At 39.5% G+C, this 72,089-nt stretch overlaps 4 protein-coding genes across 7 annotated transcripts; 1 reads left to right on the top strand and 3 right to left on the bottom strand.

Moving 5' to 3' along the window:
- Positions 1 to 8,718: 8,718 nt before the first annotated feature.
- Positions 8,719 to 11,296, bottom strand: kcne2 (potassium channel, voltage gated subfamily E regulatory beta subunit 2). The gene is made up of 2 exons (XM_018093231.2): positions 11,206 to 11,296; positions 8,719 to 9,090 (listed from the first exon to the last, which is right to left on the bottom strand). The coding sequence occupies exon 2, from the start codon at positions 9,076 to 9,078 to the stop codon at positions 8,719 to 8,721; it is 360 nt and encodes a 119-aa protein (XP_017948720.1). The 5' UTR covers positions 9,079 to 9,090; positions 11,206 to 11,296.
- Positions 11,297 to 17,197: 5,901 nt separating this feature from the next.
- Positions 17,198 to 20,362, top strand: zfp36l2.2 (zinc finger protein 36, C3H type-like 2, gene 2). Of its 2 annotated transcripts, none has more exons than XM_012961261.3 (2): positions 17,198 to 17,303; positions 19,266 to 20,362. In XM_012961261.3, exons 1-2 carry the CDS (start codon positions 17,280 to 17,282, stop codon positions 20,109 to 20,111), a joined length of 870 nt encoding a protein of 289 aa, XP_012816715.1. In that variant the 5' UTR covers positions 17,198 to 17,279; the 3' UTR covers positions 20,112 to 20,362.
- Positions 20,363 to 36,558: 16,196 nt separating this feature from the next.
- On the bottom strand, positions 36,559 to 39,393 carry zfp36l2.1 (zinc finger protein 36, C3H type-like 2, gene 1). 2 transcript variants are annotated; one of them, XM_012961141.3, is made up of 2 exons: positions 39,286 to 39,393; positions 36,559 to 37,673 (listed from the first exon to the last, which is right to left on the bottom strand). In XM_012961141.3, exons 1-2 carry the CDS (start codon positions 39,307 to 39,309, stop codon positions 36,852 to 36,854), a joined length of 846 nt encoding a protein of 281 aa, XP_012816595.1. In that variant the 5' UTR covers positions 39,310 to 39,393; the 3' UTR covers positions 36,559 to 36,851. The 2 variants fall into 2 exon arrangements, with proteins under 2 accessions (XP_012816595.1, NP_001016822.1); NM_001016822.2 differs by having other exon boundaries at positions 39,286 to 39,305.
- A 2,318-nt stretch (positions 39,394 to 41,711) lies between these two features.
- cdhr5 (cadherin related family member 5) lies at positions 41,712 to 71,772 on the bottom strand. Of its 2 annotated transcripts, XM_031900617.1 has the most exons (16): positions 71,611 to 71,772; positions 65,924 to 66,093; positions 64,356 to 64,406; positions 63,832 to 63,924; positions 62,209 to 62,301; positions 61,262 to 61,369; positions 58,159 to 58,326; positions 57,037 to 57,127; positions 55,072 to 55,169; positions 53,257 to 53,463; positions 51,830 to 51,946; positions 51,239 to 51,305; positions 47,715 to 48,671; positions 47,511 to 47,612; positions 45,962 to 46,125; positions 41,712 to 44,645 (listed from the first exon to the last, which is right to left on the bottom strand). In XM_031900617.1, exons 1-16 carry the CDS (start codon positions 71,669 to 71,671, stop codon positions 44,145 to 44,147), a joined length of 3,048 nt encoding a protein of 1,015 aa, XP_031756477.1. In that variant the 5' UTR covers positions 71,672 to 71,772; the 3' UTR covers positions 41,712 to 44,144. The 2 variants fall into 2 exon arrangements, with proteins under 2 accessions (XP_031756477.1, XP_031756478.1); XM_031900618.1 differs by lacking the exon at positions 47,511 to 47,612 and having other exon boundaries at positions 48,045 to 48,671.
- Positions 71,773 to 72,089: the final 317 nt, after the last annotated feature.

Here is a 72,089-nt window from a genome sequence, read left to right as displayed (position 1 = left end):
TTTGTGCGAAAAAACGCGAGTTTTTCGTAGCCATTCCGAAAGTTGCGCAAAATCTGGCGATTTTTCATAGCGTTAAAACTTGCACAAAAAGTTGCGATTTTTTCGTAGCGTTAAAACTTGCGCGAAACGTCGCACCTTTTAAGTTTTAACGCTACGAAAAAGGCGCAACTTTTCGCGCAAGTTTTAACTTAAATCGTATTGGTAACGAAAAAGTCGCGACAATTTCCGAAAAGTCGTAAAGACGCCGAAAAAATCGCAAAAAATACGAAAAAGTCGCAAAATGTTCGTTTTCAAATCGGAATTTTTCCAATTCGGTTCAGATTCGTGTCTTAGTAAATGTGCCCCTAAGGGTATAAATGAAACTGAATTTGGAAAAAAAATTGATTCTGCCAAAATCATTTGTTCTCTGACAATTCTCTGATTATGATATGATTCACTGATAATGACTGGCAGGTTAACGTTGACCATGCACATCCAGATTTGGTCCGGACGGTTTAGGCAATTTCGACTATTCTGTCTGGCTATATAGGTATGTATAGTCAGTGGGGGGGGGGTGTCATTCCAACAGATAATTCTGTTACTTTAGATAAAGGATAAAAGCCACAACTCCCATTCTGTTCCTGAAGTTGGGATTTTCTATCCAGAACAAACAGTACAAAAATGTTCTATGCTTACCAGGATCACACCCATATTGGTTTAGCTTTGCAAACTCAGCCTGGTCTTTCCAGAAATGATGCAGTTAGAGCTACATAACATAATGGGAATTCTGCATGTGGGAAAAACAAGAGTACTTTTTTATCCAAGTCCATATTAATGAAAAGAAGATATGCCAGTTGCATATTCAAATGCAATAGTGCACCCAGGGGGTGGGAGGGGATTCATTTCCATGTTACTGTTTACTGCAAATGTACACCACCTAAACTTTGTATTTGAAAAACCCCAGTCTATAGGTTATATCATAAATTAATCTACCGAGCTACAAACGGCCATCAATAATTGAAACAGTACTGAAAAATCAAAATATCATGTATTAGGACAAGAAGAACGGCCTAACGTTATTGGGGCACTTACTTATAGGTTAGGGGTCACACCCCTCTACAAATTATTTATAGGGATATTGACCAGTTGGAATGAGTCACACAAAAGATCAATAGAAAACAATAGAGTAAACCACTAAAAGATGCCCTAAAGAGGCCTATGTTAGGAAAATTAGCTCAAATTATGAAAGGGTAGAAGATTGTTAATGCTATTAGTCGATAACACAAGTCATGTAAGCAAAACATGAAAAAAAGAAACATTAAATCTACAGTGTACTAGAACATTAGTTTCAGTGCACCTAAAATGTGTTCCATGTCTTATCAAGTAACACAACAGTGGGAAGATCAAAGAGGCGCTGTGTGTGAATTTACTGTCATCTAGGGAGCTTTGTAGCTGGCTTTTGTAGCTCCTTTTCTTGAAGGCCAGGAGAATACCTATTTGCTATCCTAGAAGGTCCTGGAAAGCCAGTTATGGTGAAATTTGGGACAAACACATAGATACTGTCCTAGAAATTATAGAAAGTGTAGCTGAATGGTTGACACACCACTATTTTCCTATGTCTGTAACCTTGCTGTGAGCTAAAGTTGGACCCCAAAGAGAAACTTGATCCAATGAAGTCCAAAAACCATTGCCATATGACAGCCTTACATTTTGGGAAACCTATGATAAAAATGAAGAAGATAAAACAATAAAAAGGTATTTCCATTACAGATGCACAGATCTGGCACAAAATAAAAAGTTTACCACAACGGGTTAGCATTAGTACAATGGGTCACATTTTCATTTGTTTTCATTATTTTTGTAATCTGGAAAGACAATACATATTAGAGTTAGCAGGAGTCGGAATAAAAAGTTAAAAGATGGAATGGCTTCAAGTTTTGTTTTATGAGGCCCAAGTGGAAAAAGTAGGTTTCAGTTGATAGCCCTGTTCCCATAGGACAAACCATCAAGAAAATAGGCAAATTATTTAAAGGTTTACAAAGCCTGTATGTCAGTCATAAGAGAACCTATACAAAAGTTGTTGCTGTTTTAGCACTATAAATTCTTTAGTACAATGTTCATTAAAAGGTTAAATGCTACATATGTGAGGGAGGAGACTTCTGGGAGAGAATTACACATCCACGGACAACTTTAACTTACTGCCATCTACCAGCCACGGTTGCATTGAGTATTTTAATGGTCAACACCTACTGAGCTCTCTTCCAGAAGTCTCCCTTCTGGCGCTAACTTTAGCAGCAACATATTATTCCAAAGAACCTCCAAATGTCACTGCCGGAGCACTAAGTAGCTCACTGTTGGACTGCCTGGGTGTTTCATAGAAGTTTATGGAATATCCAACCAGTTCAAGTTGCTGAAATATCCCAAGGGTGCCTTTGTTCATTGGTGACACAAAGATTTTTTAGCTGTTGTTAAGATGCTGGAAGGTGTAGTGATTGCTGTTCAGTTAAATAAATACAGACCTAAGAGAGGGCAAATGTCCAAATCACTGGGAGTCCTAAAAAAATAATATCGCTAATGATTAAGCCTGGAACCTTTTTAGTGATTGCATTTTTTTTAAACAGGCATGCCATATCAATTAACCATTCTAAATTAAAAATGTGTGTGGGTGGTAATAACTTCTGGCCATCTTGCCAATATTTTTATCTCCCGATTATACTTGGGACATTCCAGTCCAAAAAACGACACGCATTTTATAAATATTTTTGTTGATCTATAGCTGGTAGGGTAAGCCTGCTTTCCTTTGATTGTCATTGAAATACAACTCCCAGCTTACTTTAGAGAATTACTATGCTGACATGGTTTGGGGAATAAAAGTTTGATGTTGGGCTGATTTTTTTTTTTTTTTTTTTAGGTCACAACATTAGTTTTAATTCTGTACCTTAAACAAATGTATATTCTTTTTAATTACATGTTATGTGCATGGGGTATAGCCTTTTATTACAGGGATGAATATGGAGGGCACTGTGCCTGTTCTGGGGTGTATATGGGGGTCATAGCATCTATTCTGGGATGTACTTGAAGGGTACCACACCGTGGCTGTTTTAGGATGAATATGGCGGCACCATGGTTTTTTTAGGATGCATATAGAGGGCTGTTCTGGGATGCATATGGAATAATTCCAACTGTCCCGATTTGCACGGGACAGTCCCGATTTTAACAACTCTGCCAGCAGTCCCAGATTCTTTGATCCCCTGCACTGAATGTAAATAAAATATACAAAATTTCTCAAACTTCATTAGATAAGTAGGCTTTTGGCAGAGAGCCCAGAATACTGACACCTGAACTTAGATACAATTATAACTAATATGCATAGGTCTCTTGGGGGAATTGAGACTTGCTTCTTAAAGGGCATTTTCATTTACCTTCAATAGCATAACTGCTAATAACTCATAAAACAAGCCCACAAAACCCCCAGAAATGTGTTCAAACTTTACATAACCTGACAAATTTTGTAAAATGGGAGTGATATGTATGGGGTGTGGTCCCAAAAAGGGGGCATGGTCAAAACAATTGGCACGGTATTTCTTTTTCTCCCTTTTTTTCAAATCTTGGATGGTACGATATGGAGGGCACTGGGGCTGTTATGGCATGCAAATGGAGGGCACTGTGCCTGTTCTGGAATGCATGGGTTGGAGGGACTGTGCCTATTCTGGAATGCATAAATCATTATTTGGCAATGATCAGGCTGCTTGTCTGTTGGGCCTTAAACTATTCTCTAAATATAAACTATTGCATCTTGGGAAATGGGAAGACCTGCATACAGACTGATGCCAGAAACGCAGTATGCTATACATGTTACATAAACTCCCATATACATATGTATATATCTGCATGCATAGGGCATTTCTGTGAAGAAAGGTTAGAAAGCTGGATCTGGTTCACTGCTGGAGATTGTGTAATAGTTGTTTGGACACAAGTAGCCAAACTACTCTGAGGGGAATGATGACATTCAGCATACAAATGGTGACTTTTTTTGCAGGTAACTGATGAAGGATATGCCTAGGTAAGTATAACACTGGAGGTAAGTGCTAGGGAGGTCTATAAGTTATTGAAGGGTTGTTAATAGAAGTAACACAAAGGATTTATGAGAACTAACTTGAACCAGAAGTCAAAAAAGGGTTGCAGTATCAGAATATAAGGCATGGTGGAGCCTGTTAAACAGGCCAATGTGATAGGTAGAAGAACTGTAATTGTGCTCATGTGACGAAGCAAGCAGATCTTTTGGCCCTAAAGCCAAACAATCAAATTAAAGAAGTGGGTATATGGGCCCTATGGGCAAATGCAATCCCCTATTACAATTAAACCTGCCTGATCAAGATATGGCTAATTTGATGGTGTCAGTAGGGTGCTATTACATGGGCAGATAATAGGTCTGAAAGACCCATATTAGCAGCTGAATCTGACCATGTAAGGCAGGGGTGTCAAACTCAATCACATAAGGGGGCCAAAATCTAAAACACAGGCTAAGTTGCGGGCCAAATTTTTTATAAATATACTTAGTAAGATACTAAGGGGTATATTTATCACAATGTGTAAAAAGTGGAGTAAGACATTACCGGTGATGTTGCTCATAGCAGCCAATAGATGCTTTGCTACTATTGAAATCTGATTACTGATTGGATGCCTTGGGCAACATTACTGGTAATGCTTCACTCCACTTTTTACACAGCATGATAAATATACCCCTTAGTCTTAGTTACTATGTGAGGAAAATGATCAGGCTGGATGGTCAGACAGAGTCACCAAGGGCCACATAAAACAGCCAGGGGGGCCGGATTTGGCCCCCGGGCCTTGTGTTTGACATATATGATGTAAGGGCACCATAGAACTGGGAGATATTTCCAGAAAGTAAGGAGTTAACTGGAGTGGCATATGCAGGAAGAGGTGACAGAGGTCCAGAGCAAATATAAACAGCTTGGTAGGGCACTGGTAATATATAATAGTAATCTCTTCTAGTTTTCTAGATACAGGGATCCCTTATTCGGAAACCCATTATCCAGAAAGTTCAGAATTACGGAAAGACCATCTCCCATAGACTCCATTATAAGCAAATAATTCTAATTTTTAAAAATGATTTCCATTTTCTCTGTAATAATGGAATGGTACCTTGTATTTGATTCCAACTAAGATATAATTAATCCTTATTGGAGGCAAAACAAGCCTTTTGGGTTTATTCAATATTTAAATGATTTTTAGCAGACTTAAGTCACGAAGATCCAAATTACAGAAATATCCCTTATCTGGAAAACCCCAGGTCCCGAGCATTCTGGATAACAGGTCCCATACCTGTATTAGGATGTGGAAATCCTGTTGCATTAATATGGTCCTTTCCCAGTTCTCTGAATGAGCAGAGATAGAAAGGACTAAAAAGGAGTTCAGCTATCAAGCAGGGCAAGGGTTGCAAGGTATCCCTTCACATGCGCAGGAGACCAAATGAAGTGATAAGTGACACAAGCACTGGAAGTGCGTATATGTGACACATTTCTGTCATATAAACACAAGACTGCACAGTGCCAACAGGAAGGTGAAGTAGATTGGTCTATTTAATCAGTGGCACGGCCAATCACTATCACATGAATCTGTGATAGTGGTAAATTGGGTAGGTCTTCCACTCTTCATTTGTAACTTTATCACTTTATGAAAATGATTGTTTAAATAAAGCAGGGTTTTATGTGGCATATTTTGAGTGCTTTCAGCCCAGATTACATACAGTGTTACTATGTATTTATACAGAACTTTGTATTTGTTTTTTGTACATGAGGAGATAAGAAAGCGAGCCAGTTGGAGTAATAAACACCTCAGCCTTCTCACTGAGAAGCATGATAAAAAGAACAAATAAGGGAGAGGAGAGATAGTTGAAGGTCATGGAAGTACTGCCCAATTTTGGATTTTGTCCAACATCTTTTGGGTGATGGCAAAGCCCCTGAAAATACTTTCTAGTCATACAGAGGAAAAGGTATTTTCAGGCACTTTGTTGCCTATGGGCAAAGTGATTTCCCACAGGTGGCAGTGCAAGTAAATAACATTCTCATTGGTAAGTTTTCTTGTATCTGTATTTAAAGTCATCTACTTTAGTGAGACAGATTAATACATTGTTTGCATTCAAGGAAAAAAATAAATAGTCTTTATATATATATATATATATATATATATATATATATATATATATATATATATATATATATATATATATATATATAAAGAGACTGCATTGTCTTTTATTGATATGATTTTACAGTGCTGTACAAATGAATTAGGAGCCGGAATAACATGGATACAAATATAAAGCAGTTATAGAAAGATGAACTTGGATTGTTTCTTTAAAGGTTAGACAAATCTAAAAGGTGTTTGGATTCAGTAGGAAGCAAAACTTAACACCAGCACACCCTTACCTCCTCCAAAAAATTTTCCACTTGGTGCACGGCCCAGAGAGTCGGCACTCTCAATACAGTCCAGTAAAAATTCTTTCAGCCGGCACAACAAGTAAAGTGCAAGCGGGGCAAAGCCCCTGCGTGTTTATTCAGAAATGCTTTTTGAATAAACATGCAAGGGCTTTGCCCTGCTTGCACTTTACTTGTTGTGCCGGCTGAAAGAATTTTTACTGGATTCAGTAGGAATCATTCACAAACAGTATAGTTTGTATATAGATATACTATATAGAAAAAAAAAAAAACAAACAAAAAAACAATTCGGTGGACATCCCATTTAATACCTTTATGATACTCTAAAATAATGAATACCCTTATAATAACCATATTATTATTAACACATTTAACAAAAAAAAAGGCCTTAAAAATGGAACTAAGTCATGTCAACAATTAGTGTTTAACTATGTTAGTGTCAGGTGACTTAATAAAGCTGCCCTTTCATATTAAGCTGCTTGTTTAACAAGTCACAATAATGGAACCTCACTGGGGTGCTGTTTCATTAGTGAATTTGGATGAGTTGACATCTTTACACCCAGTAATATAAATATAAAAGAATAGACAGTGTCACTCATTGGCTACTAAAGCAAATAGAGTATTGTCTTGCATAATAAGGGCATTGACTCAAGGGATGAAAACATAATTTTGTCTTTTTTATAGGAAAGGCCTCACCATGAGTATGCAGTGCAGTTTTGGGCTCCAGTCCTTAATAAGTATATTAATGAGCTGGAGAGAGTGCAGAGACTGCAACTAAACTGGTAAAGGGGATGGAAGATTTAAACTATGAGGTGAGACTGTCGAGGTTGGGGTTGTTTTCTCTGAAGAAGAGGCGCTTGTGAGGGGACATGAATACTCTGTACAAGTACATTAGAGGGGATTATAGGCAGATAGTGGGTGATCATTCTCCCATAAGATCAAAGCACTGAAGCCCCTCTTTAGACTTGAGGAAGAGAACTTTAATTTGCAGCAGTGTAGGGGGTTCTTCACGGTGAGAGCAGTGAGGTTGGGGAATGCCCTTCCTAGTGATGTTGTGATGGCAGATTCTGTTAATGCCTTTAAGAGGGGCTTCGATGAGTTCTTGAACAAGCATATACATTATACAAGCATCATACATTATATATATACACAAACTTATATGTCTTCAATGGCTTGGTCAAAATTGTGCCTTCCTCGGTAGGGGCAATCAGGACCATTCTGGCAGCAGAGGTGTCAATGGCTTCATAATAATTCATAAGAGCTGTGCACTGCTGCTCTCCATTTTATAGCTGCACTTCCAGTTTTAACCCAGAGTTAGCTCAGTTTACATGTGCTCTGGGTGTTTTACCTTTCACATTGTTTCCCTTCTGAGAACTTTCACCAAAACAGCTAAAATAACTTTTTTTAGTGGTGAAAATAATGGATTGACTAAAACACTTTAAATTAAATCACTTCATGTGCCACACGCCTACTAGATGTTTATTTCATAGCTGCCGACATACCCATCATATCTAACATGTTTAATAGTCATGGTTATAACAGTACAAATGCCTGCTCCGCCCACTTTTGGGCATCCAATAATCATCCTATTTTCATTCAGGCTGACCCCATGACTGTGTGAATCAAGTTTGGGAGTGTAGCCTCAAAGCTGTAAGATTGGCAGCAGTTTCAATTTCCCCATTAAAGTCAATGATTAAAATTTGATTGGCTGTTGTTGGCCCCTCCCACTTTGGATTATCCAACAAATGTTGCTGCTTCATTCGGGGTGACCCCATGATTATGTTATTCAAGTTTGGGGGGTGTAGCTTCAAAGCTGTAAGTGTGGCAGCAGTTTGAAAATCTTCCCTGTCAAAGTCAATGGGAAAATTGGGGGGTTCGGAGCGGTGCCACAAAAAGACGGGGGGAGCAATCGCTTAGAAAAGCACAAGCAACCTGCTCCGCTATAGGGCGAAGAAGTGTGGGGAGTTTGGGTATTGTACCCCTAAAACTGTAGGAGGAGTAGCGTTTAGAAAATGGGGGGCGCTAAGAATAAGAAGAAGAAAAAGAAGAAGCGGAAGAATAAGCCAAAGTCGAAGAACAGTATGTTGGGGTTTTCAACCCAACATAATAAACATGTAGAGAAATATATTGGTTGGCAAGGTATAAGACATGTGTACATGAGTATCTGCAGCATAAGACGTGTATATGAGTATCTTGAGCATAAGACATGTATATAAGAGCATCTTTACACTCCCTGCTGAAATCTGGTCATATTTTCCATCTCTTCCATATTCCAGACCTATGGGGATGTAGGAGCACTATACGACTTGGAGGCCACATTTTCCAGAATGATACACGGGCTTTTCTCAGGCCAGTCATTGACTATGTATTTGTGATACGGATCCTCGTACGTATCTTCTGTGTGTTTGTTCCTCTTCGACCTCACGGTGCTCACAAGGATGGCCACGATGATGAAAGAAAACATCCCAATCATCACCATGAGGTAAAGGATCACATAGTTAAAGTTTTCCTCATTCAGGGTGTTTTGTAGTTCATCATTTGCCACGGTCTGATTATTGCGCCAATTATTCATGTATTTTTCAAAGACATTTTTAAATGTGTTTTCCAGGGTCAGTGTAAAGTTAGCCATGATGCCCATATTGTCTTGGTTCTGGAAATGAAGAAAGACAGTAATAGCATGGCAATCAGCCCTAATATGTAATAGAGATGCATAAAGAGAAAAGTAAACTAAAGTCAAAAATACAACTCATATTCCCAAGAATGAACAAAAACTGGTTCCAATTAGTTCTAGAGCTTATAAAATCTGAACATTACACACCCAGAAAATGCCAAATGCAGATGAGATAATGAGATGCTACATGTTGTGTCTTACCTGCATTCAGCCTGTCCCTGCGGTTCTGTCAGTACTGGCCCCATAGGGAGGAATGGGGTCTGTTAACTCATATCTCCCCCCTGCAGGGAATTACACTTCTAAATTCCCACGTGTAAGAGCCCTTCCTTAAAAAACACAGCCTAGCCCTTCATATACAGTATACTGCTTTAACACTTCAAACTACAAAGTTTGTAGGGAAAAAATCTTTCCTGACATCTAAAAAAAGCAACAAACAAAACAGCTGCTGTATCACATTGGTGCCTGCATTAATATAATATACATTATAATACACAAGAGCAATTAATATCCTGTAAATTCTATTCTTATAAACAGTGCTTAGTGATGTAAACTGAAACTGATAATATGATAATAATGATATTATAATTAAGATTGTACCCCCTGTTGTAGAATATGAGGATATTAGAAGTCACCCTGGCTTTCCATGACTTGTATAAAAGCACAAGGCTGAAGGTCTCATGGAACTGCTTCATAATATCCTTATATTTTACAATAGGGGGTACATTAGTTACTATATACTGGCCTGCCTGAAGCTAAATGGGACCCCCTTTATAGTAACTGGCACCACTGACCAAGGGAAAACCAATCAATTCACTAAAGAACCTTTTTTGCCAAACACCACATGGTGCAATTTATTTGCTGTGTTATTAATGAAATTTAATATCATTACGTTCAGAAAGATGGTGTCAAATTAATAAAACTGATTTACTCCAACTATTGGACAATATTAAAATAAAATGGTGTTTGGAAAAACTTGAATTTGTTGTTTAATGATTTTCTGGTACATTTTACTCCAATTTAAAGCCAGATCCATCTTAGTACTACTCCTGTTAATCCTCTTCCCCCTGGTGTAGTTGATTAGTAATGCAATCATTTGTTTGCAAAGCAAAATGATTAAATGTAAGGAAGGTTTTGATTTGTCCTTTATTCACTGAACAAGGACCTGTGTCATAAGAAGCATGTATAAAGTACAAAGAGTACCAAGTCGATAACAAAGTGGGCAACATGGTTATTTAATATATATATATTACAGGTATGGGACCTTTATCCAGAATGCTCAGGACCTGAGTTTTCCAGATAAGAAATCTTTCCATGATTTGGATCCCCATACTTTAAATCTACCAAAAAAATCATTTAAACATTAAATAAACCCAATAGGATTGGTTTGCCTCCAATAAGGATTAATTATATCTTTGTTGGCATCAAGTACAAGGTACTGTTTTATTATTACAGAGAAAAAGGAAATTATTTTTTTTAAAAAAGTAATTATTTGTTTAAAATGGAGTCTGTCGGGGATGGCTTTCCTTTAATTTGCAGCTTTCTGGATAAGGGATCCCATACATGTATTATAACTGTATATATACATACACAGATGGAGCATCATTTATGGATACATTTGACTTAAAACAGTGCTCTGAATAGGCTTCCTCTGCAATATATTACTCTGTGTTGAACCGTAATATGGTGTTAATGCCCACCCATCTGTGTGTCTGTGCATATAGGGCTATTACTGTGAGACTCCAACCCCAGTACATTGAATTTGGAACTATGTAAGTAGAAACTACAGATATTCTTTTATTTGCTCTTACAAAAATTAGCTTATTGATTTATGTGAATCTAATATATCAAACTGTAAACTAAAATAAAATAATCTCTGAGGCCCATGATCTGGGTTAGAATTCATTCTCTACATTATTTTAATACCATTGGCTGTTGTAACATTCATTTTCAAGGAGATCACAAAGAACAAAAAAGACAACCAATTTTTGGGTCCCAACCCAAAGATAAACTTTTGAGCTAAGACACAATGGCCAGGGTTAATAAAGCTCTATATTAAATTATCAAATGAATACATTCAGCAAGTTTAGTACATACCGTATGGGAGGCAGGCAGTAAAGCCCCTGTTTTTCATTCATCCGTGCTTCAAATGGCAAGTAGAATTTTTCGGAATGCATAAGTCTCTCTCATTTAATCTTATCTGCCACATAAGGCCAAATATTGGCTAAGTACCGGCATATGCTGGGCTCAGGGTGACAGCCACAGATTAGCTTTATATACATGTTTACATTTTCAGACATGTCCTTTCCTTTAGATTGGAGGTCATGACGTTCCCATACGCCTACAGTGCTGTAGAAATATTTATTGGCAAATGTTCAATGCACACTGTTAAAGAAAAAAGCTGAAATATTATATAGTGAAAACAGATTCATTGCAAAATGATAACAACTTGTTGGACATTGTGGGCCTGATTCACTAAAGTTTATCGCACACTTTTTTGCGGTAAAAAAGACGCGACAATTAGCGCGCGATTCACTACAGCATTACCGCATGCGATAAGTCGCATTTTCGCACGCGATAAGTCGCATTTTCGCATGCGGTATTTCTCGCGCTAGTTTTACCGCATATGTTCATTTCCGTGCTGAAAAGAATATGATCGCATGATTCACTATAACTTTTGCGCGCTAAATATCGCATTCGGCTATGCGAAAATTAACACCTACTACAGGCAGGCGAAAAATTATACAAAAGTACAGTAAATGATTTTTTGCAATAAAATATGGACTTACAGTGTTATTTATTCAAGTATGTGTTTCCCCTAGAGTGACGCAGCCGCCAGTTTGCAGGGAAATGGTCATTTTTAATACAGTAATTTTCTGCAAGTATTGGCGTGTATGGCTAACATGGCATGTGTTCATTTGCGCGACTATTTCTATTTGGCTACAAGTGATGAAATGTTTCGCCAGGCATGGATTCGCAGCGAATTTTTGGACGTGCGTTGAATTTTTTTGCGGCGGATTTTTTCATGCGTTTCGCAAAACAATCCGCCAATGGCAAAACGCCTGAAAAAATTTGCCACGCAAAAATTCACCGCACATACAAAAATTTATACAAGCGTCAAAAAATAATAGTCACAGCAACAATTTTTTTGCTGTTTCGTGGATCTTTCAAACGATTTGCTAATTTTCACTAAAGATAACCAGAACACATTTGCTCATCACTAGTGGCTACTATTTATAAGCATCTACTATTTATATGCTACCATTTATATGTGGCTAATATTTATATACACCATTTATATGCGGCGACAATTTTTATACACTATTTCTAAGCTACCATTCATATGCGGTGACTATTCGCGGGCGTAATTTAGCACATGTACCAGCAAATACCACATTGAAATAGTCTTCGCGAGTTAAATAACGCATGCAATATCGCGCGTAAAAAAGCGCGAGTATGCTTATAGTGAATCGTGCGAAAAATCGTCAAAATTAAGACGCGGTTAAATTTTTAACGCACGCTATAAATAGCGCACGTTAAATCGCACTTTAGTGAATCAGGCCCTGTGTCTTAAATTAATTCTATTCTGACTTGTTACAACTTCAGTAGCAGATTTACTAAGGGAATGCAAGTGAAATATTGCTGTTAGTAGGGCACCTTTGCAATTTGGGCAGTGTCCAACTGGGGCCTCTATAGCCCACTGTGGCTGCAACATCAAGGGGCCCCCTCCCAGCATCTGCCCCCTCCCCCACCACATTGCTTTGCAGAGCTTTTACCTCCTCCTAAACTTGCGGCTGTGAATGGGTGGGGGAGCGTCCTCAGTGTCCATGGGGAGCAGATTTGGGAAGGCAGGGCCTGTGAAGGAGGCCTACAGGGTTTCTTCCCAGTTGTCCTGCCAGCCCAGTCTGACCCTTAATTTAGGACACAGTTGCCATGTTTTTTTCCCACAAACACCCTGTGTCATTGCGGTAACAATGTGGCAGTTGAATCTGATTCTACTGTGCTGTACCTGGCACCACTGTGTAGCCAAAGTGGATGCAATATTTTGGAGTATTGGAATATTTATAATATTTTCCCATTCTTTCTGCACTACTCAGGTACATATCTTCATCCATAATACCAGCTTTTGGGTCAGGGTTGGGCTGCAATGTCCCTTGGGGGCAGGAAAAAGCATAGATGGGTTGGGAAATGGGTAGGATGGGCAGAGCAGAGGTGGAGCTGTGGTTATAAGGGGTGATGGGCAGCGGGAAAGGGGCATTTCTGGTAAATTTGTAATACCAGCTGCAGCCCTAGCTAGGTGGTCAAATACCAACCAGGAGCAAACCCTAGTTGTGCTACATAAGAGCAAATGGGCAGCATGGTGCAGTGATCAGCAATGGGGGGTCCTATTTTTATTCCATTCCTTCCACACTCCAAAAACATACAAAGGATCGTTGTTCAAGCGCTTGCACCCCAGGGAATGCTATTCTCTGCACAAAACACCAAGCAGAATTAGGAGGTGTCTAAATCATGCACAAATTAGGGGGCACCTACAAGCCTTACTTTGCCCACCCCTCTTATATATACAGTGCTGCTTAATGCAGGTGTGTGGGGGTGCTTGGGGGGGTGACTACCCTGGGCACCCATTCTATTTGGGCTTGGCACTGATCAGTACTATTTAAATAAACAATAATAATATCTATACACTCTCTCACCTGTTAAAATGACAATTTCCCTACCAGCTTTGCAGGGGTATCCTACCAAGGCTAAGGGGCAGATTTATCAAAACGTGAGTTTGAATCCCGAATGGGAAAAATTCGGATTGGATACGATAATTTCTGATGATCGCAAATATCACGAATATGCTTATGAAAAAATCGTATTAGACACGATAATATCGCATTGGCGATCCAAAAGTCACAAAATTTTCGTATCCGAACGTTCGTAAAATGCAGGAAAACCTTTTCAACGGATCCTTCAGTGCATGATTTTGGAAGCCTCCCATAGGAATCAATGGCACTCTGCAGCTCCAACCTGGCCCAAGTAAAATCACAATACCGAAGCTTGAATGAATCTGAAACTTTCGTACTCGTTGCGACAATACGATTTTGTCGAGTTTTTCTTTTACGCACAGTAAGAAAAAGTTGCGTTAAATAACGAAAAAATCGGTGAAAATACAAAAAAGGTATGAAAAAGTTGCAGAAAACACGAACGGCCCGATAAATCTCCCCCCAAAGGGTTAGAATCACGATATGCAAAAAATTCAGATCAATGTATGATTTTGGAAGCCTTCCAAAAGACTCAATGGTACTGCAGATCCAACCTGGCCAAAAGATAGTAATGATACCAAAGCTTGAATGAATTCCGAAATCGTCGTAGTCTTTACGAAAAATACGACTTTTTCGTGGAAGTTAACGAAAACCACAAAAAAGTTCAGGAATTTGAAAGAAATTATCGTGGACATTACGAAAAGTTCTAAAAGTTAGAAAAAATACGAATTTTTCTCAAAACAACTTAATCGTGGTTTAATGAATGGGCCCCTAAGAGTTGACTTTACCTTTAAAAGTGTATAGTAAAAGAATATTGGGTCTTTACCATTTAGTATGGAACCTGGGTGGGGAAGGTACGAAAAGCACACATTTTCATTTTTTATGTCCTGGAACATTAATATATTTAGCTCAATGTTCCTATTGGAAGATATTATTAATACTATAATAATTAGCACATATTTATAACAATTCTGCAGTGTTTTAGATATATGTGATAGATGTGTGTGTTCACTCAACAGATTACATTCAAATATTGACTGATACAGGAGGTAAAGAGGGCCCTGAACAATAGAGCTTACAGTCTATAATATATAGATATATACTGTTACTGCATGACTACAATCAGATACTAGATAAAAAGGCAGATATATGTATGTTTAATATTGATGTGCAAACATCTAGTATGTTATTTATTTATTTTGCAGGTGCTGAATGACTAAGGTTTTTTACAATGATTTTAAAGGGGTAGTTAACCTGTATAATAACTTTAAGGGGCTGATTTACTAATCCACGAATCCGAATCCCGAATGGGAAAAAATCGGATTGGAAACGAACATTTTGCGATTTTCGTAAATTGTCGCGACTTTTTCGTAGCCATTACGATTTGCTTGTAAATTGTCGCGACTTTTTCGTAGCCATTACGACTTGTTCGTAAATTGTCGCGACTTTTTCATAGCCATTACAACTTGCTCGTATATTGTCGCGACTTTTTCGTATTGAGCACTCGTAAACGGCGGGCAAACCTTTGCGACTTTGCATGATTTTGGAAGCCTCCCAATGGCACTCTGCAGCTCCAACCTGGCCCAAGGAAAGTCACGATGGCACGACGGCTACGAAAAAGTCGCTACAATTTACGAGCAAGTAGTAATGGCTACGAAAAAGTCGGGACAATTTACGAGCAAGTCGTAATGGCTACAAAAAAGTCGCGACAATTTACGAGCAAGTCGTAATGGCTACAAAAAAGTCGCAACAATTTACGAAAAAATCGCAAAATACCGATCATTACGAAAAAAACGCATTCGGACGCTTTTCGGACGTTCGTGGATTAGTAAACGTGCCCCTAAGTATACTATAGACAGTGAAATTCTGAGACAATTTGCAATTGGTATTCATTTTTAAAGGGGTTGTTCACTGTACAATTGCATTTTAGTATTCTAAAGACACTGATATACTGAGACAATTTGCAATTGGCTTTCCATTTTTATTTTTTAGTGATTTTCAAGTTTTTTAGCTTTTTGTTTAGCAGCTCTTTATTTGGTGTTTCAGCAGCAATCTGGTTGCTAGGGTCTTATTTACATTATAAACTAGGCAGAGGATTAAGTGAGAGACTGAAATATAAATAGGAGAAAGCTAAAAAAATAAAAAATTGTAGCCTCACAGAGCAATCATTTTTTGGCTTTCAGAGGCAGTTACCCCCATTTGAAAGCTGGAAAGATGTAGAAGAGAAAGTAAAATGATTAAAAATCCGTAAAAATTAAATAATGAAGACCAACTGCAAAGTTGCTAGGAACAGGATATTCTATAATATACTTAAGGTTAACCACCCCTGTAATTTTCGCAGGTTTGTTAGTTAATGAGCTTTTTTGTTCAGAAGCTCGCAGGTTGGAATTTCAGCAGCTATCTGGTTGCTAGGGTCAAATTTACCCTAGCAACCAGGCAGTGGTTCAAATGAAAGGCAGGAAGATGAATAGCAGAGGGCCTGAATAGAAAAATAAGTAACAATAAAATTGCATATTAAAGAAGCAATAGTTTTTCAGCTACTGAGGTCAGCCGCCCCCATGTGAAAGAAAGAGGCAGAATAGGGATGTTTTGGTCTGGCCCAAAACCTACAGGACAAGTAAGCACATCTTATGGACAAGTAGAAAATCATTTTGAAATAGAGCCAGTCATCGGCACTGGGAGACCAACAAGCAGGCCTATAGACTCTTAGGTTCTCAGATATTAGCTACCGAGATTACATTATGTAGAAATGCGGAACCCTTTGCAATAAACTGTTTATTTAAATGAATGGCAATATAAAACATGAGTACTACATTACTTATCGCTGTTTATAAATGGATACTGTACCTTTACACTGATTTTGCTATGTCTCAATTTGTGTTTTGAAATAAATAAAAATATAGTATAAAAAATAGCCCCTTTAAAATATTCTAAAGCTAGGACTGTCTAAAATTCATAGAGACATTGATTAACCATTTCTCCTCTGTAGATCATAGAAATCTATGGCCCTGACATGGAAGTATGAGTATGCCGGTGTGGCACAGAAGGGGTTAACAAAGTCATTAACTAACCCCATGTCATTAGGGTGATAATGATCCATTCTGGGCAGATCTGAGACCTTATTTCATGTAAGCATTAGAGTAAAGAGAAATAAGGTTTAAAATCAAACATTATCACTCTAAAGACATAAGTTTAGTTGCTATTGCTACATTAAGGTTCCCATTGCTTGCTGGGAGCTCCATTGGTAGAGGCTGTAGAATCTTTCAGGACTGGCTGTTTTAATGTCATCTTTCTCATTTTTACCTGGTGTGTAGTGCTTCCGCCTGCCTCCGCTTGGCTCTGATTGGCCGTCCCCCACATAAAGCATTGGGCAGGGGGCTCAGATTTAGTAAGGGCTGTGTAGAGTAAGAGAAGGAAAGACCTATGGAGCTAATGGGGGAGTCAAAGGTGAGAAGGAATTCTTTTAACATTTAATAATCATTTGTATGTATGCAAGTCATATAACCATATATTAGTGCTGTGTGTGCAAGAAACAGGAGCTAATCAAAAACTATATCTTTAATACCTGATTATATAAACTGTTTGTTTGTATTTAGCAGAGAAAACATGAATGAGTTGTATGTTTAAGACAATATTGCATGCATATACCTTCTAACATCTCCCTTCAGGAGAGAGTCCTTTTCAAAAAGCAGCCACACATACAGGTTTATAAGACCAATGTTGGGTGTATACTGCTTGCACTGCTCCCATTCAAAGAGAATGAGCTTAATGAAAAGGAGCTGATATGGAGCTGCACCATTGCTTTCTTAAAGGGGACTGTTGGAGGTTCTGTTGCATGGCTGATTAGTAATTAGTAAAGGTATGTGCTTCATGCTGTGATAGCTCTCTCAAACCCAGGTCTGTGTAGTTGAAGTGACTCACTTTTATAACAATGGCAAGTGTTAAGGCAATTTGCCAGTTTAACCCAATCTTTCTGAATTGCTCCTTAAAAATGCCAGCAAAACTGAGTTACTAACTACAAAAAAAACTTACAGCAACTTCAGATTAGATCTGCATGGAGAAATTCTGCACTTCAAATTCACTAAAATAGCATTCTACAATGATCATTTAACTCCAAACCGTGTCAGACTGGGGTGTATAGGACTAGTGCAACCTTTAAGGTTGTTCCTGGGCCCCCCTATTTATAATGCAACATACAGGGCTACACTTATTGAGCTAAAACTCCTTTCCTGGTTGGTATAGCAAGTTATACATCAATGATTGCTATAAGCAGCCCTAAATCTATGGGGTGAAATGGAATTGCTTTTACCTCTTTAGAATATTACTGCTACAGATGACAGTTTGTCCTGTGTTTTAAAATGCTTTTTTTGGGGGGGGAGGGGGTCAATACCTTTTAAATTCAGTGAAATGTCCTCTCCAGTAGGCAGTAGTCATTAAATCAAGGTGTACAATAAACTGTGTTGCAAAGCTGACTGCTGACCCCAGTTTAAATTAACTAATAAAACAGAACTTTCTATTTGGTTTATTTCTCTATTAAGATGTTTATGGAAATATTGGTTATATCAGACTTTACTCCAAATGTATGTAGTTTGCCTGCTTTGCCTCAATACTCAGGATTTGAGTATATACAAAGTGTTCATTGTTTTCATCCTCTGCTACATAAATATTCCCAAATGCTCTTCCTCCTCACGTCAGGTGCCCCAAAAAATATTTGTGGGGCAGTGACCAAAGAAGTAAAGGTGGGGCAGTGGCAGGTATTTTATGGACAGGACTATGCATTTCAAAGCTCAAGGACTCAAACACTATAACCATAACACTTTCCTTTACATTGACGGTTATAGCATAGATGCATGCTTTGTGGTTTTTAAGGGTAAATATATGGCCCTGCCCATTACAAATCAAGGTGTAGCATAGTTGAAGGGTACAGCTAAGCCACTGGCAGTTGATCTGCATTCGTTTCTGCCCTAGGGCTGGGAGGCTGGTCAGAATGTGCCACAGAAGTTTGTAGTGTATGGCATGGGTGCCTACCACTGTGTGGTTGTGCCCAGTTGGTGGGAGTCCATATTTGAGGTTTTGGGACTCCTTTGCTTATAATATACCCCTTTTAATGCCACATAAATTATGAATGTTTTACTGTAAATGCATTCAAGCCCTTGCTTTGCATTTAATTTCCTTTGGGAGAAAGTAGTGTATAATTTCACGAAAGAGGGGGGAAAACCTTTTCCTTTTTGTTTTAGATGGTGGGAAAGATTTAAATCCCAGAAACCAGATATTCCTGAGTAAACTCTTCTAATTCCAAACCTGATTCCCTATACATGTATGTGTTACCTTTATGCTAGGATTAACACCATTGTAAATGTGTGAAATTCTATTAAACAAACGTAACATGAATTCTCTATTTTCTTCCAGTTGGTTATGGACATACTGGATGATGGCCTGGATCTCTTCTCCTCTTTCTTTCCCCCACTCTCTCCTCCTTCTGATCCAGAGATTCCGCTCCTCCCTTCTTTCTCAGCACCTCCAAAGCACTTGAGCCTCTCATCCCTTCGCTACAAGACAGAACTGTGCACCAGATATGCAGAGAGTGGATTCTGTGCCTACAGGAATCGCTGCCAGTTTGCCCATGGTCTAAGTGAGCTCAGGCCTCCAGTTCAGCACCCTAAATACAAGACAGAACTGTGTCGCTCCTTCCACGTCCTTGGTACCTGTAACTATGGATTGCGTTGTTTGTTCATTCACAGCCCACAGGAGAGAAGGGAGCCTCCAGTCTCCCCTGATGCCCCTGGTCTTCCAACACGCAGGTATGCTGGCCCCTATAGGGAGCAATGCCGCCTCTGGCGCTCACCTGGTGGCTGTCCTTATGGAGCTCGGTGCCACTTTCAGCATCCAAAAGGTTTCAGAGAGGCTTGCCGTCACTTTGCTGCTCATGGAGACTGTCCATATGGAGCCCGTTGCCACTTCTCTCATAGCCCTCCCCTTGACAGGTGGGGTTCAGGAACAAAGAACAGCAGTGGGTCCCTCTCACCTTCAGATCCAGACCCAGATAGTGACCCTGGCACTCCTGTCCTTTCAGAATCTCCTGCTAACAATGCCTTCAGTTTCTCAAATCTCCTCCTACCTCTTGCCCTGCGTCTGCAGATTTTGGGAGATGAGGAAGAATTGCCAACTGCTACTGACCCACTGCCTGGAGATGATGCTGACCTGCTGCCTGGAGACAAAGAAATTGCCCAGGGTCTACTTTCTGTTCTCGGCTAACTTTTTATGAATTACTTTCACAATGACCCCTCCTCTGGCATAGGTTTAACATGCATAGCATGTTGCTTTTTTTTATGTGCCAGCAGTGAGAAGAACACTTTTATTTACAGCTTTTTATGGCTCTGCTGTATAACCTTTATTTATTGCTCGCATAGCTGCAGTTATAATATTTTAATATTGGCTTGCTTTTTTCCTATTGAACAATATGGTTTTATGTTACTAATTAAAATTATGATTTTTAACTAAATCTACCTTTGCCTGTGTGTAAGTGCTGTGTGGTTTGTGTTTTTGTTTTGTTTTTTTACGTGCTCTGGCTTTCAGACCTGGAACTGCCAAAGCTAAGGTATATTAGGGCACTCTGGCATCATGGAGAGCTTGATATTGCCCCCCCCCCCCAAAAAAAAAATCTGATCTCAAAGGGCACCTTTCATATAAAAGTATTTCCCCTGAGTAAAGGTGCTGGCTAAAAGAGCAGCATTATGGTTAAAGAAAACAATACTATGTTGCCAAAACCTGCTGATGGTGACAACCTTGCCATACCGACTGGGTAAAAAGTTCCTGGCTTGCTCATAATTTGCATGTGTACGTGTGGGGGGGAAAACTAGGACTGTTTCTACCGACTGGATCGTGGTCTCTATTAGGGGTGCTGTTGATATGGGAAAACCCAGATTGGTATGCAAGAGGCAGAGTTTGGGTGATTAGGCCATAATCGGGTAGCAAAAAAAAAAAAATTACCTTCTGTTTATAGCAAATTGGCTGCAGGTCCCTTATATGGCAGACCCAGCAAGGCTCAAAAGGGGCAAACTGTAAGAGCAGCTTTGTGGGGAGATGGAGTGGCCCCATGCTACAGCAGACAGAGGTCCATTGAAGAGTTGCTAGAGGAGACCTGGGAATGGGTCACCAAACTAAAGTGTTTGGCATTGCTGAATACTCTGCAAGCTTGACTTGTGGCTACAGATACAGTATGTCGGTTATCCCCCAACCAGTGGCTTGCTCACAAACCCTTTGGATATTGCTCTCAATGGCCTTAAAGGAGGTGCTTGCGTTTTTGTTTTTTAATTCAGGGCTTGGTGTCAAGTTTTAGTTGTATAAAAACCTGGTGTATAGCCAAACAGCCTTATATAGGCTGCCAATCACAGCCCTTATTTGGCACCCCAGGGAACTTTTTAAATGCTTGTGTTGCTCCCCAACTCTTACATTTGGCTCATGGGTCAAAAAGGTTGGGTATCTCTGCAGTATGTGGATCTTACTATTTATAATTTTTATCCACATCTCCATGAACTTACAAACTTCTTCCTTGCTGCTTTCTAAATGCTCATTTTTACACACACTGAATATAAACTGGAACCAAGCAGCTCACAATGGCTTCCCCATTTAAACCAGGTTTCTCTTTGCCTGATTCAGATTGAGTGTGCTATTTGCATCTGGTTGCACCAAAGTGGCTCTGTGCTGCAAGATTTGTGTGCATGGGGAAAAATCCGTTGCTTTAGCAGCTTGCTTCCATTGCCTCAAATAAGACTGATGCCATTTTTGGCCAGGTGCCAGAAATGGAGGCCTAAGCCTAAAGATTCGGCATCTCTATAATGGCAATGTTCCTTCACAGGAGCTCACCATCTTCACTTGTGTTAGGAGTGTCTGTGACACTGCACATGCTCAGTGTGCTCTGGGCAACTGTTATTATGAATTATTACTGTATTACGCTATATATATTTTATTATATCCCATAAAACCTCATCTGCGAAGTCTGGACAGAGGAGGGTGCTCCAGAGTTGAGTAGTATTGTTTAAACCAAAGCACAAGGTATCTGTAGTGGGCTATACATTTCATTCACACTAAAAAAATAATTTTGTTTCAACTGCTATTATACAAAGCTTAGGGTCATTGCAGAAAATTAGGTTCGTTGGCTAAATAAGTTGAAGCTACAGGGCTGATAAACTTGAATGCAAATTGAATGGTTTCTGAGCTGCCATGTAATGGGAATCTGAATTAATTACTAATCAGCCTTATATTGTGACCTTTATATTGTGTGTATATATACAGTATATTGTGAGTAGGTCCCTAAGCTCAGTAAGTGACAGCAGCACAGAGCATGTGCAGGGAATCAGCAGAAAAGATGGGGGGGCTACTGGGGCATCTTTGGGGGCACAGATCTTCCCTGCTAAAGGGCTGTGGTTGCTGTGGGCTGGTACAGAAGCTCAAAGCATAGTAAGTTAGGTTGAAAGAAGACATACAAGTTCAACCATAATGCCTATATATAACCTGCCTAACTGCAGCTGTTGCTTTTATTATGTCAGGGTAAATTGTATTTGCATGTGGTGCTAGAAATGCAGATTAGCACCAGCAATGGTAAATCATGTCCAAGCAGTAGCAGTGTTTTTATTATTTTGTCTGTGTTGGTGTGAATTGCATCAGATCTGTCCTGTTGATGTGGAGCTGGAATTGGTGGTAGTGTGCAATTAGTTTGGTGAAACTGAGTTGTGCATGTATAGGTGCAGCCCTGGAGCCTTTCCAACCCTGTGCTGTCCTGTTAATTATACAATATAGCCCTACAACAAAAATGTGTTGGCCATCTGTACCAGCCCAAGGCACCCACAACCCTTTAGCAGGGAAGATCTGTGCCTCCAAAGATGCCCCAGTAGCCCCCCATCTTCTTTTCTGCTGATTCCCTGCACATGCTCTGTGCTGTCAGTTACTGAGGTCAGGGACTGACACACAATATACTGTATATAAAGAATATAAATGTCATAATACAAGGCTGACTAGTAAATTCAGATTCTTATTAAATAATAAAGCTCAAAAACCAGTGCATTTAGTATCAGAATTGAATAATCAGTCCTGTAGCATCAGTTTCTATGACAGGCCAGCCTCATTTTCTGTGGTCATAACAACGCTTTTGTTTAGCTTCCTAACAGCTGCTTAAAGCACACTGCAGTGCCACTGACACTTCTACAGAATCCAAGATGATGAGCTCCTGTGACTACTTTGAAGGCATAGATCAGTGCCGTCCAACTTCTGTGGTACCGAGGGCTGGAGTTTTTCTGGTGGAGGGTGGAGGGCCAATAGCGGAAGCCCACTTTGACCACTCCCCCTTTTTAAACCACACCCATGTTATCACAAGAGCTTTTAAGACCATAACCACACTAATGGTGGTAGCGCAGCAAAAACCGAAATGGTTGGTGCTCAATGTATCACCCTTCGTTTATATATAAAAGAACTATACTATGTCATATTAAGACACACCCTTAAATCCATATGCCTCCCCTGTGGATAATTACACACCTTAGGGACCATATAATTACTATTTTCAAATGCTAACAAACTCCCAGAACAAACCCCTGCCAGTTTCACCTCCCACAGGCAACATAGGGCAAACACAGTATGGCACACACAGGCAGGATAGGGTAGGGAGAGTATGGCATACACTGGCAGCATAGGGCAGGCAGAGTATAGCACACAGACAGCATAGGGTAGGCAGAGTATCGGACAAACAGGCAGAGCTCTGTCTGCCCTATGCTGCCTGTGTGTGCCATACTCTTCCTGCCCTATGCTGCCTGTGTGTGCCATACACACAGGCAGCATACGGCAGGCAGTACATACAGTGACACAATGCTGGCACTGCTCCTACAGTCTGAGGTGTGAACAGGTGAACAATCTGGGTTTTACAATCTGAGCCTGAGGTGTGAACAATGCAGGGGGTGAACAATACAGGGGATTACAGCCTGAATCTGAGGTGTGAGCAATGCAGGGGGCAGTTAATCACAGTACAGTGACCGGTGACCCGTAGCAGGGTGTAGGGAGGCAGGGGCAAGACAGCGCCGTAGGGGTTGTAAGCCACTCCCAGCTAGTTTGGAATTGGTGGGTTCAAATGGCTGCAAGTCAGGGATATAAAAAGTGGCTCTGTGCTTTCCCTCTTCCAGTTCCATTTTAGGCAGTAAAGGAAAACGCCCACCCTCTCTCCCCAATCAGGTGAGTCAATATTATAGTTTGGCTGGCGGGGTGGTTGAGTCCGGGAACCAATGGTTGCATGGTTATTGGTGGTTGGCACGCCTGGCACCTCAGGGGTAAGGAGGTGTATCAGGAAGTGAGTTTGTTGAGGAGTAGGTGGTCCCGGGCTAGGGTGGCAGCTGGCAGTGCAAGTGGCGTTGCGCAGTTATTGGATTGTTACGGTTGTTTGTTATACAAGCGTTCAAGTTATCATATGTTCATGATATGTTTATCATATTTTCATGTTATGTTTGATATGTTTATCATATGTTCATGTTATGCTATTTGTTTATGGTATGTTTTAAATTAAACTTCAGTGGTTAATAAATGTTCTGCAGCACTTTTCATCCAAATCTGGTGTCCGTGTAATTCTTCTGGGATTGAGGGATAGGAGGGGTGGTATGGTAAGTTGCCAAGAGGCGGAGCAAGTCCCAACGATGCGCCTGTCATGATAAAATTTAAAGCTAACACAAAGGTAAGCAGTCACAGCAGCCAGACAGGCAGGCCGCCAGTTGGACTACTACTATTGGTTCAATTTGTACACTATGACATTTCTATCCATATTCAATGCAACCAGCATTTTAAAAATAATACTGTAGGGTTTTGACCATCCTGGTCAGGAGTGCCGGCACCCATTATCTTTAGCTTTTTTGAGGAGTTTTTATCCTGAACAGGAATAAAACAAAACCTGGAAGAACAAGATATGTTCTTCCAGTAAATGTTTTTTGGGACCATGAAATGACCTGGGAAGAGATGGAGAATGAACACATTTCACCTTCCAAGGCAGAAAAATATTAACAACTTTAAAATGGATGTTCCTACTTGATACAGGCTCAATTTAAACCCCATGACTACTGCCCCTTTATTATCTTGCACCAAAACACAACAAAATATGTTAATACACAGGTGAGTTATTGCTTACTCACTAGTTAATTTCAGAAACACATGTATATATATAGTGGGCTTTACTTTGCCCATGTAAATGTAAAATAACAGTTGAAATGAACTGTGAGATTCAATTCCTTTTTATTTTAGGTTCATACTTTCAGCAGACTTATTTGCCTCTTCTCAGTACTGCTAAGAGATACAGAACAAATAAAAGAAAAACATTCTCTGCATGTAAATGTTAAAATGGCATACCTGATTACAAGACTTCAAGCCTACAGAGGGCAGACTGGCATTCCTATTTTCTACTTTCACTAAGAGTCGCCACCTTTTTTCCCATATAATACCAGCCTTCAAGTAGGGGGGTGGATCATGATGGCATTTGGGGGCAGGATAATGATATAATGCGGACCAGAGGGAAAGTGAGCGGGGCAGTGATGGGTATGTGATTGTTAAGGCTGACCAGCAGCGAAGAAGGTGAGGAAAGGGAGAGGGGGGGTTAGTACCAACTAGGTGGCAGCTATACTTTCACAGTACTATGGGCTACAATTAAAGGAAACCCAGCCTTTTCAAATGGATTACAGGAATATAATAACATTAAAATATAAAGGAGAATTGCTTAGAATACCTGGTCCCATCCTGAGTTAATTTGATGTTTGCTGTTGAGAGAAAACAGGCAGAGGAATAAACTATCAGTAAAAAAAAAAAACTACTAGATCAGTAAAAACTGATTTTACATTAAAAAAATGTCTCTACCTGGTCTTGTGGACATCTAGGCCTATAGTAGTAGGAGAAAACAATTCATAGCAGCCAGATACCATAATGGAATAAATCCATAACAATTTAATAATCTCAAAATATACATAAAAATTGAAAAAATATTGAGCCCTATCTTGTTTCGAGAAAAACTAGGCCTTCACATATGATATATATTTTCTTTCAAAATAACTAATGACAGCCTAAATGTAACGGCATCACACATCTCTAATAGAATAATACAGTACATAGCTAGGTAACTCCAAAAAATACTCCTAGAACTTGCCAATATAAAGTTATTTAAACATTTTAGTTTTTTGTTTTTTTTTATATATATAGTTTTTTCACTATATAATTACTAAGGGCTCTTTCCCTGTTGTTGAGGGGGGGGTTGCATAACTTCCTTCATATCTAGGTCTATAGGGATCTTATAGGAATTATTTTTTATCTTGTGAGGAGAAGTAAAGACTGTGCAACCAAAATTCAGTTTCAAACATCTCCAATTGCTTTAAGGCAGTAAGTAGATTTTCTTGCCTCTTCTCACTGCTGTTGGGTGAGTATATACATAGAAAAGCACAAAACATATCCGCTATAGTGTAATTTAACTAAACATGGTATATCTGATTAACAAAATCCTAGGCCTGTAGTGATGTATTTAGAATTCCTGACTTTTACCTTATTAATTCCTGTTAAAACAAGTAAATGCAGACAAAAAAGTAAAATCTGTCCAAACTACTACAAATTCTTAAAACCTCTCCAAAGCTGCATAGATTTTTCTTCTTTTAAGAACTACTAGGAAAATGCATTAGGTAAAGTTTCTATCCTCATCTCATCATGCTCTGGAAAGAGATACAACACATGCAAAGACAAAACATACATTCTAGATATCTATTTCTTAAACCGGTCTTATATTGTGTACTTCACAGTTATGTGTGTGCCTACAGCAGTTTTTTTAAACATTCCATATTCTTACCTTTTATTAGCTATGAAATATGTAACAGCAGGCTGTTATGAAATCTGTTATTAATCTGCCTTCACAACATCACTAGGAAGGGAATTCCCCAAACTCATTCCCCTAACCGTGAAAAACCCTCTACACAGCGTCAAATGAAAGTTCCGTTCCTCTAAAGGGGGGCCTCTGGTGCGCTGATCCTTTTTTATGGGAAAAAGAACATCCCCTATCTGTCTATACAGTATTCCCCTCTAATGTACTTGTACAGAGTAATCATGTCCCCTCTCAAGCGCCTCTTTTCCAGAGAAAAAAAACCTTAACCATCACAGTCTAACCTCATAGTTTAAATCTTCCATCCCCATAACCAGTTTAGTTGCAGTCTCTGCACAGTCTCCCATAGGGCTCAATGGCACTCTGCAGCTCCAACCTGGCCCAAGGAAAGTCTCCCATAGGGCTCAATGGCACTCTGCAGCTCCAACCCTGCCCAAGGAAAGTCTCCCATAGGGCTCAATGGCACTCTGCAGCTCCAACCCGGCCCAAGGAAAGTCTCCCATAGGGCTCAATGGCACTCTGCAGCTCCAACCCTGCCCAAGGAAAGTCTCCCATAGGGCTCAATGGCACTCTGCAGCTCCAACCCGGCCCAAGGAAAGTCTCCCATAGGGCTCAATGGCACTCTGCAGCTCCAACCCGGCCCAAGGAAAGTCTCCCATAGGGCTCAATGGCACTCTGCAGCTCCAACCCGGCCCAAGGAAAGTCTCCCATAGGGCTCAATGGCACTCTGCAGCTCCAACCCGGCCCAAGGAAAGTCTCCCATAGGGCTCAATGGCACTCTGCAGCTCCAACCTGGCCCAAGGAAAGTCTCCCATAGGGCTCAATTGCACTCTGCAGCTCCAACTTGGCCCAAGAAAAGTCTCCCATAGGGCTCAATGGCACTCTGCAGCTCCAACCCGGCCCAAGGAAAGTCTCCCATAGGGCTCAATGGCACTCTGCAGCTCCAACCTGGCCCAAGGAAAGTCTCCCATAGGGCTCAATGGCACTCTGCAGCTCCAACTTGGCCCGAGAAAAGTCACGATACCGAAGCTTGAATGAATCCAAAACTTTCGTACTCGTTGCAACAAATATGATTTTGTTGCAGAAATTGTTGCAAAGTATGAAAAAGTTGTGCAAATTAATGAAAAAAAATCACAGGAAATACGCACCATTCTAAAACGTAGAAAATATAAGGATTTTTTCTATTCGAACTCAATCATGCATTAATGAATGAGACCCCGTAGTGTGTAATTTGCATTGATATTATTTCTACCAAAGTCCCTAACCTCATTTTCCAGTTTGCTGCCCAGTTTTCCAATTTAATCAAATTGCTCTGCAAAGTGGCAGCATCCTGCATGGAAAGTATAGTTTACACAATTTAGTGTCATCAGCAAAAATAGAAACAGTACTGTCTATGCCCACCTCCAGGTCATTAATAAACAAGTTAAAGCAAAGGACCAAGGACTGACCCTTGCGGTACTCCACTAACCACACTGGTCCAATTAAAAAATGTTCCATTTGCTACCACTCCCACTCTCAGTTCTAAACGGAACTGAAGGATATCCTGTCAAAAATTAAATAAAACTCCAAAGCACTGCAAAAATGAGAATCACAATACATTCAGAATATTGACTTCTTACAGTAAAAGGTCCTGTTGGACCTCTATTTTTATAACACTTCTGTGGCTTTTAACTTTTAAAGAGCTCTGCCTTGGTCTTAGCACTGCAAGGAGGCAGAGCAAACACATGCATGAGAAAATCAATATCTGGGCCACTAGGGATCTTTGTGGCAAAACATACATCTCTGGTAAGAGAAAGACTAGCTGACCACAGAAATCAAATATCCAAAGCACTATACAAGTCTTACATACTCAAATGTTTACATTTGAAGAACAATTATTTTTTTCATTATCGGGTCTTCTGAAGTGAAATCTCTGTGGCTTTTCTAGGCGCTGTTAACATACTAACAAAACTACCATTTGATAATTTATCAGGTGACAAGAATGCTGCCTGGTATACATACAATTTTTAACAGTTAATAGCAGGGGTGGGTAACAATAAACATGGCAGATTCGCTCATCGCTACACGTGACTAGATCCAGTTTACCTTTTTGATGCTTTTTTGCAAAGAAAAAAGACTTTATGATAACACAACAAATGAGATGCCAATTACACTTAAGTTCTCGAGAAGCATATAAAACCAGAGACAACAGAAAGCATGGGGGTACTTTCTAAGCATAATTTAGTTTAATGAAAATACATTTTGCACTAAGGCTTGGTCAATAATGTTTCTGTATTGTGCAAGCTTTATTACACTATTCTGTAACTTACAAAAAGCAGATGGTCCAACCACATGGGCTCAAAATATTAGAAATCTCCTTTCAAATTTAAGTTTTGTTTAAAAAAAAATGTTATTTTAATTATAAATTACTCCTGGCTATGGAGCTTGAGAGATAAACTATTTAGTGGTCTAAAATTTTATGTACAAAGCATGGCTATATCACTTCTGGGAAATGCTATAATAGATATGCATGCATACACACCTCAAACTAGACAAGTGTAATGGAAATGGAACCACCAAATAAATGTTTTAACTTTGAAACCGATGGCACCTAAATGCCTTCTGCATAGCAGAATTCTGGGCTGCTGTTCATTTAGGTCAGTGCTGTCCAACTTCTGTTGTACCGAGGGCCGGAATTTTTCCGACCTACGTGGTGGAGGGCCGATAATGGAAGCCAGTTTTGACCACTCCCCTTTTTGAAACTGCACCCACTTGAAACCACACCCATGTTATCACATGACCATACCCATATTAATGGTTGTAGTACAGCAAAAACCTGCCATACTCTGCCTGCCCTACCCTGCCTGTGTGTGCCATACTCTGCCTTCACTACCCTGCCTGTGTGTGCCATACTCTGCCTTCACTACCCTGCCTGTGTGTGCCATACTCTGCCTGCCCTACCCTGTCTGTGTGTGCCATACTCTGCCTGCCCTACCCTGTCTGTGTGTGCCATACTCTGCCTGCCCTACCCTGTCTGTGTGTGCCATACTCTGCCTTCCCTACCCTGCCTGTGTGTGCCATACTCTGCCTTCCCTACCCTGCCTGTGTGCCATGCTTTCACTGTGTGTGCCATTCTTGGCTGGTTTGTGCCATACTTGGCCTGTGTGTGCCATAATCTGCCTGCCCTACCCTGCCTGTGTGTGCCATACTCTGCCTTCCCTGCCTGCATGTGCCATACTTTCACTGTGTTTGCCATTCTTGGCTGGTTTGTGCCATACTTGGCCTGTGTGTGCCATACTCTGCCTTCCCTACCCTGCCTGTGTGTGCCATACTCTGCTTGCCCTATGATGCTTGTGTGTATGGCACACACAGACTGCTACAGTCTGCACAATAACTATATATTAAAAAACTTTTTAATCGAAGTACCACCTCAGTATATGTTCTTTTTGTAGTGTGCAGGGATTATTTGTGGGTTTCAATTCTTCCTGAGGTGTGAACAGGGGAACAATGGGGGTGATTACAGCCTGAGCCTGAGGTGTGAACACTACAGGGGGTGAACAATGCAGAGATTAAAAGGTGTGAACAACACAAGGGATTACATATTTAAACAATGCAGCCTGATTACAGCCTGAATCTCAGGTGAGAACCATGCAGGGGGGGCAGTTAATCACAGTACTGATACCATTTAGATCTTACACAAGAGTAAGCCATCAAAGTAGCCAGACAGGTGGGGGGCCACACAGAGGGGGGTCGCGGGCCGCCAGTTGGACAGCACTGATTTAGGTTATCAGGTACCAACATTCATCCAACTTTAGTCTTTGGACTTTTCACTTGAAATGTGGATGTGCAACTTGGTCAGGGGAATTACTCTAAAGTAGTAATGGGTATACCAAAGCCTTCAAATAACCTATCCCATGACAGCATAGGCGGAGGATGACTTTTTTGTTTGGGGAGGCTAAAGATGGCCCATACACAGACTGACCTACAGCTAATGTGACACTTAGTGGATTCACTGCTGGTGTAAAAAATTAACCTCCCAACTACCTCTGGCAGTTCCCACTGACTCCCAGGGATACTGTGCAAAAGTGCGGGTGGGGGGGATTTTTTTAACCCTAAAATGCTTAGGATGTAAAAGCATTCATACGTGCACTTCTGTTAGGGGTTCTCTATACATTTGTGTTCAGTTAGGTTAAAGGGGTAGTTCACCTTTAAATTAACTTTTAATATGATGTAGACACTGATATTCTGAGACAATTTGCAATTGGTCCTCTTTTATTTTTAATGGTTTTTCGGTTATTTAGCTTTTTGTTCAGCAGCTCTCCATTTGGTATTTCAGCAGCTATCTGGTTGCTAGGGTCTTATATACCAGGTAGTGGTTTAAACAAGAGATGGGAATATGAATAGTTAAGGGGCCTGCATGGAAAAATAAAACTGTAGCTTCACAGAGCAATACTTTTTGGTCAGTGACCCTCATTTGAAAGCTGGAAAGAGGCAGAAGCAAAAGACAAATTATTCAAAAACTATATAAAATTAACTAGGAAGACGAATTGCAAAGTTGCTAGGAATAGGCCATTCTATAATATACTACAAGTTAACTTAAAAGTGAACCTCCCCATTAGATGTGTTTAAGTTAGCTTTATAGAAAGTGAGGCAGCAGGTACTGACATCCCAGGCACGTTATATACAGCGAGACGCAGTCTTTATATACAAAACAAGCACATTATATGCCACGAGGAGCAGTGGGTACAGATGGCAGATATTCAGGCCCTGGCACTATAACACTGGCACTGATACACAGCATTGGCCCCACTGTAACTTACTATAAATGAAAAAAACAATGACAAAAGTAAAAAAAAAATAGAATGTGCAAAAAACCAATAAGTCTTCATTTCTGCCTGTCTCCAAATTGCAAAATTTCCCGATCCCTGTCTGCATCTGTGTCTTGATTGGTCAATTTTACTGTCTGTCAAGAAAGCTGTGCTCTGATTGGAGAATCTACAAGAAGAAAGATCCAATCAGAGCACAGCTGATTAGAGCAGAACCCGGAGCTTGCAGGTACAGGAGAAGATTTGCAGGACAGCGCAGAAACAGAGCCAGGTTTTTTTATTTTATTTTTTTATTTTTAGGGTGCCAGAGCAGGTTTGGGGAGGCTTAGCCTCCCCTAGCCTTATTGAAAATCCGCCTATGCATGACAGCCTGTCAGTTATCCAACCAACAAATTGTTACCCTTCAGTGAATAAGACTTTTGTTGTGATTTAAGCATGGCTGACTAGAGAGAACCACAATTTGTATATTTAGGGGCACATTTATCAAAGTACGATTGAGTCTGAATACAAAAAAATTGGATTGGTTCGTACTGTGCGTATTCTCTGCGACTTTTGCGTACTTTGCGAGACTTTTTCGTACATTTGCGTGACATTTTCGTACTTTGCATACTTTTGTTGTCGCACCGAGTACGAAAGTTTCTGATTCTTTTAAGCTTCGGTATCGTGACTTCCCTTGGGCCAGTTTGGAGCTGCAGAGTGCCATTGAGTCTTATAGGAGGCTTCGGAAAGGTTTTCCCACCGTTAATGATCGTTCAATACGAAATTTTTGTGACTTTCGGATTGCCAATACAATATTATCGTGATTTAAATTTTTTCGTAAGCATTTTTGTGATATTTGCGATCATCAGAAATTATCGTATCTAATCCGAATTTTACCCATTTCATGAATGTGTCCCTTAGTATTCACAAGAACAGCAATTTAGAGCAAGAAGCTGAGAGAAGGTGTTGTTTCCTGGAGGCTTCACACTCTGGAAAGTGTTCAATAATCAAAATAATGAGACGATGAAACATAAATCAATCTGTAAATATTTAATTCTTTACTGTTTATAAGTCACAAGACAATAGTGATACATCATGAAGTAAAAATTCTTACTTTCACAAATGGCATTTAGAGATTTTGCAGGGGGAATTACAAGGGCCACTGCAATATCTCATGAAGTAAATACAGTACCTAAAGGGACATTTTTGTTAAAAGTGTTTGAGATAGATTGAAATTGGACTTGGTGTAATTGAAGGTGATATAAATCCAAGAATTTAAAAAACTATTTTCGAAATACTGCATTTAAATTATAACCAAATTAAGGAAAAACAGCATAACCTTCAGACAAGATACAACATATTACTAATAAGTGTTTGACACTGCAGACAGAGATTAGAGTATTTGGGTCTCTCTAATGAAATTCAGTGTTTACTTCTTGAGTCCTTTTACAGGGAGTTGTCCATTCTAAATCCACAGGTGTTCAAAGGTTGAAAACGCATTTAAAATAAGTCAGCTACTTTTACAGCGCTACTGATCTTATTCCACCAAACTGCAATTTAATACTGTATTATGCCTTGGAAGCCCCAACCCTATGCATATTGCAACCCCTAAGTGTGAAGACATACGGGGCAATTAGTCGTGGCGTCCTGTACATTAGTCTATGGTGGCAAATAATTGCCCCATGTGTCTTTGCCCTAAGGGAGTTAGCACATTGTAATATCGTCATTTTGGATTTGTCGCCCACAGTAGAGCAGATTTATCCACAAGCAACAATAAATGTGGCTGTACATGAGCCAATAAAAGCTGCCGACGGACAAAGATGGCAGCTTATCGGTCTGTGTAATGGGTCCTCCAACAGGCCTACCCCACCAATATCTAGCCGAAAATCAGCCAGATATTAATTTGATCTTCCTATTGGATTGAGTAAAGGATCTGAGAATTGATGTGATCCTGAATTTGACAGCCGGCATGGCATTGGAAATCAGGAAAAGATCTTTTCATGTATGCCCACTTCAATTGGAGCGGCTGTATAAGTGCCCAAGCCCAACAGTACAACTGCCCATGGCACCTAAACTGGAACATAGAAAAGATCCCAGACCACTGCAGGTTTAGCAAACAGTAAGACTTGTAGGCACTTGTACTACATTTCCCCATCAAGTCTACCTAACACCACAAACTGCCCAGCAGTCACCTGTTCCGCCCATATATATATAAATTACAAAGAGGCTGGTGTGCAATAGATCAATTCTTAAACGCATAATAAAATGCTCTGAGCGAGAAGTCGATTTAATTATAAGGGAGGAAGAATAAAATAAAAAGACGCAAAACTCTCGATTTATAGCCGCAACGCAACCCCACCTCCTCCCTCTGCTAACCCCAAACGCGACTGAAATAAGCAAAGTACAGGGCGATGCATTGATACTGAACTTCCCGCCATTGTGACTTAACAGGTAGTTCACCTGAATATACTTCCGCAGGACATCGTATCAATAGTCCGCCGAATTTTCACCCATTGGTACCTTAAGATCCTTACACTGTATAGTACGGCGCCTAATTCATGCGTTTTTCATCTCCAAATCACAATTACATCAATGCCGCCTCCGTTGTTTGTGTAGGTGTCCGTGTTTTTTCAGTGGGGCGCAGTGATATGAACCAACACAGAAGTTCACAAATAGATCCGTTCGGAAAACTGAGTTCTAAATAAAGAGAAGCGCGGCTGGCTGCAAAGCTGCTGCTTGATAGAAAGTAAATGGCGTGTGAAAAGTACTCAAATTCGTATGTTATTAGTGGAATCATAAATCAGCAAAACAGTAATTTAATAGGTATTTGTTCAGGGATCTTATCTATGAAAGAAAGGGTGGAGTTAGAGTGAAATTCACAAGCGCCTGAACTCCAGCCTACACCCCCATTTTTTTCTTATTTTGACATGAAAAAGTTATATCCAAACAGCTTTGCTATTAATTGGTTATTAACACCAATAAATTATCTTCCTGAATCTGGAATTATTAACACACACACACAACATATTAAAAGCTTACAGCAATTTAAAATTGGTGTAAGTTGTGACAGATTTGTAATTTGCTGCTTCACTTTAATTAAAGTGGAATTGTGGAACAATTTATTCAAGAAAGACTTTTGTGAATTTCATGGGTTTTTTAGTGACTGTTTAACTTATGTTCTGGCCTGGTATTTTTATTTATGTAAAAGCCGCACTATGTAGGCAATGATGCAGAATATATCCATTTGCAAATGAATCCCTACAAGATTTTTGTCAGCCATTGTTACCTCCCATCATTTTTTTCTCAAGACGTGTGCAATGTGGTGGTTTTTGTGCCTTTTATTATACTGTAATTCTGCAGTGTAGGTTTAAATTTAAAAAAAAAAAAACAGGATTTTCCTCCTAATGCACTATAATTGCATGTACAAATATTGTTGTGCAATTTTCTATGTATTTGAATATATTTACGAGAAGGTATATTGCTTTTCCTTAGAGAAATGCTTAAGCTGTATGTTATAGAATAATCATTCCAGTGATTACAACCAGTACTTTGTACCACCATTAATATATGTATTTGATAAAAACATACCAATGTCGTGGTTCTCTTTTTTGCATTTTAGATACTTTTGTTTACACTGAGCTGGTACAGTCATGACCATAAACACCAGGAAGCCAACAACATGCACATTTTACAGTGAGGCAAAAAATAAAGGCAGCATTCTGGCTCTGTGGATAGTCCCGAGTATGATTCCAGGTAGGGCATGCATATGGTATATTCGTATGTCTGCCTGGCAAGCTTTTATTATATGTATTATATAAATATTAGTGACAGAGAGAGAGAGACTCAGATTATGACAGGAACCTCAGATTATAAGCGTCATGGCAGGAACTGATGCAAGTCGAGTATATGGCTGCAAGGCTTAAACAATTTAAAATTAAGCTGGCCATACATGCACCGATAATATTGTACGAAACCTCATTTCGTACGATATTTGGTGCGTGTATGGCAAGTTGACAGATATCACAGGAGGCTGCTGATATCGGTCGACTTGTCGATCAGCCAGGTTAAAAGATTTTGATCGGGCGCCATAGAAGGCGCCTGAGCAAAATCTGCCATCAGGGCTGAATCGGCAGAAGGAGGTAGAAATCCCATTGTTTCTACTTCCTTATCTGCCGTTTCAGCCCTGAACGGTTTGTGGTTGATTGTACGATCTTTCGTGCGACCGATGGTTGCACGAAAGATCAACAATCGCCACGTGTGTGGCCACCTTTAGTCTTCACAATCAAAGGGTGGCTCAGTTCAACCAACACCGCCCGGGTCTGTAAAGGATTTCTAAAGGGGAAGTGAACAGCCTTTCAGGCACAAGACAGCAGTGTCCCAAAGAGGGTACTAACCATAACAAAAGGGCTGGACTGACAGTACACCACTAGGCAGAGAAAGCAGATGACAGATTAAAGAAGGGTAGGGCAAGGCTAGAATATAGGTCAGACTGGAGCACGTAAAGAACAGGACAGAATGGAGCTATATGGAACAGGGCAAAGTGGAGAAGACACGGACAGATTGGTTATAAGGATACAGTCCACCACAGGGCAAAATGCCCATGAGTAAAAGCTCTTACACAGGAATATCAAGAACTAAGAACCCAGGCCCAATGTTGTAGCCAAGAAGTGACAAAAGGTTTCATATAGTGAGGACTCATCTGCAAACGGTTAGACCTAATTAACCAGTAAGGTTGCATGGGTTTAATACACACTTTAGAAAATGTATGCCTTCCTTTCCTATCTGCACTTCTTACTAGTAATGGGTTTAGAAGTTTCATTTGCCTTTTACACCAAAGCCTAGGGTTAAATGGAACCTCTTGGAATTGATGCATTACGTTCTCTTAAGGCAATATACAGGGTTACTGGAAGGGATCTCAGTTTATTGATTACCATTTTTTGCATCCATAGATAATAACTCATGGCAATGTATACACCCATTTTAACCCACCTCAGACTTCCTTGCTAATAAAATAGAGTCAAGACTTTTTTGTATATATGTTTAAAACAGATTTAATAAAAATCACACTTTAATTAGTGACATAAAAACATCTTGTCTGAGAACCACCAGCCACTTACCAATATTAAAATACATACATAACTGCAGCCAGGTGGGTAAATAAATTAACACGCTTATGTACAAGAGAAAAATGAAGGATCTAAATAAAACAAACTGGCTTCTCACTGCTGGCATAGAAGTGAAAAACTGGGGAAACATGCTATGCATGTTAATCCTACACCAGAGGAGGGGGTCATTGTGCCAGTGTCATGAAATTAAAAAAGGTAAATTTTAGTCGAGAACAGAAAGTAGACCCTGGGCAATTTCTTCATCTCCAGGCAGTGGGTCAGTAGCAGTAGGTAAGTCTTCCTCATCTCCCAAAATCTGCAGACGCAGGGCAAGAGGTAGGAGAAGGCTTGCAAAACTGAAGGCATTATTAGCAGGAGATTCTGAGAGGACAGGAGTGCCAGGGTCACTATCGGGGTCTGGATCTGAAGGTGAGAGGGACCCACTGCTGTTCTTTGTTCCTGAACCCCACCTGTCAAGGGGAGGGCTATGAGAGAAGTGGCAACGGGCTCCATATGGACAGTCTCCAAGAGCAGCAAAGTGACGGCAAACCTCCCGACTACTTTTTGGGTGCTGAAAGTGGCACCGAGCTCCATAAGGACAGCCACCAGGAGAACGCCAGAGGCGGCACCGCTCCCTATAAGGGCCAGCATACTTGCGTGTTGGAAGACGAGGGGCATCAGGGGAGACTGGAGACTCCCTTCTCTCCTGTGGGCTGTGAATGAACAAACAACGCAATCCATAGTTACAGGTACCAAGCACGTGGAAGGAGCGACACAGTTCTGTCTTGTATTTAGGGTGCTGAACTGGAGGCCTGAGCTCACTTAGACCATGGGCAAACTGGCAGCGATTCCTGTAGGCACAGAATCCACTCTCTGCATATCTGGTGCACAGTTCTGTCTTGTAGCGAAGGGATGAGAGGCTCGAGTGCTTTGGAGGTGCTGAGAAAGAAGGGAGGAGCGGAATCTCTGGATCAGAAGGAGGAGAGAGTGGGGGAAAAAAAGAGGAGAAGAGATCCAGGCTCTCATTTGACATCTCCATCATCAGCTGTAAACAAACAAACAAAAAATAAGGCAATATACATGTATGTTTTGTTTAAAGGTTTTCCCAAAACATTGTAGGCATTACAGCTGGGTATTGGAGCAGCTAAACCAGGTCACCATCTGGGGAAGCAATTAAATATACAGTGAAACATAGGTTCTTTGAAATCTTTAATACAAAGCTAAAATAGTGCGCATATAGTATGCAATAAGGAAATTCTGAATGTAGCATGGTGTTGACATCTATACAAGTGCATTGCATGGCAGATGCCAATTTCAACACCAGCAGGTAGAATTGAGCTGATAAATATAATGCTGCTTTTACTGCCATGACTTGTTACTTTGTGCACACAGTGAAAATGCCCCCCACCCAATTCATTTGATTAGTATCTATGTATATCAACGTTAGACACCTGTGATAGGTCATTTGCGCAGTGGGAAATTTTCTGTACTATATTCAGATACCTGTAGCATTTTGCAATAGCATATTTACTATAAGCACTGTTTATTTACAGGGGCTAGCAGTATAGCATCTACCATTCACATGAATTACATGCACAGAATAAGCTTCTTACAAGGACAATTTCAGAAGTGTAAACTCTTCCCGGCTCCATAGAATTAACTCTTAATAGTGCCGCACTCTGTACACTAGAATGTGCAGCCTGCATCCAAAAATTCCTAGCACTGAGCATATAATGGATTCTGAGAATTATAGTTCCACAAGGACTGAACTGCTGCCAGTCAAAGTCTCTGCATTATTTAAAGCCATGCTAGTTAGATCTACAATAAGTCACAAAGAATAGAAAAACACTAAACTGAACCTAGTTATGCTATTTGTAGCATTGGGTGCAAGTTGCAATGCCCCACTATCAGCGGAGACTAAAGACTAAACACAATAGCACTCAAAGCTGCAAAAAGGGTATATTTGCCACAGAAAAAGGAGGCCTTACCCCAGCCCATTATCAAATCTCATTATCATCTACAGATGATTATAGGCCATAGGTAAGGGTTTAGCTTTAAGTTCTACAGTCAGCAGAAATGACCACCATGTGTTTCTGTTTAAAGTTGCCACTTCTTTAAAACTGGGCACCTATGAAATCCACATACTGTAAGGCCAATTTGCAATTAGTTCAGGTACTAGATTATATATAATATGGTTCTTTATATAGCATACACTGATGAAATCAGCAATGCAACTCTCAGGCAAACACTCTTTAACAAAGAGTAATCCTCTACAGTACATATACCATGCCTAAGTTACATACACAGTCCTCACACCCCCAACTTCATGAAAGATTAGGTCAAAAGCCATTTTCTAGCCAATTAAGAGTTCATTAAGATGCAATCATTATATGGCTAAGAAAGCAGCGCAGTCAGCTGCATGAAAAGAGTGAGACTAGTGAAAATACACTTGTAGGTTGCTGGGACTTATAATTTGAACACACTTTGCAGCTCCCACAGGTTCAGGGCCTAGGGGGATGTATACATGGTGTTAATTTGCAATTGCCATGAACATTTTAAATGTTCCACCATACAGCACATAGAAAACTTCTATAGCAACCCATCATAAATCCTTTATGAAAAATAAAATGACAGCTGTAAGGAATACCTATTCTTACCTGTGATTCCCCATTCAGATCCATCGCTTTACACTTCTCTTGCTATGAAAATCCCCTCTCTACACCAGGCCACCTGTGAGATGTTTATTTAGGGTGTAGCCAATCAGAAACAAGAGGAGGTGTGTTTAGAGTGGTCAAATTCCTGGATCAAGGTCTGAGAAAGCACATCTCCTTGATTGGGCAAAATAAAATAAATGTAAAATAAGAAGTCATTCATTAAGGGGCACATTTATCAAAGTACGATTGATTCCAAAGACCAAAAATTTTTCTAAATTTTCAAACTGTATTTGTCGCAACGAGTAGGAAAGTTTTGGATTCATTAAAGCTTCATTCATGTTATCATGACTAATACGATTTTTTCCTAAGCATTTTCGTGACATTTCTGATCATCAGAAATTATCGTATCTAATCCAAATTTTACCCATTTCGGGATTCAAATTTGTACTTTGATGAATCTGCCCCTAAATGTTATACAGTACTATTATATTTTGTAGCCTATGAGTATATAGAAAGTCACGTGACGTATCTGAACTTATTTTTCTTGTGCTAAAATGGGGGGGAAGGGGAGGAATGAATCCTGCTGATTTCAGCCACGTATTCCACATAAGAAACTTGTAAGTATGTGGTGGCAGTCTGTTTTAGACCTACAGACATGACAAGTAATGCCATATCAGTAAGGCTATAATAATCCACTTTGGGCATGTTTCCATATACCAAGAGGAGTTAGATTTTAAATTATCCAGAACTGGGTTATCATCATAATGACATATATGTGAAATTATAGGACACTGCACAGAAAATACAGAAATCTCTATTTGAGCTTGTCTCATAGACATGTCTGTGTCATGTGACCATTACCTTCATGTAAATCAGTGCTTTCTTTGTCTTTTTGCCAGAGCAATGTTATATATGAGATTCGTTCCATTGGTTTTAATGATGTAAGCTACACACGTAATCTGCCATGCAACAGCCACCATGGTTATTGGACAATGCTATGCTTGCCACCTGGCCAGTAAAAATAATGTTTGATGCCAATGTTATTAATACTAATATAAAGGCAAAAATATAGGAAGACCGGTATTTTTTTCCAGAAAAGGTTGCAACCCTAGACAATACAGGCTTCACCCAGGGGATTTTTCAACCTGCCCCATACATATTTGGTCGAATATAAGCCAGCTAGTTGACGGGCAGGCACCATACACAGGCAAATACTCTTCTGAGTTAGTCTGGAGAAGGAAAAGTTGGCCCCTGTATGGCCAGTTTAACAGTACCTCTGTGTCACATGGTGTCTCATCTGTACATTTTTTTGTCTCAGCAAAACTTAGGTTCCATTGCTTTCAATGAAGTAAGCCATACTTTCGATTTGATTAGCAATTTCAGTTTTCTACCCAACTACCTCTGCCAGGAACCCATGGGCCACTTTGTGGGTATTCCACTTGTACCTCACTATTGCAACCGTGCCTTCCGCAACTCTTGTTTCCCGATTCTCTAGGGAACTTTCTGTAGGGTCACAGATGGCCTGCAATGTGAGCAAATCACCTAAGACCTCCCCTGCCAGGCCCCCTAGTCCCCCCCATGGCCACAGGGTCTGCTTCCTTTATAGTTACATCCCTAGTCTAATTGTTTATACACAAGTTTTTCACATATTGACGCTGGCCACTGTGGGAACTCTGAAAAAACTGCTGACTTAAAGTCGGTATGCATGTTATTTGGTCAGTTTGTGGGAGAGACGTACTTACGATGAGTGCAACTATATGGAGCTGCTTTGGATGCAAGTGGCATTAAAGGAGAAGGAAACTTATAATTACTGGGGGTGCCAATTGTAAGGCACCCCCTAACCCAGTGATTATGTTTACTTACAATAGCTCCGTGGTGATCATCCAGAAATACCTCAGGCCAGTGCAGTTTTCTGCTAACAGCCCAGGATATCAGATAAGGGAATATAATCACTGGGGATGCCTAAAATGTCATGATTTCACCTTTTCTTCTCCTTTAATGAATAGTGCCAATTTGCACAATTCAATAGTCCATGGCTGCCATTGTGGCTTTTGTTTGCTCATTGAAATATTTTTACCAAGTTGTGCTGTTGCATGCTTCTGTATAATAAAGTCTGACCCACAAAAACTGAAAATCTCCCATGTAGTCATACCCTTAGATTACTGCCCTTAAAAACACAAAGAGTATATTTACATTACCCCATGGCACAAGTGCTTGAGTGATAATGGCAGAAGAGCACTCCCCTCAGTGCTCACTTAGCATTTGCTACCTGTTGGGACAGGTAGGGGGCAGGAGGGGTACTCCTACATAATCTATCTTTTCATTGACTCATGATATGAACAATGAGCTCTTCATGTACATTTGGTCAACCACCCTACTGCTAAATATTATCTTTCCAGTTCTAAGACAGACAAAAATAAATCCATATATTTGACTTTTAAAAAAGAAAGGAATGGTTTATTTGTTTTAAGAACCCTATTCTCTTTTAGACAATTTAACATTTATAATAACCAAAGATTTGGCTAAAAATAAAGAACAATCAGCCAATCCCGTGAACTAATTCCATTCATTCTTAAAAGGGTATTGTTGATATTTAGTTTATTATCAGAAGGAATTGTTGACTCCTGCGTGAGATTCATTTAAATGTTTGTGATCAAACTCACATCAGGAAGAACCCATTCTTCTGCAATGTTTTATTCACCTCCATCTTAAGGGTTTATACACATGGGTGATTTTACACATGTTCCTGTACAGTGGGTGTTTGCGTTCCTCCCCATGGGTTAACAATCCACTGCATGGGAACACATTAAAAAGAACAGTGCCAAAGCCCTCAAATGAGAGGGGAAGTTATAATCCCTTGGGGGGGATTGGGGGGTGCGCCAAATAATTATAATTTTTTACCTGATACCCTGGGCTAGAGTCCTGCATAAAACCAATTTTTGAGACCCGGACCTGTAGCCAGCAACCGACTACCCGGACCCAGAACCCCCATTTTTACTTGCTTTGACCCGCTACCTAACCTGCAACTGCCTTATTCGCAACCTGATCCTTGACCCACTGGCCACCATTAAACAGGAAGTGCTGTGGCTGCAAACCAGAAGTGACATCAGAATTGGGCAGAGGTAGAAAAAAATGTTTAAAGGAGTAAAATATAGATAATGTAGGTAATATTATATAAGAAATATGTATAAAACCTGCAACCATCTGACCCGCATCTATACCTGCATCTGAAAATCCTACCTGCAACCCGCAGGGTACTCATGGGTGTCCCATGGGTACCCGACCCACTGCAGGACTCTACCCTAGGCCAGTGCTCCTGTTGATGGAAACTTCACCACCCCCAGGTGCTTCTGAATGAGCACCACATTGTGATCTTTGCTTCTTTTGGGGGATCCCTAACATTTGGCAGCCACCATTGATTTTAACTTTACTTGTCCATTAAAGTCCTAGATTGAGGTTGGACTAAACCTTAAGGAATAACATAGCTTGATACAATAACAGAGGCAAAATCAGCTTAATTTGTAGTAAACTATAGCAGGAAGTCAGTAGGTAGCAGCCACTGGTTAGATGTTTGAAAGCACCCATTTTTACATTTTCTTAGTTCCAAATACATAAACAAGAACTGGTCACTTATAGTTCAGCTTGTTAACTTCCAGTGGAAACTAACAGTAATACATTTAAAGAAACAACATAATGTATTATAATCACTGTAACCATTAACAATTGCAGTCAAGAATTTGCAAACATAGGTGCTAAATTTCACAAGTGCAGTTGTCCATAACAACCAATCAGCAAGATGGCACTATAATAATAAATGATGATGATCTGTTCACTGCAAGTTGGAAAATGAAAGCTGAAGGAATGGCCTGTAACGTACAGTTATTTAGGTCATAAGATTTTTCTGTTAAAATAAACTTCTAGCATGATGTAGACATTAGTATTCTAAGAAAAATTGTTTTAGAGTTTTAATTTTAGAGAATTTAGAGTTTCACTTTTTTATTCTTTGTTGTTTGTGAAATGTTTACACTTTTTTTTCTTCTTTGGCTTGAAAGTTTTAAGTTTAACTATAAACCCCTCCAATCGTGTAGTCAATAATTAATAATATATGGTGTTGGTTTACTTTGGGCTTACGTTATATTCTCTGGTCCATGTCCATGTTTTAAAGGAGGGATGGGCGTGTGCTAATGGTCCCTGCCAAAAACACAGTAGGAGGGGGAAAGCCAATCACAGCCCTGCATTCACATAAGCAAAGATGGGCTTCAGTTCCCTATCAGGTCAACCCTCACAGTAAATTTGTATTTTGGTTGCTGGGGTCAGTGACCCCCAACAACCAGGTAGCATTTTTAAGGCTATAAGTAAGCAGAATGGGAATACTAAAAACAGCACAAAATAAATAATGAAAACCAATTGAGAGGCTGCTTAGAATAGACCCATCTATAACGTATTAAAAGTTAATATAAAGGTGAACATCCCCTGGTTTACAATACAATTATACTGGTAGGTGGGTATTGCTAAGGGACATAAACATATTCAAGTGAGTTAGCGAGTAAAGTTAAAGGCAGTTTACTGCCAATAACACACCTCTTAGAATAATATTAAAGATTTTTTTAACTTTTTGTGAAGAGGATGATTACTCTATACATTGGCAGTCAGTGATACCTCTAAAATACCATCTAACCTGGTTCCTTTTTACTCTGTATATTGCCTTTGGTGTTTAGTTAAGCTACCAGAAAGCATGATACTGTAGATTCTTCTGAAGCAGATAACTACATACTCGTAATATGTTGAGTATGTCCCCAAATGTTTACATGGTAAGCCAACATATGGCATAGTCAAGATGGTGTTGCCGTTTGAGGCTATATTTAAAGTTGGGAGAAATTATTTGAGTCGTTGTTCATTCCAAGGAAATCGGGGCTCAGGTCATCTTCATCATCATCATCATCATCATCTTCTTGATTATATTCTTCCTCAGTTTCACCATCATCAACTTCTCCTTCCTCGACCCCATCAATCACTACAACCTCTGGTGAGGCATCCTCCCTAAACCACACAGATTTATACCCTGGATCTTCCTTAAACTCTTTTGTGAGGATGGACTTTACTTCTTTCTTGTCATCTGAATCAGACCCTTCTTCTGGTTTCTCTGCATTTGGAATATTTGATGAATTCTCATTTGCAAATAAATTTGCTGCAGAGGCCCCTAAAACTAAATAATCTGTTACTAATGGATCTTTGGAAATGTTACCATCAGTATCATAACTGATACTGGTAGGCATTACATCAGAAGAACCAGGATTAGGATCATCATCTGCATCATCGTCATCTATGAGCTGTTCAGTCCTATCTTCAGAGCCCCCAAAGTCCTAGAAAGAGTGAGAAGGCAAAATTGTAAAACTTTCCTTGGTGGATCAATAATGCAACAACTAAAGAAGCCTGAGGTACTACTGCTGATATAATTAACTGATATCAAATCCACCAGTAGACCCTCATTTCGCACAGAGTTGTGACTGTATCTCACAGAAAATTAAACATCTGAATTATAACTGGAAATATATCCTAACCAAGAGCAAATTTGTGTAGTAGCTTTTGAATTGCAATTCAATTGCAAAGATGGGCCAGCTATGAATAAAATGTACATTATCAGGGTTTATTGAAGGAAATCCAAAGGAATGCATTGGTGTCCAATAGTGATGAGCGAATTGTTTTGCCAGGCATGGATTTGCAGCTAAATTCTGCATTTTGCCACTGGCGAATTGTTTTGCAAAACTTCCGCAAAATTGTGTCACATCAAAAAAGGCATGGTTGCATTAAAAAAAGGCGCGGTCGCATCAAAATGTTGTGTGGTATTTTTCACTGTTTCACAAATCTTTTGCCAAAGCAGATTCGCTCATCACTAGTGTCCAACAATAGTGTCATGTAAAAATAACATTACTACCCCTTAATGCAGTGATCCCCAACCAGTAGCTCGTGAGCAACATGTTGCTCGCCAACCCTTTGGATGTTGATCCCAGTGGCCTCAAAGCAGGTATTATTTTTAAATTTCTGGTTAGGAGGCAAGCATTAACTGCATAAAAACCCAGTGTTATTGCCAAACAAAGCCTTATGTAGGCTTCCAGTCAACATAGGGCTATGAAATAGGCAATTAAAGCTCTCATTAGCACCTCCAGGAACTTTTTTTCATGCTAGTGTTGCTCCTCAAAACTTTTTCCATTTGAATGTGGCTCACTGGTATAAAAGGTTGGGGTTCCCTGCCCTAATGCATAGGTTTAAGGTGGCCATACATTACAGTTACGATCTTTCCTGCAACCAAGGGTCACAGGAAAGGTCGCTCATACCCTCCACTTTAGTTCAGAGCTGAATCGTCAGATATGGCGGTAGAAACAATAGGAATTCTACCTAAATGCTTGCCTTTGCTTGGTCGCCTTCAGTGGCGCCCATTAAAAATTTGGTGTCCTGCCCAATCGAAGAGACGACTGATATCCAAGGCTTTTGCTATATCGGTCGGCTCATCAATCCACCATTTCGAACAATAATATCTGTGTGTGTATGGCCACCTTCAGGCAGCAGGTTAATTCATTGCATTGTGCCATTAGCCACATAGAATTAGTCACAAGCATTAACTTCCAGGCCAGATGAAACACTTATTATTTTGGCAACAGTATTTATTTAAATAACTTACATCACCAGAACTTTTTCTCATCCTGTTTCTTATTTGATCCCCATACTGCTTATGAATGAGGAATCCAAGTCCAACCAAGCACAAGGCCAGAATCACTCCGAGGGTGGCACCCAGGGCAGCCATATCTGTGGCACTGTAACCCTTTCCTGATCCGACTGTGCTTTCTAATTAAGAAAAAAACAGTGGTGAATTGGGGCATATATTCAAGTTAAGGGCACATACAGTAGCACCAGTAAATCTAGAACAGTTGCAATCAGAGCACGGACTAAGTAATATACACATACTAGACATTAGTAGAAGGCATAGAAAGAGCGTAGAAAGACCATTAGACCACTAGTCTTGGAAAATGTGACTGGAATGCAGAGTTACAAGACAAAGACACGAGACCCAGATACATTTACAGGCATGTCTACCACGTCTGGAACAGGTACCACCCAGATTACTCATATAAATCAATATATGTGTGCCCCGTTGGTGTCATATTAGCTGAAGGATTCAGGCTTCATCCTGTGAGGGTAGGAGCCAAGTAGGTGAAATTACTGTGAATGTTCATTGGCAAGAAGCTTGTCTAAGAATCTCAGGCTAAAGCACGGAAATAGGATGAGCTAGAAACAAGGTATATCCATGATTTTAAAAAGGGAATCCAAAAAATAAATAAAATCTCCCTTGCATGTAGGACAATCACCAATGAAATGGAGCTGTCCCAATTGTGTCCTTTTCCAGGATAAGGCAATGTATCAGTATTTGGTAAGCTCTGTAAGACCAGTCCAACAGCAACAGCATTATCTCTCACAAGCAATCACCATGTGGCCATGTTCCGTATTTTGTTATTTCTAAAAAGCTAAGTTGTATGATATTTGAAATAGATCCTGAGACTCCAAAGAGTAGTCTACAGATGAGTTTATATTACATTCAGACTATGTGGTTGAGCTAAATGATAGTTAAATCCATGGTGGTAAAAGGGAATCCAAAAAATATAGAAAATCCCCCCTCACATATATGACAAACACCAGTGAAGTTGAGATGTCCTAATGAGCATTCAGTAAGCTCTATGAAGGAACATGATACCAGTCCAACAATAACTGAAATATTCCTAACAAGCAGTTTCAAATTTTGTGTTATTTTCAAAAGAAAAACTAAGTTTCATGATGTTTGCAATAGATTACCAGACACACAAGAGTAATCTACAGTTGAGTTTATATCCATAGTGTTTAAAGGGAATCCAAAAATCCTTTTCACATATATGAAAATAACTACAGAACTCCTGACTGCCATAAAGCCACTCTCCATACAGTGTTATTTCCAAAAACCAAAGTTGGTATAATCTACAGATACATTTACGTTACATTTAAACTATGTGGAGTATCTGTGTTAAGATTTAAAATTTCTATGGTTTGTGTTGAGCTGGAGATCCAGATCCAGGCATTGCAGATATAATTAGCTGTAAGAGGCTGTGCTGTGTATGAGCTACTGAATGAACCCGAAAGAAGTTTGTTTATGTTCCTGAGGGAATACCCTTTGGAAATACCAGTTATAATGATTGTTACACCTGCTGGGCTGTGCGTTGTCCCTGCTGGTTTATCCGTGTTGGTTGCTGTAGGTGATTTAGAAGTAGTAGAGCTTATTCCAGGTACATTGGTTGTTGGCTTACCTACAATAAAGAGATAATATTGAACACATGAAGACAGTTAGTTAGCACTCTTAATATTAACATGGCATGAAAAAAATATATTGTTCTTTTTACTGGTGATACCTATCCCAGGTGTGGTAATCTTGGTGGTGCCTGTTCCAGGAATTTTACTTGTAGTGGTACCTGTTCCAGGAATTGTACTTTTTGTGGTACCAGTCCCAGGAGTGGTAGTAGTTGTAGTGCCTGTCCCTGGGGTGGTAGTTGTTGTGGTACCAGTCCCAGGAGTGGTAGTTGTTGTGGTACCAGTCCCAGGAGTGGTAGTTGTTGTGGTACCAGTCCCAGGAGTAGTAGTTATTGTGGTACCAGTCCCAGGAGTGGTAGTTGTTGTGGTACCTGTTCCAGGAGTAGTACTTGTTGTGGTACCTGTCCCTGGAGAAATTGTTGTAGTAGTACCTGTCCCTGGAGATCTACTAGTAGTTGTTCCTGTGCCAGGAGTCGTACTTGTTGTGGTACCTGTCCCTGGTGAAGTAGTTGTAGTGGTTCCTGTCCCATGAGTGGTGCTTGTTGTGGTCCCTGTTCCTGGAGAAGTAGTTGTAGTGGTTCCTGTCCCATGAGTGGTGCTTGTTGTGGTCCCTGTTCCTGGAGAAGTAGTTGTAGTGGTACCTGTCCCATGAGTGGTGCTTGTTGTGGTCCCTGTTCCTGGAGAAGTAGTTGTAGTGGTACCTGTCCCATGAGTGGTGCTTGTTGTGGTCCCTGTTCCTGGAGAAGTAGTTGTAGTGGTACCTGTCCCATGAGTGGTGCTCATTATGGTGCCTGTTCCAGGAGTTGTACTTGTAGTGGTGCCTGTTCCAGGAGTTGTACTTGTAGTGGTGCCTGTTCCAGGAGTTGTACTTGTAGTGGTACCTGTTCCAGGAGTTGTAGTAGTAGTGGTACCTGTTCCAGAAGTCGTAATTATAGTGGTACCTGTTCCAGGAAGTGTAGAAGTAGTGGTGCCTGTACCAGAGGTTGTAGTTGTAGTGGTACCTGGTCCATGAGCTGTAGTTCTTGTTGTTGTAGTTGTAGTAACAATAGTGGTGACACCTAAACACCATAGAAATAGAATATATAACTCTTTTTTCAGTACAATTAAATGGCTATATTTATATTGCCTTGCAATTAACAAGCTTCAATATATAATAATTAAAGAATAATTAAAGGATATTTGCAGGGTGCAGAGAAAGAGCCAAGGCTCTTATTTTGGACCTAATAAATCACAATGGAATGGTCATGAGATAAACCACAAGAGTTTTTGTTTGGACGCTTATACTTTGAATGAAATTAAAGGCAGTTCATATATTGAATCTTTTGGTAAAGCCAATTATGAAGTTCTAATGAATATGCAGCGTTTTTTATGGCATACCTAAATAGGAATATGTATTCAGACAGATAGGTCAAAAGCCCTTTAGAATAAGCAGCCTTCAAGGGTTCTTAGCAATTTTAACGAGTTACGAGATTGTGTTGTGTAGGGTATCAGAGAACTCTTCTCCATGTTCTGCCTGTGACATTATCCAGCCTGGTTACAGGTATGGGAATGATCTGTTTGGCTGAGAGGCAGGAGGATCCTGGGAAAAGAGGAGGACCCAGAGAACTTATAAAGGAGACCCTGCTGCAGCATCTATCCAGAGTGAGAAAGCTGCCCAGGAACACAGACTGGATTTCTGCCATAAGCTGTGGTGTGCTCAGCTTGGAGGAAAGGCCATGAGCTCCAGCTGCATAGAAAGAGCCATCCTATTCCCTGCCCAGCTGACTGTGGATCACTTTCCAAGCCTTGTCAGACCCCAGTGAGTGATCCATCAGAGTGTAGAAGTAAATTCATGGCAAAAAATGAATGTTATGGACACAAAATGAATTGTTTTACAAGAAAATTGGTTCTGTAAGCATAAAAATCACTTTGTAGTTTAAAAAATTTTTTTTTCAAAACGAGAAATCCTGTGAACATAAACATTATTTTTGTAATCACAAAAATAATCACGTGATTACAAATACACTACTTTGCACTGCTATTTTTGTAGTCACAATAACTATTGTCAGGCAAAATATAAGTGCATTATTTCATTTGGGATCACAGACTGGATTCCATGAGCACATGATTTAAATTATAGTAACAAAATGAATTTTGTCAGATAAAAATGATTTTGTGAGTACCACATTCTTTTGGATACCAAATTCTATTGAGTTAAAGAACATCACAAAAATGTGAACAGCCTCTTTTCAGTGAACAGCCTCTTTAAATATCTGCCACTTCTATTGTTCAAAGGTTAATAGTGAGAATGCAGCAACCCCTTAATCACTTAGGATTCCTACTCCTTCTTCCAACCTTAGGAATTGACATTGGCTCTTGGCTTACTCTGCATGCACCGTTCTTCTCAGCTTAGGTTACTAAACACACCCTCCAGCCTAGCAGCCAATGAAGAGATAGCACTGACTCTATAGAAACTCTGCTCTAGCTGTGCACTCTGCTGAACATGGGTTTTCTCCTAACTTCCTCTCCTGAGCTCAGTTTAACCATTAAAATGCCCAATCAAAGCAGGACTTTTTATTAGGGATGCACCAAATCCACATTTTTGGATTCGGCCAACCCTTCATAAAGGATTCAGCCGAATACCAAACCAAATCCAAATCCTAATTGATTAAGAACAGTACACGGGGAGCTTTCACATCCAGATTCGCCCCCCATCCAGGCGTGGCTTTAATGCAAGAAAATTGTATAGATAGATGGAGCACACCAGGACTTCTTTTCAGTAAAAAATATTCTTTATTCTTGTATCCACTAAAAACATGTTGATGAACTACTCCTCCAGCTTGACACGTTTCATGGCTTCTCGCCTACGGTTGTAACTTCTGATGAAGTGGGGAGAAGCTATGAAACGCGTCAAGCTGGAGGTGTAGTTCATCAACATGTTTTTAATGGATACAAGAATAAAGAATAGTATTTACTGAAAAGAAGTCCTGGCGGGCTTCATCCATCTATACAATTTTCTTGCACCAAATCCTAATTGGCATATGCTAATTAGATTTTGGAAGGATCATATCTGGGAAAAATTTTCAACTTCCGTGTTTACGTGACAAAAAGTCACATGATTTTTCAGATTCGGTTCGGCCAGAGGCATTGATTTGGCTGAATCCCGAACCGAATCCTGGATTCGGTGCATCCCTACTTTTTTATCAAAGTAAGTTCTGCCTGTGTAAGCCTGCATTCTTCATTGCATGAACCTTACGGCACACATGTACTGTTTGCAGATGTAAATGTCACTGAATATGTGTGAGAGGGAAGCTGGTATTTGTTTTAGGAAGATGGTGCTGGTGAATGAAGGGGATATATACAAATGGTGTGGTTTGGGAGTTGTGCCCACCTTATACACATGATAGGAAAAAGTGGGGTTACCATGTCTAACAGAATTCAAAGAATTCATAATTAACTTTATTAACAAAAATGGTATGAATTTTAAGTTTACAAAATGCATCTTTCTTACAAAGTATCCAGACTATAAATGGCACCTCATATATATGTATAAGTAGTGTATATGTATGCAAGCTTTGTGTAGTGGGTAGAAAGGAGACTTGTTGTTCAGTATTACTTCCCTTTGGAAAGCAAGAAAGAAACATACTTGGGGTGATTTCCACTTCAACATTAGTGATGTCCTCTTCTCTCGTCACGGTGTCAGTTGCCAGTACCTGCGTGAGAAAAAAAGAGTTAATTTATTTTTTGGTTTACCTTGTTGAAATCCAGCGGCCCCAAGTTCCAACTAGAAGACCTGGGCCCAACAGCCATTAGGAAAGTATTTCTAATTGTATTTTGTACCTTGAATTTATGGTAAATGAGCCTTTCTATGGAGAATATGGAACCTACTGTAGTTCCTTTCTTGTGAGCAATGCATAGGTAATGGTAATGTCTCCATTACAGGAGCTGGTACAAGTCGCACAGCGCAGCTTGCACCTTCCAATGGTACAGGTTGGTGTGCTTCAGTTTGTGTGTCCTGGTACCATTGATAAGAGAGGCCTGCAGTGTCTGTGCAGGCTGATTTCATACATAACCATGTTTAAAAAACATCATCTAGTTCTCCAGTTAAATTTTGGCCTTGAACCTAGATTTATATTCCACACTACTACACATCCGAATGTGCCTAAAAGAATTTAGTCTCCACCAGAAAAGAAAATAATGAAACCTTGAACAAATAATAATAACTGATAATACTTACAGTAAATGCTACTTTAGTTGGAGAGTTAAATACAGCATCGTTTTTTATAAATCCATTCCGGGACACTGAGAAATCAGTTGTGCCTTGAATTGTGTATGTGATATATGGATTCATCCGCTGAAATACAAACATTCACATTCAGATCAGTTCTCCTCTTTTGTATGCTTGTTAATTTGACCAGAGCAGTTGCACTTAACTTAAAGGGATACTGTCATGATTTTTATGGTGTATTTTTTATTTATAAATGACACTGTTTACATAGCTCATAATTCACTTTCTTGAACCAACAAATGTATTTTTTTTAGCTGTAATATTGGTGTGTAGGCGCCATCTCAGTGCATTGTGCCTGAGTCTGAGCTTTCAGAGGGAGCCAGCGCTACAGCCAGTGCTTTCAGCTAACCTATTGTTTCTCCTACTCCCATGTAACTGGAGGAGTCCCAAGCCAGACTTGGATTTCTTACTATTGAGTGCTATTCTAAAACCTGCTGGGAACTGCTATCTTGCTCCCTTCCCATTGTTCTGCTGATTGGCTGCTGGGAGGGGGTTATCACTCCAACTTGCAGCTCAGCAGTAAAGTGTGACTGAAGTTTATCAGAGCACAAGTCACATGACTGTGGCACCCTGGGAAATGAAGGATATTGCTAGTCTCATGTGAAATTTCAAAATTAAATATAAAAAATTCTGTTTGTGTTGTTGAATAACAGATTTCAATGCAGGATTCTGCAGGAGAAGCTCTATTAACTGATGGGTTTTGGAAAAAAACATGTTTTCCCATGACATTATCAATTTGAACTGTGCATCAAAATGGACACAACAATATGATGTACGAAATATCACGCAAAAGAGAATTTCAACCTTTGAAGTCATGGTTTTGAGATAAAAAGTGTCCAATAAGGACAAGCCTGCAATATTTGAACATCAAGTGGCCAGTCATGAGAATCTGTTTCCACCTTTTCAAGCTTGTTTAGAGACCCCAGACCAGTGGTCACACATCCAAAGTTGCTATGTTTCCCGTCCAGCCAATCTGTAAGTCCCAGTATTAGGAAGAACTGACTCCCATTACGCATGGCCAGTATTTGCTATTGTTACAATGCCTGTATGTATAAAGTTAGGTCTGGATGGATTTCATCTTCAAATTGTTTTACTCCAAGCAGAGCCTCCTGCAGGCTAGCACTCCACATGGGGCTACCAAATAGCCAATCACAGTCCTTATTTGAAATCCCCAAAGAGCTGTTTTCATGGTTGTGTGGCTCACCAACACTTTTTACTGCTGAGTGTGACTCACGGGTAAAAAAGTTGAGCGTTCCCTGCTCTAAATATAGCTACATAATAACTGTAAGGGAAATATGTAAAAAAAGAAATATTAAAAATGATAAAGCCTGTCTCCCCTGCTGCAAGGAAAACTAGCTGATATACCAGTAACCTACATCTTCAAAATCTTCATCTGCAGCAAACACTTGTAGGAGTCTGTTGGGGCTACTGGAATCGGTAACAGATGTGCCAGTGGCAGACTGAACCTGGATTGTTCCAAAATAATTTTGCTTTTCAAACTTTGGAGGGTGGTGGTTTCTTTCCACAACATCAATTGTCAATGAAGTAGTTGCAAATTTCTGTCCATCATTAACTTGGGCAGCCTGAGTGAGACAGAAGTGGCAAAAGACCAACAAATTACTAAGGAAATGAACATTCCATTGATGAGTTAACCAAGCCCACATACAGGAGAGCTCAGGGTTGGACTGGGCCAGCGGGGCACCGGGAAAAAACACGGTGGGCCCGCTGGCCCAGACCCGATCCCCATGGCGCTCCCCCACCAGAAGATCTCCCTAAGGTAATATTAAAAGCAGGTGAACTCGGAGGAGGGAGTTGTGCGGGCGGCAGGGGCCCCCGGGGTAGGGGTTGTGGGGCCAGGCCAGGGCACCCCTTTAACAGGAGCCCCGTTGGGCCCTGAACCCCCCAGTCCGACCCTGGGAGAGCTACCTTTTACCCTAGTGAGGCTGCAATCTGCTTGTCCAGGCTGTATATTCATTTTGGCAGTGTAATACATAAGAACTTTCTTTTGCTACACAGCATGCACCAATGATAGCCAGCAGGGGACCCCAGAAACTGCTTTTAAGTCTGGATCAAAGTGGCTGGATTAAAGAGGATGTTCATCTTCAGACAACAGTCTGGATTTGAACAGCCCCTGTGGGAAAAAAACATTTTTGCAAATCATCTTTATTATTTTAAATGTTTAGTTTTGAACCTACAGACCATATAAGCTTTGGATCAGCACTGCTAAAATTCTCACTGATCTGCTCTGTGCTCTCTCTGCAGGGGACTTCCCAGACAAGGATTTGGCAGGCAGCAAAATAAAAAAAAAAGTTCACTCTGAACTGGTTCTTGTTCTTCCCTCCCCTTTTTTTCCATATCTTTGATACAATTGGCTAGGAAGTTTTAGCCAATCAGATCAATGAAAAACAACTTCCTGTTAGGGCAGAATGCAAGTGAGTGTGGCCGATCCCCTCCAAAGAGAGAACAGAGAGCAGAGGAGAAAGAGCTTTAGCAGTGCTGATCCTGGTCTGTGGCTTGAAAACTATACATTACAAATATATATTTATATGGTGATTGAATAATACTGCCTTTATATGCTTACAGATTAAGTGACACTTTTACATACTTTTTTTATACTCAGTTGAAGTGGGTTAATTTTGTGCATTGTAGGGACATTGTTTTTATGTATACTTATGTACTGGTTGTCAATTAATTGTAATAGTAAAAGCCTTAATAAGGGATATTTAGTCACACTTTGAAGTTCCAAAGTTGCTAAGTTATCAGTGTATTTGGTGAAGAAGGGTATGAGGCCTTGATTGGCCCATATAGTTATTCTTTGAGTCACACATTTATCAATTCATTTATTTATTCATGTATTCGTGGGCTAATGAATTAGGCTGTTAGTATATTGCTGGAGTGAGAAACTTTGAGATTCTTATTGCCATCTAGAGAGACTTTATTTTTATATCAGTGTTTTATTAAAGCAGAAAAGCAATATATTATCATAAAAAGGGTATGCTCTCTTTTTATAGTCAATAAAATAATAAAGCTGTGGTTTGACATATGCAATGTTCTCCTTGAGAATTTCTCCTTGAGGTTAGGTGGTTTGGTGGCAAGAAGAAATATATTAAGGCCAATAGGTATAAAATATACCCTCTTCCTTTTTGACATAAGCTCAAACTCATGGGCAAGCAGAGAAACTTACTACTTACCATAATCTGCAAAAATATTATCCCCAAAGTATCTGCTGCTTTAGTCATTGTTATATTTCCACTAAATTTATCCACGGCAAATATTCCTGCATCATTCCCTAGGGATACATAAAAAAAATATATAAATATGTTTTCTAAATCAGGGCAACAACAGTCTAACTGCTCTGCTCATTCTTTGTGCTTTTTAATACTTTAAATCTCAGGATTACACAGCTGAAGGTATACGGGCCAAACACAACCTTTCAAGGAAATGATATAGCCCCCCAACCAACCTGAGAATAATATTTTCGTGATGTCATAATTTTGGTTGGATTAAAGCCCTCAAATCTGTGAATATGTCTTTATATACACCACATGGGCAAAAGTATTTGGAAATACCTTCTATTTATTGTAAAGGGATATTTAAGCCACAGCCATCATTGCTGGCACTACATCATATTTTTAACAATGTTGTGCTTTTTACTTTGCGGCAAAAAGTAATGAAGGCCCTTTGTGTTCCTGCCAAACAATACCACGCATGCACATAGTAAGGTCCATACAGAATTGGGTTGCAGAGATGGGAGTGGAGGAACTTGATGGCCCTGCACAGAGCCTGGACATCAGCCCAACTGAACATGCTGCATAAGCTGTGAGATGAACTGGAATATAAACTATGAGCCCGGCCCCCTCACCCAACATCGGTGCACAACCTTACTAATTCTCTTCCCAGTAGAGTAGAGGGAAGCAAAGGGATGAATTAATCAATACCCTTGGTTTGGGAATAAATTGTTGGACAGGTATACTTCCACATAGTTTTGTCCATGTATCATAACACTTTGCTATGAGAAGCTGTTGTCAGAATATTTAGAAAAGAGAAAAAAGCGAACATGTTTAGGTGCTCAATGAGCCCCTAAAACTGTCTCACTGCAACAGTTGTACAATAGCCCACTGTTACTGCGAAAAAGTTTTTAGTATAAAAATAATATTTCCTATTGAGGAATCCTTTACAGAATTTATAAAGTTTTACCTTTCCAAACAGTATTTTAGTGAACACCTGTACCAACTTAGTTATCCAGGTTGATTATTATAGTTTGGATCTCCCACTCAAGGTTTTTGAATGATCACTAAGACTAAAGAAAATGTATCAGAGATGAATTTTAAAACCTTGCTTGCCAGAGAACCACATGTATGGTTACTAGTTAAGTTGGAGCAGGATGACCGCACACTCAACCCATGGACCAGCAACCAGTTTTTGCCCCAAAAATTAGAGTGTGGATACCTTTAGAAAAGATTTGTTTTTAAGGTACCCAATGAAACAATTTTGCTTTAAGAAGAGGCAAGCTGTGTTACCTTCATCAAGTCATGTGTAAAGGCTAGCAACAAGTGTCAATATGTGATTTGGCCAGTTTGGTTATCTTTGGCTCCATTGGCCAATCATTGTTCCATGTGTAAGACCAAAATGATCTATGATTTCAAAAGTAGTCGAGCTGAAAATGCAGCCACATTGTATGTACCCACCCCTACTTAATATATTATTTCTACCAAGTTGGCAGTTGCCCATAGCTGGGGTCAAATTTGTCAGAGATCTGGATATTAAGAGGTCAGATTAAATGATTTGCCGTGAGTCACTAAATTAAGCAGTGTTAGTACTTAATGGTCTGGGCAGCTGAAAATTCTGCACTGTAGAGCTTAGAAGTAGAGGTATGGGATCCATTATCTGGAAACCCATTATCTAGACTCCATATTAACCAAATAATTCTAATTTTTTAAAATATTTTTCTTTTTCTCTGTAATAATAAAACAGTGCATTGTATTTGAACAAACCTATTGGGTTTAATTAATGTTTAAATTATTTGAGGCATGGAGATCCAAAATAACGGAAAGACCCCTTATCCAGAAATTTTTAAAGTCTTTCTCAATTTATACATACATTTAAACATACACAAATATACATAACATGTTAGAAATGATAAACAAACTACTTACCAGCAAGAACTAAATACTCAATGGGAGTATTAATGCCAGTATCTCCATCTATTGCATATAATGGACCTGGTTGCAAAACCAGCGCCCCTGTCTAAATATAAGAAAGATGGTTAGTTGCTAATGCCACATGAACAGGAAGTTGCAATCACAACACTTCAGCCATTTTCTGGACTAGCTAATGTATATGAAAGTTTAATATTAAGTTATTGCAATAAAAATTCGATGATGCAACAAAAGTAAAGCTAATATGTCTAGTGCAAAAAGCTTATTGCATCAAACCCTGTGTTATATAGTATAGCTGTAGTTGAAAGGAGAAAGTCTAATGCTGTTACTGTTTAATAGACTTGTTTTATTTGTGGGACGTCACCAGTGGATTAGAACAAGATAACATTTAACCAGACCCACCCACAATAGTTAATTCCTGGGATGATTAAAGAGTGAAACCTGACGTAAATGATAGCACATCTTATCACAGGATTGTACTAAGACAGGCATTACGATCTAAGGGTTCTGTCACTGCCATAACAACATGAAAACAAAGCAAAATGTTTACTGAGTGGTGAAAATGGTGGGATTTTTTAATTTGGGAATATGGAGCATACCATTGTTTTAGTTTCTCAATTACAACAGGGGAACAAGAAATTGTGTTATGTCAGTCAGACATGGGAGAGTAAAAAGACTGTTTGCCAAGAATTGAAATTTCTAATTAGGGTACACATACACAAGAAATGCTTAGTAATATTGCATGTGATGTGAGGCCTGTGCCATAGGGGCATCCATTTGCATTGCTCAGGTAGTCATATGAATTATTGTGGTCACTACAGTTGTCTCTGTCAATGTACAAAGCCTCTTCCCTACAGTCACTTTATCATTATTCTTACTATTTGGCAACTGATTGTTCCTGGCAATGCAGTGATTGTGGGGTTTATCTTATGTTTTTCTAGGCTTAGCATACCTACTGGATACCATTTAATACTCTATATTTATAACCTACTCATGCTTCTGTCTTGATGCTTCCTACCCACAGTCCTGCCATATACTGAATAGGGGAATTCTGTTACTAGTATTTGGCACAAACATACCAACACGTGTAAATAAGTTCCCTCCACATCTCATACTCACCTCCTTTTCTGATCGATTTACTTTTGTTGTATATCCAACATTGATGCAGATGCCATTAATTATCTGGCATGGCAGAAATTGTGGTGGTTTGTTATCCAGATCCTCTATGTTTATATTTATAGTTGCAGTGGCCGTGTGAGAAGGACTCTCACCCACAGTTGGAGTATCCTACAAAACAGACAAACAGAATAAATTGCCTATCTTACAAAATAACAGACCTTATTCGATTCAGTGAAAAAAAGGTTAATCATGTAAAAACTCATGGATGAGATTCAATTTAAGATGCAATTAAATTCAGAAAAACATATCTCACAGTTTATCTATTGAAGTGTATGGCAAAAGCTGGAACTGAATCTCCTCAAATTGAATTTTGTCCATAAGGATTCCTTATGAAATTGAATCTGGCCTAACGTGCACTGGACATGGGGAGATGAAGTCTTTGGTTAAAACTAGGCAGCATTATCTAATAATGGGCCAGATTCATTTCAGTGAAAAAAAAGGTTTACCACATGGATGAGATTCAATTTGAGATGTAGTTTAATTATCACGTGAAAACGCTATTGAACTCTATGGGAAAAAACTGGAACTGAATTTGGAGAAAAGTTTTTTCTCCTTGAAATGAATTGAATCGCATCCATGATAAACCATGAGATAACTTTTTCTCATTGAACTGAATCTGGCTTAATATACCTGTATCTGTGTCACAAAGTTTAGAAACAAAATAATAGATAATCACATGGGTGTGTAATTTTAAATGAAATCAAACATTCTCCAAGATGGATGGAGGAATTCCAAAAATGAATAAAAAGAAACTACAGTTTTGGGTCACAATAGGAGTTTGCGCTGAAAAGAAAAAAGGCAACCTGAACAAATAAACATTAGGGTGTTAATTAACTTAGAGTTGGCGCTCTCAACAAACCGTTATTATATATTAAAAACACATGTCACTTTATCTCTCCTTCTCTGACCATACTAACACCACTGTCAAAACCTGTCACTTTTTCTTACGCAATATTGCCAAAATCCGTCCCTTTCTTTCTACTGCAACAGCTAGGCTGCTCATGCATGCTCTCATCCTATCCCGACTGGATTACTGTAACCTGCTACTAACCAGCCTCCCTAACTCCCATCTTTCCCCCCTACAGTCTATATTAAATAATGCTAAATACTACTACTGCTGTCTCCCGCCTTAAACCTTTCTGCCTTGCTGCCCCTTACATTTGGAATGCCCTCCCTGATTTCCTCCGGAGAGAATCCTCCCTCAGTCTTTTTAAAACTAAACTTAAAGACTACCTTTTGGAGCACTCACCCAGCACCTGACCAGGGAACTAGCACTTATATTGTAATGTCACCCACTGTGACCTACAGCACTTATATTTGCCTACTTGTGTCTGTAAGTTACCCTCCCATATAGATTGTAAGCTCTACGGGGCAGGGACCTCCATTCTCTTGCGCCTTTGACTGTATCTTGCATTTATTTGTATTTATTGTTATACTTTGTATTTAGCTATTATCTATTATTATTTATCTTAATAACCCCCTGTTTGTATTAATCTATTCTACTGTACAGCGCTGCGTACATAAGTAGCACTTTATAAATAAAGATATACATACATACATACATACTTACTTTATTTTTCATATAACACGTGTATTGAGTTGGTTACGTTCTAGATACAGTATTTATATTAAAAGGATATAGATTCTTCTATTCTCCTACACAATAGAGATACACCTCAGACACAGTGTATTTAACCCTTTAAGTGGGATACCACACAGTACATATATGAATAAATACAAAATGAAATTACCAGGGATATGCGGTTTCTTATTATTCAGACTGTTTTGTTAGCCTCATGTACAACCAATGAGAGCCCCAGTGGGCAGGGCCAGATTTGAGCCCACACCGGACCCCTCACCCACTTCGGTCACATACTGAGCAGTGGGGAGGGGACGACTAAAGTTCCTGCGTGTCCGGTCCCCATTACTCCATATGAGCAAAATCACATTAGGCCCAGGCCTACAAATCCGGGCCTGCCCGTGGGTCTAGTAACTAGATCCCATCGTAAAGCGTTATCTCCATCGTAATTTTATCTGATTTAATCCTATCCATAAAGCAACTAATACCTAGCATATACGTTAGAGTCCAGGTAGATCCGATACCTTGATAAAAGGATGTGATTACTAGACCCACGGGGGCTCTCATTGGTCCGAATAATAAGAAGACTCATATCCATGGTGATTTCAATTTGTATTTATTCATATCTGTACTGTGTGGTATCCCACTTGTTAAATACGCTGTGCCTGAGGTGTATCTCTATTGTGTAGGAGAATAGAAGGGTCTATATCATTGTAATATAAATGCTGTGTCTAGAACCTAACCAACTCAATACACTTGTTACATAAAAATAAAGTGATATGTGTTTTTAATATACACTCACCTAAAGGTTTATTAGGAACACCTGTTCAATCTCTCATTAATGCAATTATCTAATCAACCAATCACATGGCAGTTGCTTCAATGCATTTAGGGGTGTAGTCCTGGTCAAGACAATCTCCTGAACTCCAAACTGAATGTCAGAATTGGAAGGAAAGATGATTTAAACAATTGTAAGCGTGGCATGGTTGTTGGTGCCAGACGGGCCAGTCTGAGTATTTCACAATTTGCACAGTTACTGGGATTTTCACGCACAACCATTTCTAGGGTTTACAAAGAATGGTGTGAAAAGGGAAAAACATCCAGTATGCGGTAGTCCTGTGGGCGAAAATGCCTTGTTGATGCTAGAGGTCAGAGAAGGGTATTAGTATGGTGTTCCTAATAATCCTTTAGGTGAGTGTATAATCCCAGTTTGTGAATTTGTTGAGAGCGCCAACTCTAAACTAATTATATCAGTTTTATACACGGAATAAGGTGGAGGAAGGCTGCTCACGAAAAATCTTTTTTTTTCTTTTTCCCTCTCGTTCACTGTTCACCATACTTAGATTTTACATTATCTATAGACGCAGATTTAGTTATTGCACAAACATTAGGGTGTTGTCAGAGCTGTAGAGGAAAAGGAGTGCTGAGGTTAATGAAAATGAGGGTGCTGGATGCACCACCTACCCGGGCAGTCAGAATAAGCTGCACGTGATTGAACTTCTCATAATCCAGGTTCTGGTTCACCAGAATAACAGGGTTATTGATTGAGGTGAGCCTAAAAAAAGCTGCCTCCTGTAAAATACAATAGATTTGATATATAATATATTATATAATAATAGATTATGAATAAATTTATTTTATACAAAGTACTAAGCTCAGTAAAGTTAATCACATACATTTCTCAAAGTGTTCAAAACATAAGAAATCCAACATTTTGGTCACTTATTGGTGACCTTACAACAGGACATTCCAGTTAGTAAACAAAAAAAAACCATAAAACACCTTTCTATGTAACCTTTCTATAACTGATTTCAACTAATGTCCACTAATTTAACCAGTTTTTCAGTTTCACCATATCTCTAATGTTAAATCTGTTTAGAAACCAAAAAATAACTAACTGCAAATGACACTAAAAGAATGCTACAAGTAGGGTTGGATGTAGGAAATGTCCAATGACAAAGAGGTAGGTAGAAGTGCTAGAGAGACACAGGCAGTAGGCACAATGGGTGCTGTAGGAGCAAGAACACTGCCTGCACCCGGAGAGATGCGCCACTGATAAATGCTGGGTTCAGTATGAAAAAAGGGGGTAACTGTGCCAAATATGCTGGGGCCCCTGTGCCAGGGGAAGTCACAGAAGTCTCTTATGCTTTGGGAATTCCCATTACTGTACTATGCTGGGGATGTCTGGGAGGCAATAAGCCCTTTAATACTAGTGGGGGCATAAGCTTGACCTTTCTTTCTCAGCATCAATGGAAAAAGCACCTCAAACTTTTACACACTACAATTTTATTTTACAGTTGCAAGTGTGGATAAAATTGGTTGACATGGTAAAAAATTGCCATGTGACACATAACAACCCACCACCTGTTTTGAACAAATTCCTACAGACCAGCTTAACGCATAGCTTGTACCTGAACTGGTCCTGTCAGAACGTAAAAGATCCTGTCCAGGTCGAGGTCCTCAGCTTCAATCGCTTCCCCAATTGGAGTGTTCACTTTTGTATCCTTAACGACAGATGTCAGCATTAAGTAAATAATGGCACACAATGTGCAAACTAACTGCATAAGTATTGCCCTAATACCTACAAGAGTAATAACAGCAACAGCAAAAGCATTAGAACTGATTTAGAAGGGAACATAATAACAAATGCAAAGTTTACTCCAGTTGAATAATCCATATATAACAGGTATCATCTAATGGTCAGCTGTGCAATTTCTGTCGCTTTAACTTACAACGCAGGTTTTTTTTCCAAAATGTCAGCATTAATGTGGCCAATGCGTAAAAATGGGAGCAATTGGACATGTGTCTCTATCTACACTGAAAATCTTTTGGGATGTTGTCATTACCATTATCACTCTGGGTAAAAAAATGTGATCTACAGAGGATGGAGTGAATGGATGTCTAACATAAAAGCTAGAGCACTACTTCCTCCTTTGCACCTCTCATGCCTCTAACCTGTATCTCTCTTGCCTATGACCCCTATTTCTTAGCCACATTGGCTATAGAAACTAAATCATTACTGTTGCATTGAGTAGTGTAATGTTTATTATTGTATAACATTGCTTGTGCTTAGGTGCAACTAATGAAACTGCTATGGAGCAATAATCATTATGGTGCTCATTACTTACAGGCAGATTTACTAAAACTCTCATTTCTTTTTTTTTTAAATTCAAATGAACTCACTTTCACGAATTTCTGACATTAGCACTGGAAAAGTCAAGACAAATTTCCGAAACCCCTAAAGTTTTGAAGCAAAAGAAAGATCTTCCATGCAAGGGACATCTGCCATTGACTTCTACATGATCTTGGCAGGAACACATAATTTCAAGCAACTTTGCAATAGACATCAATTAAACAATATGCAGCCTTTTCATGAATTTAATGTAATAATATGGTTTGGAACAGTTCCCTAAGCCCCAACCCCTGTTCCCCTGCTGATCTGGCTCAAAAAAAAGAATGTAACAGTAGTCAACTGTCCTCAGCCTGCCTTCAGCCTGCATCTCCCAAATCCCACAATCCCCCGCACACATGATGTCAATAAGGAAAGGAACATTGCATTGCAATGCATTGTGGGTTTTGTAGTTCCTGCATGCTGTCTGTAAGCTGTGGAGAAGTTGTTACTATTTTTAACCTCAATGTTTTAGTCCCTCCTTCCCTGCCAGGATTGTAAATCATGCAGAAAGGGAAGAACTGTTTTGCAGCTGGATTTAAGCATATAAAATGGTATTTATTCATACTTTCTGAAGGAACATATTACAGTGATAGGTATAATAGGGGGATCTGTGTTGTGTGGGGCTCTTTATCAAATTTTGGTTCAGAAGCCAGAGTTCCCCTTTAAGCCCGTGTTTTGGGTATTCTCTCATTGTTTGTCATTCTTTGTAGTTTTTAAGAGTTTCCTCCCAACATTAGAACTAATTTTGAATGGCTAAACGTGGGTTTAATGTAGACTTCAAAAGGTTATTAGTGCAAGAAAATGTTTGGTTTGCTGTTATGCAGCTATACAGTAAGTCTCTATGTTAAAACTAGATAGTTACCTCTGGGATGGTGAAGGTGTATGTGCTATATTTGAACACCGGAGGGTTGTCATTGACGTTTAGCACTGTGACATAAACCCTTATATTATTTTCCTGAGAAAAGAAGAAATAGTTGGTAAGATAAAACAAGAAGTAACATGTAACTACTGACCATCTTCACCAATAGATATTATTAAAATTACGTTTTCAGCCAAAGTATCATTATATGCAACTGCTGATCCAGGGCTGCCAAAGCATCTTGTTTTCTATGGAGGAGGCTAAAGAATTTGTAGGGTTAAAAATTCATTCAATATTTCAAACTTCTCTACAAATAAAGTAATGTGATTTTTATTACACTGTTTTAGTATAGTTTCCATTTTATCTGTCAGTATTTGCAGATCACTTGTTAGCATTTAACTTCTTTGGCTTCTTTAACTTCATTGGCAAGTTCTGACTGTGCCAAAACAATGCAGCCCTGTAGGGAATGGCATTGTGGGATAGAATGGTTTTCTATTGCACCAGTGTAGTTAGCAAGGGCAACTTACCGTTGTGCCACCCCTTTCACAAAGGAGACTAACATCGTGCGTTGTATTAGTCTGTTTAAAACAAAAAGAAAAGTTATTATCTATTTAACAAGATGACAGAAGGCCACTCCCATGTCTCTCTTTCTTGAACCAGTTAACAGGTTTCGGGGTTTTATGGAAACAGTCCCATGGATTCGTTTTGTAAAAAAGTCCTTTCTGTACTCAGTTCTGTCTCACTATATGAATTTTTATTGAATTTCAGCCAATCACAGGTCTGGTTTGCTGCTTTCCTGTTAGAATGGAGAGCACTTTATTTTAATAGATGCAGGATAGTCCCCTCTCAGCTGTGCCACAGAGCACAAAGAATATATTGGGGGTTCTGGGTGCGTTGGTAGAAGCCATGGAGCTCCGAGGGGACATCTTGTCCTCATACTTTAACAGGGGTGCATTACTTTGCTATAATACACTTCAGTGACATTCTACCCACCAGTTATATTGGTAACATAACTGAGCTCCATTCATAAAGATGCTGTTTCTCATGTGTTTTTGATTAAAAAGGGACCTGTCACCCAGATGTAAACACCTGTATAATAGAGGCTCTTTTCAAATAAAACATGAAACCCATATTTTTTTTATTAAAATATCCATGCCACTTAGAAACTCATTTAGAAATGTCCACAGTCATACTTTGCCTTCCACAACTCTGTGCCTCCGGAGCAGAGGCAGGGCAGGCAGTTATTTTCACTTTTCATTCAGAACTTCCTAGATGCCCCTGCACTCCTCTCAGTCCCCCTTCCTTCTTACGGTCTAATATTGTGTATCCTGTGCATGGGCTTCAGGTACCCCATTCTGGTACATAAACAAGATTTTGGGGTGATTCACAAAATGGGCATGCTTGCTATGATTGTGAATTCCAAGACTGAAGGAAACAAGGTTTATATAATTTTTATAGTGTAAGTAAAGTGTATTTTGCCTGACTAGCACAATAGAAAATAATTACTAAACCCTAAAATGAATGTGGCTAGAAATGTCATATTTTATACACTGAACTTATTGCACCAGCCTAAAGGTTCAGCATCTCGTAATGGTCCAGGCCTTCAGAGTTGTCACAGGAGCTCTGCATCTTGGATTTGTTGGGAGTGTCAGTGACACTGCACATGCCCAGTGGGCTCTGGGCAGCTGCTGAGAAGCTAAGCTTAGGGGTTATCGCAAATTATCAAGCAGAAAATAAGGTTTGTCTGTAATGTAACCTGAAGGTCTGAATATTAAATCCTGATGCTAATTGCACTGGTTTCAGAGTTTCTTGGTACTAATAATTTATATTGTTAACTAATCAGCTTTGTATCATGACATTTATATAAGTGACAGCAGCACAGAGCATGTACAGGGAATCAGCAGAAAAGAAGATGGGGAGCTATTGGGGCATCTTTGGGGGCACAGATCTTCAAAACATAATGTGCAACATTTCTGCCCTCTTTCTATAGTAAAGTTTAGCTTTAGTTCTCCTTTAACCAAACAGTATTATGTTCTAGCTGTGGAGTCCACTTTTGTAACTGTTATTTGTTATCTTTGTTTTCCCCCCAGTTTACCTCATAATCAAGGGATTGCTTCAGTAGCAACTGTGTGCCTTTAATTTCAAACCATTCAATGTTGTCAGAGACAGTCATGCTGTAGCCAGGATCTGTTTGTATAGTTGTCACTACGTAACCTACAGGGTTGTTTTCCGGAATCTCCACCCTGGTGTTGTTAACCTTACATCCTAAAACAAAATAAAAACATTCATTGTATTTTTAAAATCTTGCTCTCGCCATATTATTATGTTGGTATATGCCCAATTACTATGTGTTATTGCACATGTATAGAACAATGCTACTCTGTTCTCCTTCAACACTTCTGATGGGTTAATCAGTTTCTAATAAAGCCCCACTGGGGCAGAGACTGATGTGAATGAAGTATAATATCTGTTTTGGTGCTATATAAATAACTGATAATATACTTATAGTGACTGCGCCTTTTGGTTTCTGGTGTGTCAGATGGAATGCTGCTTGTTGCATTTCATTTGCCTTTGGCAGTTCTGCTGAGTGAAATGAGTACAGGCACAACAGAAATAAATGTATTTTGTTAATGTCTGCACTAAAATGGCCATATGTAACTAAGTAAAGGGTCCACCAGGTACCCAAGTCAAGGGCCCACCACCCAGCCATCACTACACTGAGATCTCCCACTTAGTTTTCATCCCACTGTTCCACTACACTGCCTCATGTCAATCCCGCCACACCTCAAGGGAAATATTAAAGATGGCCATGCATTTCACAGTGGGACGCACTGCCATCTTTAAATTTTCCAGATTGACATCAGATTGTTTGAATCTTTCCATAGTCAGCTGGCTTGCAGGAAGGTGAAAGGGCCCAACAGGATTGGGGCCTCCAGGATTTTTACTGGTATCCATTGGGCAAGTGTATTTAGTGTATTTTTATGTGTGTATTAAGGTTATTCTTATTTTAATGTTTAAAAGGCAATGGTTGAAAAGAAAGTAGTTCAAATAAAGGAAATATATTATTATAGGGATTGATAATCCCAATGAAAAGATCACAAGTGCACCTCTGCCTATTGGCAACTAAGGTAACATGAAAGATTAGTGATATTGCTGGAAAATCTAATTACAAGGGCTGTACTGCATGTAATTTCAATGCAATTGTGACAACGTTTTAGTGCATGTGTCCCTGATCTGAAATCTTATTCTGTGGAGCTGCACCATAGGACAGTTTGCTTATATTTTTCCCATGTGTAAATATATTCTTATTTCTATAGCACTACTTATGCACTTTAAAGCAGACCAATACATTAATAGAACAAATAGGGGTCAATACAATAACAAAGTAAAAATAAATACAAGATACGGTTACATTCAAGAATAACTGTTAAAGAGACAAGGGGAAGGAGGTCCCTGCTCCATAGAGCAGGTACTGATCTAATTGTCTATCTTCAGCCAGATTATATAGCAATCAAGATATTATGCAGATATGTTTATGGAGCTCTTGGGCTGACTGGAACCATAAAGATTCCTTGAAGATCCACAATAAAGAAGAACTGAACTAAAAGAAAACTTAGTCTATGAAAAGGAAGAAAAAAAAATTGGAAGCTGCTGATTCCCTTGGGCTTTGCGTCCAGAGGTCAGTTGTGTCATATTTTATGAGCACATCCAAATAAGACTTTATGGCATGCAATATATGATATGGTTTTTGCTGAATAAAAACACAGTTTATTTCCTTAGTATAGTTGATATAAATAGGCCTTCATAATAAATCAATTTTCTAGCTAATTAAAATCAGTGTAGAAAGGCACAGCTTCAGGCAGAAAGTACAGGGACCAAACAGGGATGGAGTCTAGTATAACACTCAAGCTGGAGAATACAGTAGTTGGTAAACAGTCCTCTCTATGTTTCTTCATGTGCTCTTCGGCACCCTCTGGGTACAACGTAAAATCCCACCATTGCAGTTTTTTTTACTAAAAAGGAACTAGAACCTAAAGATGATTATGGGTAAAAATGCTATAATTAATGTACCAGCCAGGAGGTCCAGCAGACAATTAAAACTAATGATCCAGGCCTTCAAAGTTTTCTACAGGAATGTTCCAACTTTGATCTTGTTAGGAGTGTCAGTGACACTGCACATGCTCAATGTGCTCTGTACAGCTGTTAAGAAGCTAAGCTTAAGGGTCATTGGAAATCATCAACCAAAAATTTGTTGTCATAGCAGCTGATGCTGCAAGGATGAATATTTAATTCTGATGCTGAATATACTGGTTTTTGAGCTGACTTAACGGAATATTATTTATTAATCAGGTTTGTATTGTGACTTTTATATCATATTTATACTGTGTATCAAGGGTCGGACCCTAAGCTCAGGGTAACGACAGCAGCATAGAGTGAATCAGCTGGAAAGAAGATGGGGAGCTACTGGGGGCAGCTTCCAAGGCACAAAGCTTGACTGCTTAAAGGAGACATATTGGATAAATGGGAAAAACGCTTATTTTGTAGGCAATTATGAATAATATCCGGTGCTGGTTTCCCTTTGTGCTAAAAATTAATTCTCTCTGTAAAAATGGCCCCTTTATTGGAGCTCCCTATAGATCCTATCACTTCTCCGTCCAGTGTGAAATGAAGAGTGGGCGTGTCCTAATGGTCCCTGCCAGAAGCACAGTAGCAGGGGGAGAGCCAATCTCAGCTCTGCACTCACACAAGCACAGACAGGCTTCAGTTCCCTATCAGGTCAGCCTAGCTGCTGATTGGTTCCTATCCCACAGTGCAGTGTATGGAGGGCCACCGGCTCCCCAGCTCATCCAGAGAATTCAGCCAGCAGGAAGTGGAACAGATGGGCGGGGCTAGTGGGGTTTTTGTGGAATTTCTCAATAAATCAGTCAGAAACACAACTTTTTAAGCACAATCCTTCTATATCTAGAGGAGTATAATTCAATGATACATTCATAATTTTTATAGGATATGTCTCCTTTAAGGCAGCGGTTCTCCACCTGTGGGTCGGGACCCCTTTTGGGGGTCGAACAACCCTTTCACAGGGCTCAGCTAAGACCATCGGAAAACAAGTATATCCAATGGTCTTAGGAATAATTTTATGGTTGGTGGGTCACCACAACATGAGGAACTGTATTAAAGGGTCGCGGCATTAGGAAGGTTAAGAACCACTGGCTTAAGGACTTTTACATTTGTTAATATTTCACTCCCCTTTAAAACAACAGCAGCTTATAAACATTTTTTCGGTAGGGGTTAAAAAAATGCTTCAAATCCTGTTCAGTATGTTTACCTATGGCTTCAGCAGCGATTCCAAAGAATAATCAATTCATTATAATGGCTGCTACCCCAAAGCAAGATGTTGTGATAAAGGGCTCAGGAGAAATCCAAAACAGGTAATGAGGGCCCTTGTTTATTAGTACAGGTATGGGACCTATTATCTATAATGCTTGGGACCTGGGATCTTTCTGTAATTTGGATCTCTATACCTTTAGCCTACTAAAATCCACTTAAACATTAAATAAACCCAATAGGATTATTTTGTTTCCAATAAGGATTAATTACTGTTTTATTATGACAGAGAAAAAGAAAATTCATTTTAAAAATTTGAGTTATTTCATTAAAATGTAGTCTATGGGAGATGGCCTGACTGTAATTCGGAACTTTCTGGATAACAGGTTTCCAAGTAATGGATCCCATACCTGTGCTTCCAACAACTGGTCACATGGTTCTATTCATTCCTATGGGATATTAGAAGCGTGTTTATCAGTGGGTGAATATAAGAGTTCACCATTTGATAAATACACTTCTAAAAATCCCATAGGAATGAATAGAATATGGGTGAGTTTTTACGTATTAAACTCTAAACTCCCATTTTGATAAATCTGCCCCTTAATCAGCTGAACTTCTGTTCAAACATTGAGACTTTTGATTTGAACTCATTTTCTTTAGATGCTAAAAATTAAACTGTTACAATTAGCCAGAACCAAATTTCTGGAAACCTTTTATCCAGAAAGCTGTGAATTACAGTTAAGGCCATTTCCCATAGATTAAATTATCCATAAAAGGATTTCTGAGTTTTGAATTTATTTTTTCTATAAATATAGCTTCTTATAGACAAAACTATAAAACTTGTGAAGAATTGGTCATTCTATAATATCCTCTTTAATATGAGGACTGAACCCTAAACCCTAAAATGAATATGGTAAAAAATGCCATGTTTTATATACTGAACTTCACCAGCCTAAAGTTTCAGCATCTCAATAGCAACAATGATGCAGGACTTCAAACCTGTCACAGGAGCTCCCCATCTTGGAAAGAGTCAGTGACACTACACATGCTCAGTGGGCTCTGGGCAGCTGCTGAGAAGCTAAGCTTAGGGGTTTTCACAAAATATCAAGCAGAATATGAGCCTGACCTGTCACAGAAGCTGATGCTATAGGGCTGATTATTGTGAGGCCAATTGCATTAGTTTCTGAGCTGCTACGTAGTAATTATTTGTATTAATTACTAATCTGTTTTTGTGACATTTATATATACAGTATACTGTTGGCCCCTAAGCTCAGTAAGTGACAGCAGCACAGAGCAAGTGTAGTGAATCAGCAGAAAAGAAGATGGGGGGCTACTGGGGCATCTTTGGGGGCACAGATCTATGTACAATATTTCTGCCCCACTTCTTTAGTTAGTCTTTAGTTCTACTTTAAGATAAACACAACCTAGGGAACAAATCAATTCTGCATAACATGTTTTGGTTGTGTCTGGTCTCTTTATGCATAACAGAGGGAGGGTTAACCCCCCTGAAACATTGAATTCACTACTCAAGTCAAACTGTGGCTTGAAATAAAGGGCAAGAAGCCTAAATGAAATATGTGGGTGCTGTTCCTATTCTTTCATGTTTATACTACTAGGTGATGTTAAAGGGACAGTAACACCAAAAAATGAAAGTGTATAAAAGTAATTACTATATAATGTAATGCTGCCCTGTACTGGTACAACTGGTGTGTTTTCCTTAGAAAGACTACTATAGTTTATATAATAATGCTTCTGTGTAGCCAAGGGGGCAGCCATTTACAGGAGAAAAGGCACAGGTTACTTAGCAGATAACAGATAAACCCCCATTATATTCTACAAAGATTATCTGTTATCTGCTATGTGCCTTTTCTCCTTTTTCCCAGCTTCAATGGCTGCCCCCGTGTTGACATAGCAGCTCATTTATATAAACTATAGTAGCATTTCTGTTGCAAACTTACCAGTTTTACCAGCGCAGGGCAACTGTACATTATATTTTAATTACTTTAAAACACTTTCATTTTTTGGTGTTACTGTTCCTTTAAGCCAAATATCCAGGGAACATAGTGCACTGTGATAGAATTTACAGCATATTATATATCTCTCCGGGACCTTCCATATGTCACCACATTTAGGAAATAGCCAAAAAACATGATAAATATTAAATGCAATATATTAATAGCACAATTTGGACAGGGACAAGAAGCGGTTTTGGCAGGAATTATGTCATCTTGTTACATTTCAGACAACGTACTTTGGCTATGTGTGCTTTTACCAGCCAAACCTAGGCCTGTTCTTGTACAGTTTATATATGTAGTATTAGTATATAGTATAAATATATCTTCTCCTTAACATCTTTATATATAGAGTCTACCACCTGTCTGGCTTAGGGCAATCAAACAGGCAGCACGTCCCAAGTCTTACATTTGTTTCTCTGTTATAGCCTTCTTTGTTCCTTACCTTGTGCCATGCATCCTATAGGAAGGAAAAGCAGTATAAACAGGGCCAAAATGGACCCCATTTTTAGCTGTCCTGATGCCAAGAGTATCCAAAAGTGTCCTCCTTTTCATTCAGAGATACAGCTAGCTGCCACGGCTTGAGACTGAGTGGGAAGTAATTACCTGTTGCCATACATGGCATTAACCTTTGATTCCATCCCAGTTATTTGTTCACTTATTTATGGCTTTATGGAGTCGATAAGGTTAATGACTCTCTGTTTTTCTTCTCATCAGTGTGCAGATATTCTGCTGTCCTATCCTTAGGGCAATAGAAAGATACTTCTGTAATGTGTCAGGTAAAATGCTGCTTAAAAATAATGAAATGTAATAAAATAAAATGTAAATGTAAAGACGAGCAGATCTAAGAGCCACTCTTTGGCAAGGTCATCAGACAAGCAGATGTTAAAGGGGAAAGGCTAATCACTAGGGGCTGCCAAATGT

Source organism: Xenopus tropicalis, chromosome 4, assembly GCF_000004195.4.
Source record: "Xenopus tropicalis strain Nigerian chromosome 4, UCB_Xtro_10.0, whole genome shotgun sequence".
NCBI lineage: Eukaryota > Metazoa > Chordata > Amphibia > Anura > Pipidae > Xenopus > Xenopus tropicalis.
This window is presented reverse-complemented; position numbering and strand designations above follow the sequence as displayed.

Coding starts and splice junctions, on each gene's coding strand:
- kcne2 (XM_018093231.2), bottom strand. CDS start 9,078: ATGGGCATCATGGCTAACTTTACACTGACCCTGGAAAACACATTTAAA.
- zfp36l2.2 (XM_012961261.3), top strand. CDS start 17,280: ATGGAGCTAATGGGGGAGTCAAAG. Junction 17,304..19,265: donor AGCTAATGGGGGAGTCAAAG/GTGAGAAGGAAT, acceptor ATTTTCTTCCAG/TTGGTTATGGACATACTGGA.
- zfp36l2.1 (XM_012961141.3), bottom strand. CDS start 39,309: ATGGATCTGAATGGGGAATCACAG. Junction 37,674..39,285: donor ATCTGAATGGGGAATCACAG/GTAAGAATAGGT, acceptor GTTTGTTTACAG/CTGATGATGGAGATGTCAAA.
- cdhr5 (XM_031900617.1), bottom strand. CDS start 71,671: ATGGGGTCCATTTTGGCCCTGTTTATACTGCTTTTCCTTCCTATAGGA. Junction 51,947..53,256: donor CAGATGAAGATTTTGAAGAT/GTAGGTTACTGG, acceptor TTTGTATTTCAG/CGGATGAATCCATATATCAC. Junction 47,613..47,714: donor GATTACCACACCTGGGATAG/GTATCACCAGTA, acceptor TCTTTATTGTAG/GTAAGCCAACAACCAATGTA.